The sequence below is a fragment of the Cherax quadricarinatus genome, chromosome 38, assembly GCF_038502225.1.
Source record: "Cherax quadricarinatus isolate ZL_2023a chromosome 38, ASM3850222v1, whole genome shotgun sequence".
NCBI lineage: Eukaryota > Metazoa > Arthropoda > Malacostraca > Decapoda > Parastacidae > Cherax > Cherax quadricarinatus.
The window spans coordinates 21,181,780-21,251,734 of NC_091329.1; the positions used below are offsets into that span (position 1 = coordinate 21,181,780).

The 69,955-nt window shown below is 43.2% G+C and overlaps 1 protein-coding gene and 1 non-coding gene across 4 annotated transcripts; one reads left to right on the top strand and one right to left on the bottom strand.

Moving 5' to 3' along the window:
- Nucleotides 1-19,144: 19,144 nt before the first annotated feature.
- LOC128692875 (ammonium transporter Rh type B-like) lies at nucleotides 19,145-59,636 on the bottom strand. 3 transcript variants are annotated; one of them, XM_070092155.1, is made up of 10 exons: nucleotides 58,399-59,634; nucleotides 52,360-52,460; nucleotides 49,916-50,096; nucleotides 49,118-49,268; nucleotides 47,751-47,895; nucleotides 42,511-42,674; nucleotides 29,743-29,880; nucleotides 28,192-28,328; nucleotides 25,362-25,540; nucleotides 19,145-21,352 (listed from the first exon to the last, which is right to left on the bottom strand). In XM_070092155.1, the coding sequence occupies exons 1-10, from the start codon at nucleotides 58,875-58,877 to the stop codon at nucleotides 21,189-21,191; spliced, it is 1,839 nt and encodes a 612-aa protein (XP_069948256.1). In that variant the 5' UTR covers nucleotides 58,878-59,634; the 3' UTR covers nucleotides 19,145-21,188. The 3 variants fall into 3 exon arrangements, with proteins under 3 accessions (XP_069948256.1, XP_069948257.1, XP_069948258.1); XM_070092156.1 differs by having other exon boundaries at nucleotides 25,362-25,507; nucleotides 58,399-59,632; XM_070092157.1 differs by lacking the exon at nucleotides 25,362-25,540 and having other exon boundaries at nucleotides 21,182-21,352; nucleotides 58,399-59,636.
- On the top strand, nucleotides 27,112-27,195 carry TRNAL-UAA (transfer RNA leucine (anticodon UAA)). Its single transcript has one exon. It is a non-coding gene; the product is annotated as a tRNA-Leu (tRNA).
- Nucleotides 59,637-69,955: the final 10,319 nt, after the last annotated feature.

A 69,955-nucleotide genomic window follows, 5' to 3' on the forward strand; every position in this document is an offset into this window, starting at 1 on the left:
TACACTCAGTATGGTACAGTTACAGTCAGTACAATACAGCTACAGTCAGTACAGTACAGTTACAGTCAGTATAGCACAGTTACACTCAGTATGGTACAGTTACAGTCAGTACAGTACAGTTACAGTCAGTACAGTACAGCTACAGTCAGTACAGTACAGTTACAGTCAGTATAGCACAGTTACACTCAGTATGGCACAGTTACACTCAGTATGGTACAGTTACAGTCAGTACAGTACAGCTACAGTCAGTACAGTACAGCTACAGTCAGTACAGTACAGCTACAGTAAGTATAGTACAGTTACAGTCAGTACAGTACAGCTACAGTCAGTACAGTACAGCTACAGTCAGTATAGCACAGTTACACTCAGTATGGTACAGTTACAGTCAGTACAGTACAGTTACAGTCAGTACAGTACAGCTACAGTCAGTACAGTACAGCTACAGTCAGTACAGTACAGCTACAGTAAGTATAGTACAGTTACAGTCAGTACAGTACAGTTACAGTCAGTACAGTACAGTTACAGTCAGTATAGTACAGTTACAGTCAGTATAGTACAGTTACAGTCAGTATAGTACAGTTACAGTCAGTACAGTACAGTTACAGTCAGTATAGTACAGTTACAGTCAGTATAGTACAGTTACAGTCAGTATAGTACAGTTACAGTCAGTATAGTACAGTTACAGTCAGTACAGTACAGTTACAGTCAGTACAGTACAGTTACAGCCAGTACAGTACAGTTACAGTCAGTATAGTACAGTTACAGTCAGTATTACCTGGAGTTTACCTGGAGAAAGTTCCGGGGGTCAACGCCTACGCGGCCCGGTCTGTAACCAGGCCTCCTGGTGGATCAGAGCCTGATCAACCAGGCTGTTACTGCTGGCTGCACGCAAACCAACGTACGAGCCACAGCCTGGCTGGTCAGGTACCGACTTTAGGTGCTTGTCCAGTGCCAGCTTGAAGACTGCCTGGGGTCTATTGGTAATCCCCCTTATGTATGCTGGGAGGCAGTTGAACAGTCTCGGGCCCCTGATACTTATTGTATGGTCTCTTAACGTGCTAGTGACACCCCTGCTTTTCATTGGGGGGATGTTGCATCGTCTTGAAATTTCTCATCGTTGAACTTCATATTGTTTTCTGCAGCCCACTGAAAGATTTGGTTGATGTCCGCCTGAAGCCTTGCAGTGTCTGCAATGGAAGACACTGTCATGCAGATTCGGGTGTCATCTGCAAAGGAAGACACGGTGCTGTGGCTGACATCCTTGTCTATGTCAGATATGAGGATGAGGAACAAGATGGGAGCGAGTACTGTGCCTTGTGGAACAGAGCTTTTCACCGTAGCTGCCTCGGACTTTACTCTGTTGACTACTACTCTTTGTGTTCTGTTTGTAAGGAAATTATAGATCCATCGACCAACTTTTCCTGTTATTCCTTTAGCACGCATTTTGTGCGCTATTACGCCATGGTCACACTTGTCGAAGGCTTTTGCAAAGTCTGTATATATTACATCTGCATTCTTTTTGTCTTCTAGTGCATTTAGGACCTTGTCGTAGTGATCCAATAGTTGAGACAGACAGGAGCGACCTGTTCTAAACCCATGTTGCCCTGGGGTATGTAATTGATGGGATTCTAGATGGGTGGCGATCTTGCTTCTTAGGACCCTTTCAAAGATTTTTATGATATGGGATGTTAGTGCTATCGGTCTGTAGTTCTTTGCTATTGCTTTACTGCCCCCTTTGTGGAGTGGGGCTATGTCTGTTGTTTTTAGTAACTGTGGAACGACCCCCGTGTCCATGCTCCCTCTCCATAGGATGGTAAAAGCTCGTGATAGGGGCTTCTCGCTGTTCTTGATGAACACGGAGTTCATTGAGTCTGGCCCTGGGACAGAGTGCATGGGTATGTCATTTATCGCCTGTTCGAAGTCATTTGGCGTCAGGATAACATCAGATAGGCTTGTGTTAACCAAATTCTGTGGCTCTCTCATAAAAAATTAATTTTGATCTTCGACTCTCAGTCTGGTTAGCGGCTTGCTAAAAACTGAGTCATATTGGGACTTGAGTAGCTCACTCATTTCCTTGCTGTCATCTGTGTAGGACCCATCTTGTTTAAGTAGGGGCCCAATACTGGATGTTGTTCTCGACTTTGATTTGGCATAGGAGAAGAAATACTTTGGGTTTCTTTCGATTTCATTTACGGCTTTTAGTTCTTCCCGCGATTCCTGACTCCTATAAGATTCCTTTAGCTTAAGTTAGATGCTTGCTATTTCTCTGACCAGTGACTCCCTACGCATTTCAGATATATTGACCTCTTTTAGCCGCTCTGTTATTCTTTTCCGTCGTGTAAAGGGAGCGCCTGTCTCTTTCTATTTTACATCTACTCCTTTTTCTTAGAGGAATAAGCCTTGTGCACACATAAGAACATAAGAATATAAGAACTAAGGAACACTGCAGCAGGCCTACTGGCCCATGCGAGGCAGGTCCAAGTCTCCTACCGGCTTAAGCCAATGCACCCAACCTAGTCAGGTCAGGTCACATTGACTTAAGGGAGGAACACGGCAACCGACCTGGTAGCACAAGCTATCAGGTCCAACTCACACCCACCCACATCCACTCATGTATTTATCCAACCTATTTTTAAAGCTACACAACGTTCTGGCCTCTATAACTGTACTTGGGAGTTTGTTCCACTCATCCACAACTCTATTACCAAACCAGTACTTTCCTATATCCTTCCTGAATCTGAATTTTTCCAACTTAAAACCATTGCTGCGAGTCCTGTCTAGGCTAGATATTTTCAGCATACTATTTACATCCCCTTTATTTATTCGTCTTCCATTTATACACCTCAATCATATCCCCGTACTACATTGTATCATAGTGTAATACAATGTACTACCATGTGCTGAAATGTACCAGAGTGTAATACAATGTACCATAGTGTGCTACAATGTACATTAAGGTGCTACAATGTATCATAGTGTGCTACAATGTACCATAGTGTGCTACACTGTAGTACACAATGTACCATATTGTACTATAATGTACCATAGTACAATGTACCATAATGTGTTACAATGCACCATAGTATGCTACAATGTACCACAGCGTGTTACAACGTACCATGGTGTCCTGCAATGCGCATTAGTGTGCTACAATGTACCATAGTGTGCTATAATGTACTATAGGGAGCTACAATGTACATTACTGTGCTGCAGTATACTAGAGTGTGCTACAGTTTGCCAGTATACCATAGTGTGCTACAGTGTAACACTGTGTTCCATAGTGCACCACAATTTAACTGTAAGAAGTGGACTGATAACACAAGTCAGGTGTCGATTTTTACAGGGAAGACTCACGAAGATGAAACACAAGTGCGTGTTGGGACTCCTTCTTATTATTTACTGTGGGATAGTGAAAATGTTGCTGCTGGTGTTTTGTTAAACAGGAAACATGACAAGTGTGTCCTACCAGTGGTCTTATTGCTGGTGTGTTGTTTGTCAGAACAAGTGTGTCCTGACAGGGGTCTTGTTGTTTGTGTGTTGTTTGTCAGGATAAGTGTGTCCTGCCAGTGGTCTTATTGCTGGTGTGTTGTTTGTCAGAACAAGTGTGTCCTGACATGGGTCTTATTTCTAATGTGTGTTTGTCAGGTCAAGTGTGTCCAACCAGAGGTCTTATTGCTGGTGTGTGTTTGCCAGGACAAGTGCTTCTTACCAGGGGTCTTATTGCTGGAGTGTGTTTGTCAGGACAAGTGTGTCCTGCCAGGGGTTTTATTGCTGGTGTGTGTTTGCCAGGGGTCTTATTGCTGGTGTGTGTTTGTCAGGACAAATGTGTCCTGTCAGGGGTCTTATTACTTGTGTATGTTTGTCAGGACAAGTGTGTCTTGTCAGGGGTCTTATTGCTGGTGTATGTTTGTCAGGACAAGTGTGTCATGCCAGGGGTCTTATTGCTGGTGTATGTTGTCAGGACAAGTGTGTCCTGCCAGGGGTCTTATTGCTGGTGTGTGTTTGTCAGGTCAAGTGTGTCCTGCCAGGAGTCTTATTGCTGGTGTATGTTTGTCAGGACAAGTGTGTCCTGCCAGGGGTTTTATTACTGGTGTGTGTTGTCAGGACAAGTGTGTCCTGCCAGGGGTCTTATTGCTGGTGTGTATTGTCAGGACAAGTGTGTCCTGCCAGGGGTCTTATTGCTGGTGTGTGTTGTCAGGACAAGTGTGTCCTTCCAATGGTCTTATTGCTGGTGTGTGTTGTCAGGACAAGTGTGTCCTTCCAATGGTCTTATATCTCTCATTCCACGTACCTAATTTTCCTCAATAGTCTCTGATGTGGGACTCTGTCAAAAACGTTACTGAAGTCCATATACACAATATCATATTCATTACTATGATCTACCTCCTCCAGTACCTTAGTGAAAAAAAAATAATAAATTCGTAATGCAGTTTAGTTTTAGTTTAATTTGTTCATTATGCGCCCCATACCCATCCTGTGGGTGGTAGTCAAAAGATTACAGAGGTACATAATGGGTCCAGGGACTGGACTCCAAAGTTTCGATAGCTGAGCAACTTACAAAGGTAATGAACTCCAGGTAGATCTGGTCACAATCATGACAAGTTACAAAGGTATTTACAGATTAGAGGTACATAGTGGGTCCAGGGACTGGGCCCCAAAGTTTTGATAGCTGAACAAGTTACAAAGGTAATGAATCATGTAAGTAAATTTATTTACTTATGTCTATACATGGGTACAATCATGAACAAATTATAAAGTAATGACCAATTCACACGTCCACACCCGGTCACAATTGTAACGAGTTATCGGTGCAAATATTAGTTGCTGGGTCACACACACACACACACACACAAGAAACTAGAGAAAGTACAAAGGTTTGCGACAAGGTTAGTTCCAGAGCTAAGGGGAATGTCCTATGAAGAAAGATTAAGGGAAATCGGCCTGACGACACTGGAGGACAGGAGGGTCAGGGGAGACATGATAACGACATATAAAATACTGCGTGGAATAGACAAGGTGGACAAAGACAGGATGTTCCAGGGAGGGGACACAGAAACAAGAGGCCACAATTGGAAGTTGAAGACACAAATGAGTCAGAGAGATATTAGGAAGTATTTCTTCAGTCATAGAGTTGTAAGGCAGTGGAATAGCCTAGAAAATGACGTAGTGGAGGCAGGAACCATACACAGTTTTAAGACGAGGTTTGATAAAGCTCATGGAGCGGGGAGAGAGAGGGCCCAGTAGCAACCGGTGAAGAGGCGGGGCCAGGAGCTAAGACTCGACCCCTGCAACCACAAATAGGTGAGTACAAATAGGTGAGTACACACACACACACACACACACACACACACACTCACGCATGTATGAGTACAGAAATACACACACACATACACACAGGAGGAGAAAAAAAATGACTGAAGGCATCATGAAAACAATAGGTGAGGGCGATATGACCCAGGTGACAAATTTTCAGAGAATTGGGTGGTTTGCGAGTGGAAGGATACGGCCTGTCAGAGTAACTTTCAAGGAAGAATCAGTTCGAACCAGGATTCTGCAAGAGAAAGCAAGACTGAGGGACAAACAGGGTTACCAGAGAGTATACCTCGACCGCGACAGAACACAAGAAGAAAGGACTACACTGAAAGAGAGGGTACAGAGACGCAAGGAGGAACGAGAGGCAATGACGAAAAGGAACAGGATCCAGACACAGGAGGAAGGGCAAACACACCCCACAGAATCTCCCACCAAAAGACTCCAACCGCGACATTCCCAACGCAACTGAGCAACCTATACTACAACCCACTCACTGTTCCCTCTGCCACCAACCCCCATATCACAAACCTCACCCCAACAGCTGTCCCTTATGGGCATTCTGACCCCACCCCCATCATCACAAACCCCACCTACACCACAGCCCCATATAGGCCCCCACCAAGGCTCTCGCTCCCCCAACCCCAATATTCTTGCATGACCACAATGATAGAAAAGAAACTGAAAGTTTGGTACACAAACGCGGATGGAATAATGAATAAACATGAGGAGTGGAACGAAAGAATCAGTGAAAAATCCCCAGACATCATAGCAGTCACAGAAATAAAACTCGCTGAGACAATAACAGACAATCTTCCCAACAGGATATCAGATCCTGAGGAAAGATAGAAGGAGTAGAGGGGGAGGAGGGGTTGCACTGCTCATAAAACACCAATGGGGATTTGAGGAAATGGAAGGCATGGACATGATTGGAGAAAGAGACTACATTGTAGGTACAATTCAGTCCGGAGAACATAAAGTAGTCATTGGAGTGATGTATAACCCACCACAGAACTGCAGGAGGCCAAGAGAGGAGTACGAAGAAAACAACAGGGTGATGGTGGACACACTGGCTGAGGTGGCAAGAAGAGCTCACTCGAGCAGAGCAAAGTTACTGGTAATGGGCGATTTCAACCACAGGGAGATTGACTGGGAAAACCTGGAGCCACATGGGGGTCCCGAAACATGGAGAGCCAAGATGATGGATTTGGTACTTGAAAACCTCATGCATCAACATGTCAGGGACACAACCAGAGAGAGAGGGGAGGATGAGCCAGCAAGATTGGATCTTGTGTTCACCCTGAGCAGTTCAGACATTGAGGACATCACTTACGAGAGGCCCCTTGGAGCTAGCGATCACGTGGTTCTGAGTTTTGATTATATAGTAGAGTTACAAGTGGAGAAGGTAACAGGAACTGAAGGGGACAGGCCAAACTATAAAAGGGGAGACTACACAGGTATGAGAAACTTCCTGCAGGAGGTTCAGTGGGACAGAGAAATGGTAGGAAAATCAGTAAACGAGATGATGGAATATGTGGCAACAAAGTGCAAGGAGGCAGAGGAAAGTTTTGTTCCCAAGGGAAACAGAAATAATAGGAAGACCAAAACGAGTCCTTGGTTTACCCGAAGGTGTAGGGAGGCAAAAACTAAGTGCAACAGAGAATGGAAAAGGTACAGGAGGCATAGGACCCAGGAAAACAAGGAGATTAGTAGAAGAGCCAGAAACGAGTATGCACAGATAAGGAGGGAGGCCCAGCGACAGTATGAAAACGACATAGCATCGAAAGTCAAATCTGACCCGAAACTGCTGTATAGCCACATTAGGAGGAAGACAACAGTCAAGGACCAGGTGATAAGTCTGAGGAAAGAAGGTGGAGAACTCACAAGAAACGATCAAGAGGTATGTGAGGAGCTCAACACGAGATTTAAGGAAGTATTTACAGTAGAGACAGGAAGGACTCTGGGGGAACAGACCAGATGGGGACACCAGCAAGGAATACACCAACAAGTGTTGGACGACATACATACAGATGAGGAGGAGGTGAAGAAACTGCTAAGGGACATCGATACCTCAAAGGCAATGGGACCGGACAACATCTCCCCGTGGGTCCTTAGAGAGGGAGCAGATATGTTGTGCGTGCCACTTACCACAATCTTCAACACATCCCTGGAAACTGGGCAACTACCTGAGGTATGGAAGACGGCAAATGTAGTTCCCATTTTTAAAAAAGGAGACAGAAAAGAGGCACTAAACTATAGACCTGTGTCATTGACGTGTATAGTATGCAAAATTATGGAGAAGATTATCAGGAGGAGAGTGGTGGAGCACCTGGAACGGAACAAGAGTATAAATGCCAACCAGCACAGATTCACGGAAGGCAAATCCTGTGTCACAAACCTTCTGGAGTTTTATGATAAAATAACAGAAGTAAGACACGAGAGAGAGGGGTGGGTTGATTGCATCTTCTTGGACTGCAAGAAGGCCTTTGACACAGTTCCTCACAAGAGATTAGTGCAGAAGCTAGAGCATCAGGCGCATATAACAGGAAGGGCACTGCAATGGATCAGAGAATACCTGACAGGGAGGCAACAACGAGTCATGGTACGTAATGATGTATCACAGTGGGCACCTGTGACGAGCGGGGTCCCACAGGGGTCAGTCCTAGGACCAGTGCTATTTTTGGTATATGTGAACGACATGATGGAAGGGTTAGACTCAGAAGTGTCCCTGTTTGCAGATGATGTGAAGTTAATGAGGAGAATTAAATCTGATGAGGACCAGGCAGGACTTCAAAGAGACCTGGACAGACTGGACACCTGGTCCAGCAAATGGCTTCTCGAATTTAATCCTGCCAAATGCAAAGTCATGAAGATAGGGGAAGGGCACAGAAGACCACAGACAGAGTATAGGCTAGGTGGCCAAAGACTGCAAACCTCACTCAAGGAGAAAGATCTTGGGGTGAGTATAACACCGAGCATGTCTCCGGAAGCACACATCAATCAGATAACTGCTGCAGCATATGGGCGCCTGGCAAACCTGAGAACAGCATTCCGATACTTTAGTAAGGAAGTAAGGAATCGTTCAAGACACTGTACACCGTGTATGTCAGGCCCATACTGGAGTATGCAGCACCTGTTTGGAACCCGCACTTGATAAAGCACGTCAAGAAACTAGAGAAAGTACAAAGGTTTGCCACAAGGTTAGTTCCAGAGCTAAGGGGAATGTCCTATGAAGAAAGATTAAGGGAAATCGGCCTGACGACACTGGAGGACAGGAGGGTCAGGGGAGACATGATAACGACATATAAAATACTGCGTGGAATAGACAAGGTGGACAAAGACAGGATGTTCCAGGGAGGGGACACAGAAACAAGAGGCCACAATTGGAAGTTGAAGACACAAATGAGTCAGAGAGATATTAGGAAGTATTTCTTCAGTCAAGAGTTGTAAGGCAGTGGAATAGCCTAGAAAATGACGTAGTGGAGGCAGAAACCATACACAGTTTTAAGACGAGGTTTGATAAAGCTCATGGAGCGGGAAGAGAGAGGGCCCAGTAGCAACCGGTGAAGAGGCGGGGCCAGGAGCTAAGACTCGACCCCTGCAACCACAAATAGGTGAGTACGTGGTAATGCTTTATTTATAGGGAGAAAAGTCAGAGTATTTTTCCAGAATGGTCTGTAATATACCACTGTGGATAAAATATTTTGACGTATCTTGAACATTTCTGAGTGAGTTGTCTCTAAATTCATCAATTTTATCGCACTCCAGTACATAATGACGCAAGGTGTGACAATAATCCATCTGGCAAAGTTTACATTTCGTTTGGTCTACATCTGGTGGTGGTGATTTAACCTGCCAAAGATACTTGTAACCCAGCCGGAGCCGGGCGGTAATGACATCCAAGAGTCTGCTTATCTTGTTGGATGCACCATAGACATGTGGCTCCTCCTGCATGATGAAATGATGATAGATGGACTGACTTATGTCAATCTCTCTAAGTCTTAAGTCAATAAAATTCAGTTGAAGTTCTTTTCGTATTATTGTTCTCAAACTGCTAACTGACAACCCAAGATTGTAATCTTCTCCCACTTCGCTTAGCGCTTCTTTTTGATTATAATAATAATAATAATTCTCCCACTTCGAAAACATACAACTTAGACAGTTCATCAGTTCTTCATGAATCTGAAGACCAGTGTGAGATGGAATCCACAGCATGTGCACTAGTATGCAGGATCGCCCTTTTGTAAAACCGTGCCGAGATTCATTAATTAATTTATGCCTTTCAAGATGGCTACGAATTGCCTGGGCAATTACTGATTCCATAAATTTTCCCACTATGGAGTTTAGGCTTATTGGTCTATAGTCTGAAGCTAAGGACCTGTCTCCTGCTTTTGATCGACACCATGCCTAACCCTTCTAGGGTAGGGTAGGTGCCTGAGCCCGAGCCTTTAGCTCATAAGACTGTCATTCCCATTAGCCCCCTTGGGGCGGGGATGGCAGACCAGAGAGGCCTAGCTTGTGGCTAGGCCTGGGGACAGTTGGTCCCAAAGATGAGGAGGTACTTGTGCCTCCTCCCATGGGAGACTTAGGTCTCAGACACTCCCTAAAGAGGGAGCCAAGGGCGGGCCACCACTTGGACAAGGCCCGGGCCGGGAGAATACCGGCTAATCTTTAACTAACTAACTAACTCCTGCTTTGTAAATAGGTGTTACATTTGCCACTTTCCACATCTGACACCATGCCAATTTGTGATGTTGAAAAGATTAGCCAAAGGTTTGCTAAGCTCCTCTTTACATTCCTGTAGAACCCTTGCATACAGTTCACCAGGGCCTGGAGATCTGTTAAGTTTTAATTTATCTATTTGTCTAAGGACCATGTCACGTGTGACCCTAATCATGCATAGTTTATTATCATCCTGTTCTACATAATTTATTATCTCTGGAATATCGCTAGTATCTTCCTGCATGAAAACTGAGAAGTGTTAAAAATTCTACACATTTCCTTATCACTGTCGGTGAGCTGACCCGAGTAACTTTTGAGTGGGCCTATCTTGTGCCTAAATCTTACTTCTGTATACCTGAAAGAATCCTTTTGGGTTATTCTTCGATTCAGTTGAGACTTTAACCTCTTAATCTCTCTTTGTTTCTCTTATTCCTTTTTATATTTTTCTGAATAGATTGATTTATTAACTGTCCCTCTCCTCTTTTGATTTGCCTATATATGCCTCTCTTTTGATCAATGAGATGTGATCTCCCTATTTGGAACATAAGTTGTCTGAGCAACTAGAACTATGCTCTGGAAAAAGTCATATTGGCAACCATCACCATCTACCTGACCCATAGTCAGATCATTCTAGTTCAGCCCACCCAGGTAATTTCTCAGTCCTATGAAATCAGCCAGATGGAAGTCAAGGACAGAGACTTGATTGCCAATGTTAGGGTAATTCCATGATATATTAAAAGTGAGTGATTTGTGATCACTTTCCCCAAGCTCATCATTAACCTCCCCTAAAGGGAGGTTCCTTGATGCTGGTGAAGGGCTCTTCATCTAGGGAATTGGATCTGTGCTCCAGTTCCCTTAAGCCTGAATACCTTCCACTTCCCCCCAGGCGCTGTATAATCCTACGGGTTTAGCGCTTCCCCATGATTAAAATAATAATCGTCATTAACCTCAAAATTATTAATTAGCTATGCAAGTCAAGCAGGTTATTTCCTTTAGCTGGTTCTGTCACAAACTGTTTTAAAAAAAATAATCCTGAATCGTATCAAGAAAGTCGCTTGACTCCAGATTTCCTGTCAAATTGCTCCAGTCAATTTGTCTGAAGTTAAACTCTCCCATTAGCACATTTTCGTATGTGACAACATTTTCGTAGGGGCAATCAGTCTCCTCAATGGTTTACGTGTAAACTCCTCAGTCTGAATCTTATTTCATCAACCTTTCGTTACAAATAAAATGTGGGCGATGGCGATTTATGTACTAATAAAATTTATTTACTTTGCAATGGAAGATTACACATTGGGAGGAAATCTGTAACGACTCGAGTGCAACCTTTAACCTCTTTCAGAACTTTCTTCATGCAGAATCAGTCCATAACAGTTAGTGATGTAAACTAATCCCCAAAGGGAATCCAAAATTGTTTTTGGTGTAGAAATTGATGCATATTTAATTTTTTTTTCTTATTCGCCGGTATTCTCCCAGCCCGGGTCTTTTCCAAGTAGTGGTGACCCGGCCTTGGCTCCCTATCTGGGGAGTGTCTCGAGACTTAAGTCTTCCATGGAAGGAGGTACAAGTACCCCCTCGTCTTTGGGACCAAGTGTCCCCAGGCCTAGCCACAGTCCCCGCCCTCACGGGGCTCGTAGGGAGAAGCTAGGCCTCTGGTCTGCCATCTGCCCCGCCCTAAAGGGGCTCGTGGGGATGCAGGTGATAGCAAGCTCAGATATTTATTATTAAAGATTCGCCGGTATTCTCCCGGCCCGGGCCTTTTCCAAGTGGTGGCCCGGCCTTGGCTCCCTCTTTAGGGAGTATCTGAGACCTAGGTCTCCCATGGGAGGAGGCACAAGTACCTCCTCATCTTTGGGACCAACTGTCCCCAGGCCTAGCCACAAGCCAGGCCTCTCTGGTCTGTCATCCCCGCCCCAAAGGAGCAAATGGGAATGACAGTCTTATGAGCTAAAAGCTCGGACTCAGGTACCTACCCTACCCTAGAAGGGTTAGGCATGGTGTCGATGTCAGATATTTAATTAAGCTCAGATATTTAAAATCTTAAAATCCAATTTTTTAAAGACATAGAGGCAATTTATAGAAACATTTATGAAAAAGAAAAGGAATTGTAAATCTTCTTTAAAAGTAAATACAATTATTACGACAAAAAATAAATAAAACATTGAAGCGCAATAATACATTATTTTTTATTTGCAATAAAAAACAAAAACAATTACCTTAACTAAATATTTAAATTATCCTTTTTGTTTTTTGAGAATCGCTGTCCGTAGGAGTCATAAAATGTCTACGAAATGAGAGGCAATCTGATCTGTTCAAAGGTAGAATTAAACAGGTTTAATTTCTCAAATTAAGAGCATCTCACCAGCACAGTGGACTTCACTCGAGGTAACAGACGCCACTGAAGAAAACGATGACCTGCTTCTGTAACACTGATATGTAACTATAGTAAAACAATAATGTTTATTTCTATTTTAGGTGATTTGCCGGTATGGATCCCGGCCCGGGTCTCTTCCATTTTTTTATTTCTACAAGTACATGTACAACGTATACAGACCTAATTGATATCAGTGACGTACTGATATATACTAGATATACTATATCTAGTATATTTAGTTACTATATCTAGTGACTTCATCTCCATTGAATCCTTATTTTATCCTTTAATTTGGACGAAATGCTATTCCATTCCCTCAGAGGTATACAATATGTATTTGCACTTTGCATTATCTTATTAGCCTCCTCATATGTCCTCATTAGTTCCTCTGTAGTTGACGTTACACCCAGGAAATTGTCCACATAAAACTGTTTACTCATTGTTTCACTCAATGGACTTGCTGTACGTTTGAGGTGAGCATTTATGGTTGCTTGAAGCAGGAACGGACTGGAAGTAGCTCCAAATAATATGCTCCTAAAACGAAAAAATTCAGAAGGCTAAGTGGGTCACTAGGACTTTTAAGCCACAAAAAACGGGTATAATCCTGGTCTGCCTCCTGCAAACCCACTCTCAGGAAAGCTTAACTTACGTCAGCTGTAAAGGCATAATTCTTTACCCTGAAGTTTAGTAGGATATCTCGTAATTATTCCGTTAACGACGGCCCTGACAATAAAGTCATTCAGGCTTGGTACAGTCCTACTACTTTTAGCATTGCAATTAAAACTATCCTTTGGGGAGTAGTTTTAGAGCCCTTTATGACTCCATGGCGTGGTAAGTAATGACCATAAATTTTAGCCATACGCAGAGGGCCCGGGTTCGATTCCTGGCGGGATGGTAACATTTCGACGCGTTTCCTTACACTTGTCCTGTTCACATAACAGCAAATAGGTACCTGGGTGTTAGTCGACTGGTGTGGGTCGCATCCTGGGGAATAAGACTGAGGACCCCAGTGGAAATAAGACAGTCAGTCCTCGATGACGCACTGCCTTCCTTTGGTTATCCATGGTGGCTAACCCTCCGAGGTTAAATATTCGAACGAAATCTTAGCTGTACTTTTAATTACCCATAAGCCATTCGATAATTTGCAGGCAGTCCCGGTTGATTCAGTTTCCATGGGAGTCGCACTCAGTATTGTCCATCTTAATATTTAATATTTTTCAGGTATTGTTCCTGAGTTTTATCATCTGGTCTTCATTTATTCACATTGATTCCGATGCTGTCCAGCTCCCATAATTTATAAACTGGCTCAACATCGTCTCCTATTAAGGAATATTTAGACTGGGACACTCATCCATTAGTAAGACACACAGTGACCACATTTACTGACTCTAGGCATTCACTATTAGTAAGAGGAGACCTACCATACATTACATGGCCTGCTGATTTTGGGAGAGTGACACTACATTTTTTTCACCACTGACCTCACTAAGTCATTATCTACACAGAAGGGTGTCAATTCTACACCATTCTTTGAAAGCCTTTTGGCCTTTTTCTGTGGCAGCCTATCCACTATAACTGCATTAATACATTTTCTCTCATTTCCCAAGCCGACACTAATATACATATATATATCTTCAATATACATCGTGTCGTACAGCTGGGGCTTTTTGTCTGAAAAAAAATCCAGATATTTTCAAATTTATAGGATCCCCTTTTTGCACTTTCATACCATTAAGTAAACTACATTTTATGAATGAACGTTGGGATCCTTGATCCAACAATGCAGTTACATTTTTTATTTACGCCTTTTATCCAGAATATTTACTTTCACTACGGGTAAGACTCCTTCAGTAATTCCATTATCATTTATATTAGCTGCTATTTTTACATTAGTAACTGTGTCAGGGTTATCATTACTAGTTAAACCCTCACAGTCACTGATATGCGTAGAGCTACTAAATGCCTCAAATGATGTTTACCTGGAGAGAGTTCCGGGGGTCAACGCCCCCGCGGCCAGGTCTGTGACCAGGCCTCCTGGTGGATCAGAGCCTGATCAACCAGGCTGTTACTGCTGGCTGCACGCAAACCAACGTACGAGCCACAGCCCGGCTGATCAGGAACCGACTTTAGGTGCTTGTCCAGTGCCAGCTTGAAGACTGCCAGGGGTCTGTTGGTAATCAACCTTATGTATGCTGGGAGGCAGTTGAACAGTCTCGGGCCCCTGACACTTATTGTATGGTCTTTTAACGTGCTAGTGACACTCCCTGCTTTTCATTGGGGGGATGTTGCATCGTCTGCCAAGTCTTTTGCTTTCGTAGTGAGTGATTTTCGTGTGCAAGTTCGGTACTAGTCCCTCTAGGATTTTCCAGGTGTATATAATCATGTATCTCTCCCGCCTGCGTTCCAGGGAATACAGGTTCAGGAACCTCAAACGCTCCCAGTAATTGAGGTGTTTTATCTCCGTTATGCGCGCCATCCCCCCAATGAAAAGCAGGGGTGCCATTAGCAAGATAAGAGGTTAGGTTAGGTAAGGTTCGTCAGGAAACAGGACAAGTGTTTCCTGACGCGGGTCTTAGTCAGATGATGACCCGCCTTTGGAGCTTTTGGTCATCTGACCGAGGCCTTCCGCTGGCTTACCGGTCCACCCCTTTAAAAATTATGGTCATTTATAACCATTGTCTGTCTATATAGCAAGATAAGAGACAATACAATACGTGTCAGGGGCCCAAAACTGTTCAACTGCCTCCCAGCATACATAAGGGGGATTACAAATAGACCTCTGGCTGTCTTCAAGAAGACGCTGGACAGGCATATAAAGTTAGTACCTGACCAACTGGGCTGGTTCGTACGTCGGGTTGCGTGCAGTCAACAGTAACAGCCTGGTTGATCAGGCCCTTATCCACCATGAGACCTGGTCACAGGCCGTGCCGTGGGGGCACGGCCTGTGACCCCCGAAACCCTCTCCAGGTAAGAGACTACTCAAAAAAGTGTCAGGGGCCCAACACCGTTTAACTGTCTCCCAACATACATAAGGGAGATTACCAATAGACCCCTGGCTGTCTTCAAGAAGGTGCTGGACAGGCACCTAAAGTCAGTACCTGACCAACCGGGCTGTGGTTCGTACGTCAGTCTATGTGCAGCCAGCAGTAACAGCCTGGTTGATCAGGCCCTGATCCACTTCAAGCCTGGTCACAGTCCAGGATGCAGGGGTGTTGACCTACGGAACCCTCTTCAGGTATGCGTGCCGTGAAAGTTCTTTGTATATTCTGCAGATCTGCAATTTCGCCTGCCTTGAAAGAGGCAGTTAGTGTACAGCAATATTCCAGCCTAGAGATAACAAGCTCTTTGAAGAGAACCAACATGGACTTGGCATCTCTGATTTTGAAGGTTCTCATTATCCATCCTATCATTTTCTTAGCAGATGTGATAGAAACGTTGTTGTGATCTTTGAAAGTGAGATCCTCTGACATTATCACTCCCACATTAGTTTTTCCCTCTATTGTGTGGCTGAAATTTGTTTTATACTCCGATATGGTTTTAATTTCCTCGAGTTTTCCATATCTGAGTAAGTGAAATTTCTCTTCATTGAACTTCATGTTTTCTTCAGCCCATTCCCCTCAAGGAAGGCTCCTTGATGCTGGTGAGGGGCTCTTGATTCAGGTAATTGGATCTGTGCTCCAGTTTCCTGAATTAAGCCTGAATACCTTCCACATCCCCCCACAGGCGCTGTATAATCCTACGGGTTTAGCGCTTCCCCCTTGATTATAATAATAATAATTCAGCCCATTTAAATATTTGGTTATGTCCACTTGCAGTCTTAAGTGTCTTCGATCGAGGACACCATTATGCAAACTCGGGTGTCATCTGCTAAGGAAGACACGGTGCTATGGCTTACATTCCTGTCTATGTCAGATACGAGGATAAGAACCAGGATGAAGGCAAATACAGTGCCATGTGGATTATTATTATTATAATCAAAAAGAAGCGCTAAGCCACAAGGGCTATACAGCAGTGCCATGTGGAACAGAGCTTTTCATTGTAGCCGCCTCAGACTTTACTCTGTTTACTATTACTCTCTGTGTTCTATTAAGAAGTTCTAGATCCATCAAACAACTTTTCCTGTTATTCATTTGTCACGCATTTTGTGCATTACACAATGGTCGCACTTGTCGAAGTCTTTCGCAAAGTCTGTGTATACTAGAGTACACTCGGAGAGGGTTTCGGGGATCAACGCCCCCGCGGGCCGGTCTCAGACTAAGCCTCGTGGTGGATCAGGGTCTGATCAACCGGGCTGTTACTGTTGGCCGCACGCAAATTGACGTACGAACCACAGCCCGGCTGGTCAGGTACTGACTATAGGTGCCTGTCCAGTACCTTCTTGAAGACAGCCAGGGGTTTATTGGTAATCCCTCTTATATATACTGAGAGGCAGCTGAACAGTTTTGGGCCCCCGACACTTACTGTGTTGTCTGTGTGCTCGTGGCGCCCCTGCTTTTCATTGGGGGAATGTTACATCTCCTGCCGAGTCTTTTGCTTTCATAGGAAGTGGTTTTCGTGTGAAAGTTTCTTACTAATCCCTCTAGGGTTTTCAAGTGTAGATTATCATGTATCTTTCTCGCCTGTGTTCCAGGGAGTACAACTAAAGGGACTTCAACCGTTTCCAGTAATTTAGGTGCTTTATCGTACTCATGTGTGCCGTGAACGTTCTTTGTACTCTCCAGGTCAGCAATTTTGCCTACATGGAAGGGGGCAGTTAGTGTACAGCAGTATTCCAGGTTCGAGAGAACAAGCGATTTGAAGAGAATCATCATGGGCTTGGCGTCCCTAGTTTTGAATTATTATTATTACAATCAAGGGGGAAGCGCTAAACCCGGAGGATTATACAGCGCCTGGGGGGGGGGGGATGTGGAAGGCATTCAGGCTTAATTTGGGGAACTGGAGCACAGATCCAATTCCCTAAATCAAGAGCCCCTCACCAACATCAAGGAACCTTCCTTGAGGGGCCTAGTTTTGAAGGTTCTTATTATCCATTCTATCATTTTTCTAGCATATGCGGTAGAAAGTGCGATCCTCTGACATTATCTCTCCCAGGCCATTCACATTGCTTTCTCGCTCTACTGCATGGTTAGAATTTATTGTATACCCTGATACAGTTTTAATTTCCTAAAGTTTTCCATATCTGAGCAGTTGATTATTATTATAATCAAGGGGGAAGCGCTAAACCCGGAGGATTATACAGCGCCTGGGGGAGGATGTGGAAGGCATTCAGGCTTAATTCGGGGAACTGGAGCACAGATCCAATTCCCTATATCAAGAGCCCCTCACCAACATCAAGGAACCTTCCTTGAGGGGTCTGAGTAGTTGAACTTCCTCTTCATTGAACTTCATATTGTTTTGAGTGGCCCATTTAAAGATTTGGTTGATGTCCGCTTGGAGTCTTGCGGTGTCTTCGATGGAGGACAACAGTAAGGAGACTTATATACTGTCAAAGGCGAGGCCCATATAACCTTGACAAGAGAGACGGTGCCCACTAGTAGAAGTAAGAACGTAATCACCGAGGGGGCAGGTCCCACTCAAATCCATTCCTTCTCACTCTAGTGGCTAACGCGACGGTCTGGAGTTCTGAGACTCTCTGACCGCGGGTTCAATCCCGGCCGGGGTATGGTTTCTCACTTGTAACTAGTGGTCAGTCAAAAAGTTATCGAATATGTTCTCTGCATTTTGTTCCTCCTCCAGTGCATCTAAGTCTAAGATTCTAAGACCTTGTCATAGTGGTCCAGTAGTTGGAACAGGCAGGAGCAGCCTGCTCTCAACCCATATTACCCTGGGTTGTTTAACTGATGGGTATCTAGATGGATGGCGATCTTGCTTCTAGACCCCTTGCTAAGATTTTTGATATGGGATGTTAGTGTTATCGGTCTGTAATTCTTTGTAATTGCTTTACTGCCACCTTTGAGGAGGGAGGCTATGTCTGTTATTTTTAGTGACTGTGGGATGACCCCTGTGTACATGCTCCCTCTCCATAAAATGCAGAAGGGACGCGAAATGGGATTCTTGTAGTTTTTGATGAACACTGAGTTCCACGAGTATGGGCCTGGGGCCGAGTGCATGGACATATCATTTATTGCTTTTTCAAAGTCTTGTGGTGTTAGGATAATATCAGAAATTTTTGGATTGACCAAATTTTGGGTCAAAATTTGGTCTAAGAGTATTATTATTATTATAATCAAAAAGAAGCGCTAAGCCACAAGGACTATACAGTGGTCTAAGAGTAGATTTTCTACTCTTAGTCCAGTTAATGGTTTACTAAACACTGAGTCTTATTGGGACTTTAGTATCTCACACATTTCTTTGCTGTCATCTGTATAAGTTCTTTCATGTCTAAGCAGGAGTTCAGTAGTTGAAGGTGAAATAAGGTCTGCTAGGAGAACATCATCCCATGGGCCGGGCCACCACTTGGAAAAGGCCCGGGCCGGGAGAATACCGGCGAATCTTTAATAATAATAATAATAATCATCCCATGCTCAAGTTGGCTGGAATACTCATATTATTATAATAAAAAAGAAGCGCTAAGCCACAAGGGCTATACAGCATATAGACTCATAAAAGAAGGAGTGATTTTAAGTCGTGTACAACGACCTACGCCCAGCCACAATGTGGATTTTTTTTATAATTTTGTAATCTTGTGTTACGAGGCAGCTGGCAAGGTATCTTGAGAGATGGAAGGAAACTCACGAACACTGAAGGCGTATATATGTATTTACAGGTTCTTGTACACGGGAAGAGATAAAGGGAAGCCAGACCAGTCTCCGGGGGTAGATGCGAACAGCAGGTGCAGCGGGAGTCGAGGCCGACTCAGCCCCGGGTGACCCTACCCCGACAACTGACATCTAGCAGGGACTTAGGAACTAGACCTGCACAGTGACTTGCTGTAGTTAGTGCCTATCGTTTGGGAGGAGTTAGGATGTAAAGCCCAAGGAATAGCTGGGTAAGTGTAATAATTTTAATGTTGTAATAATTATAACATTCAATAATAATTTTATACAGTCCACACATAATTTGCCAGTGTTATGGCTTAATTTTTTCTAGTAATTGTTCAGGAAAATATGTTCCTAATTTAAGGTCCAGACAGTGTGAGTTTTGGGTAGCTGAGAAGGTGGGCATCGAAGGAGCGACAGTGATGTGACTCAGTGGTGCTTAACTCCCACTTGTCTCCGCGGTACATCAGTACCAGTAAGTCTATTCAGTTTTTTGATGTGCCAGAGTTCTGCCCAAATATGTGTGTGAGTTAATTCAGTATTGTACCTGTCAATTTCAACACTTAATTTCTTCTATTCTTGGCGTGGGTAGAAACATTGAACGTGTTGCAATCAACATATCAGTAGCTTGCATTGTTGCAGAGAAGAGGCGGAAGTCCGGGCAAATATGTTCAGAGGAAGCGTCTTTGCTCAAAATGAGCAAAAAAGCTTGGACTTCCTTTTCTTTTTGCAACATTGCAAGCTCGTGATGTGTTGATTGCAACGTGAAAGGCCTAGAACTATCATTCAACTTCCCCCGTGATTGTTTTGCATATATATGTAAACGTATGTTGCATAGTAAGCAAATAGCAACAATTAAAAAAGCAACCACTGCCTGACTTGATGTGCTGGATGAGCTACAAGATATATGTCTCTAACAGCAGTAATGTCAATGCATAAATAACTCATTACCATCGTTACCAGATATAAACATGTAAATAGTTCATTACCAATGTAACTTGTTTAGTTATCAAAACTTTCCGGCCCTGTCTCTGGACCAATGATGTGCTGTAATCTTCTGACTACCACCCACAGGATAAGTATGGGGGCGGGGGTGTATAATAGCTATTAAACTAATGCCACTAAATCAGTCAATAGTCAATAGTGTGGAGTTAATAAAAGTATTAGTCAGAGGGCAGAAGAGGGGTTGTTGAGGTGGTTTGGTCATTTAGAGAGAATGGATCACAGTAGAATGACATGGAAAGCATATAAATCTATAGGGGAAGGAAGGCGGGGTAGGGGTCGTCCTCGAAAGGGTTGGAGAGAGGGGGTAAAGGAGGTTTTGTGGGTAAGGGGCTTGGACTTCCAGCAAGCGTGCGTGAGCGTGTTAGATAGGAGTGAATGGAGACGAATGGTACTTGGGACCTGACGATCTGTTGGAGTGTGAGCAGGGTAATATTTAGTGAAGGGATTCAGGGAAACCGGTTATTTTCATATAGTCGGACTTGAGTCCTGGAAATGGGAAGTACAATGCCTGCACTTTAAAGGAGGGGTTTGGGATATTGGCAGTTTGGAGGGATATGTTGTGTATCTTTATATGTTTATGCTTCTAGACTGTTGTATTCTGAGCACCTCTGCAAAAACAGTGATAATGTGCGAGTGTGGTGAAAGTGTTGAATGATGATGAAAGTATTTTCTTTTTGGGGATTTTCTTTCTTTTTTGGGTCACCCTGCCTCGGTGGGAGACGGCCGACTTGTTGAAAAAAAAAAAAAAAAAAAAAAAAATATATATATATATATATATATATATATATATATATATATATATATATATATATATATATATATATATATATATATATATATATATATATTCTATTCTTTCAGAGTGGTTGTTTTGCATATTCTGAAATCACCTGTTTACTGTGATCTTATTGCATATATATATATATATATATATATATATATATATATATATATATATATATATATATATATATATATATATATATATATATATAAAATTTACTATGTAGTTTTTAAGTTTATTTCAATTGTGGTGATGGAGTCAATTTTTGGGCATGTGTACTGGCGTGGGTATGGGCATGACAAGAGCCTGGGGAGGGCTGTGGAAGCTGCCAGTAAGAAGCATCGTTATAGAGATCATCCTGAGTCAGTCTTTCACACACAGGCAGACGGAGTGCCAGTCCTGCCAACACAATAAAAACGAAAAATAAAAAAAAATGGGGGAAAAAAAAATATACGTGTGAACATATAAAAAAAAACTTGTATACAAATATGGCAAGAGTAATTGAAAAAGACTAGACTTAACAGATAAAATACACGAAAAAGTTTATATTATAAATTAAACTGATTATACACTAGAAAAACATAATAAATAACGAGGCATTCAAAGGAAAATAATTAATGTGAAGAAGGAAGCAGGAGAGATTGGAGGGGGAAGGGGAGGGGAGGGGAGGGGGAAGGGGAGGGGAGGGGAGGGGGAAGGGGAGGGGAAGGGGAGGGGAGGGGGGCTTGATAATATTAGTAAAATAAGTAGTATATCCTGAAGAAATGAAAATGAAAAACATAAATATTGTCCAAGTTTAAGTGGTAAAATTCCGATTACATTTTTTTTAGTCCTCCATTTATGTTGTTAAATTGTTCTCTCTCTCCCGGGTGCCGTCAGTTTGTTTAATAATTGTTTAGTATAACAGTTAATCGCTTTTATTTAACTTTTAATTGTAATGGAAATGTATACAACACAGTTTTACGGCGTTAAAGAGAATTTAACAATGTAAATGAGCGTGATGGGAAAAGTTTTCTTATAAGTTTGTAAATTTGTGTGCAAGTATGTATGCATGACATGTGGATGGTTTGTGTGCATAAATCAATTAATAAAGAGGAATGCAGGTGCCATCACCACCGACCTGCATTTATAGATTTGTAGATGAATGGTTCAGAGAACCGACATGTTGATAAATTAGACACATGTGCAACTCTTGGGTATCTTTATTGTGGAAACGTTTCGCCACACGGTGGCTTCATCAGTCCGTACGTAGGAGAAACTTGAAGAACAGGAGGAGAATGAGGTAATCAGTCCCTCAACCTTGAGTCGATGTGTTCAGTCCATCAATCTTGAATAGAATGCGGCATATCAGCGGAGAGACAGCTTATAAACCGTATGGCAGGAGAGGTGCAGCAGTCATAGGTCGTGTCACATTTGTGACACGACACGAACGTATAAGAAAATTTTTCCCATCACACTCATTTACATTGTTAAATTCTTCTCTTTAACGCCGTAAAACTGTTGTACGCATTTCCATTACAATTAAAAGTTAAATAAAAGCGACTAACTGTTGTACTAAATATTTATTCAACAAACTGACAGCGCCCGGGAGAGAACAATGTAACTGGGGTCAGTCCCTGGACCCATTATGTACCTCTGTAATCTTTTGACTACCGTCCACACCATGGGTATGGTGTGCACAATAAACATTAAACTAACACCTACCTGCCTCTTATCACACTACTCTCTAGAGGGGTAGGTGATGTGTGGCGCTGGGTACTCTCAAGAAGTCACTTTGCTACCTACCTCTCTGACGAAGTATTCATTCCTCTGAATAATTATTATGTCTTATTTTTACAGTTATTACCCGTCATGCTTTGTGGGATTAAAGGCGATTTGTTTGATTCTTTCACCAGTTTTTTAAAGCCTTCAACCTAATGAGTGAGTGGACCATTTGTCATGTTTGCAACCACTGTGTATGCGAGTTGAGATTGCAGGGGTCGAGTCCAAGCTCCTGTGTGTGTGTGTGCGTGTGTTTGTGTGTGTGTTTGTGTGTGTGTTTGTGTGTGTGTTTGTGTGTGCGTGTATGTGTATGTGTGTGTGTGTGTGTGTATGAGTGTGTGTGTGTGTGTGTGTGTATGAGTTTGTGTATGTGTGTATGTGTGTGTGTGTGTGTGTGTGTATGTGTGTGTGTGTGTGTGACTCAACAATCAATATTTGCACCAATAACTCACTACAGTTGTGACTGGGTGTGGAAGTGTGAAATGCTCATTACTCTAAAATTTGTTCATGATTGTAGCCATGTATAAACGTAAGTAACCATTCTTACAGTATTCATTACCTTTGTAACTTGTGAGTTCATTACCTTGTACCTACTTCAGCCATCAAAACTTTGGGGCCCAGTCCTTGGACCCATTACGTACCTCTATAATCTGTTAATACATTTGTAACTTGTCATGATTGTGACTAGACCTACCTGGAGTTCATTACCTTTGTAAATTGTGAGTTCATTACCTTTGTAAATTGTGAATTCATTACCTCTGTAACTTGCTCATCCATCAAAACTTTGAGGCCCAGTCCCTGGACCCATTATGTACCTCTGTAATCTTTTGACTACCGCCCACAGGATGGGTATGGTGTGCATAATAAACAAATTCAACTAACTGCGTCGCTTCCATAGCTCTAGTGTTTTGAGTGGCCCAGTGGAGATACGAGGGATCGATCACATGGGCTGCAGACTTTTGTCAGAAAGTCGTGGATTTAATCTACCCTTCCTTCATCTTTTCTGAAAAGGCTACCACGTATGTACGGACCTGAATCATTCTGTGAGTTGTCTATGTTACTTCTCTCTTATAACAACCTGCCAGCCTGGTTCGCTGCTTCGTATCACGGTTCAGTTAAACCTGTTTGCTTAACTACTCATGGTGTTGATTTCTGTGCACCTCTCGTTAAGGAGTCTTGCCTTTTTATACAACTGGTGTTTGTTTATGGTGTCTGGTGGTGGCCGTCTTCTACTCATCTCTGAAAGGGTTATTCACGTCACCTTTGGCTACTGTGAATCAACGTGTGTCTGCACCGTCATGAGCGGATTCATAGCTATGTCACTCTTGTATATTTGCCTTTCCTAGCTTTGATTCACTTTCCCAATTTATTTTTTACTTTCTCGCTGTTTTGATTTAGTTTGAGAATTACTTCAAGTTTGTGTATTTATTATCAAATAATTTGTATGAAGAACAAAAAGGCACAATACCGTAACTGGAACAATACACAAATAACCCGCACACAGAGAAAACCCTACGACGACGTTTTGGTCCAATCTGGACTATTTACAAAGTTTACACTAACACAAAATATGTTTGAACAATGTTCGCCAAGACCGGGTTCCTAGCACGGGTCTTAGTCCTGTGATGACCCGTCTCTAACACAAGAGTGAGAGAGGCGGTATGTAGAGGCGAGGGGGACAAGGGCAGGACCAAGAGAGGAAGAAAAGTAGTTACAGTGGTAAGGCTGATAATGAAAGTGGTAGCAGAAGTAACAGTGGTAGTAGAAAGTGGGGAGAGTAGTTTAGTGGCACAAGAAAGGGGAATAAAGGGAGGCAATAGTAATGGTAGTAGCAATAGTAGTAGAAATGGAGTGGTAGTGGCAGTAGTAGTAGTAGAAGTGAGGGTCAGTCTAAGGACAAGAAAAGGGAACACTGCAGGAGAACTAAGGGCCCCAAAAAATGGACAGAACACATTTAGGAAGAAAGGAAAACAAAGAAAACGGAAAAAATAGGAAACGAGAAGAGGTAGTGAAAGAAGAAGAAAGGATCAGGTCAAGTCACGAGTGTTCTGAAGTTTGGAGCATTTGACCATGTAATGAGAAAGGAAGGCATCTACAGAAACAAAGCTACGACTGAGATTCATACAAATGATGCTTCAATAAGACGGCGAATGTGAAGGCTAGAAGTAGGGTAGACAATTTTAGCAGAGGACGAATCAGTAAGATGACTGATCTCTAACATGTCACAAGAGCATTATTGGTGTCGGTAAGCCTAACACTTTTTTTGTGTGTGTTCTTTGAGTCTGTCATAAAGAGTGCGGCCAGTCTCTCCAAAGTGTTGGAGAGGACAAGAGGAGCATGAAGTAGACACCAGAGGAATCTGTAGCAGGAGGAGAGGTACGAACTAGATTACAGGCTACAGCCACCCGTAGCACAACACTGAGAAACACTGTAGTCGAAGAGAGCACAACAGGACATCCCGTATTACCCCTGACCAACAAATGATATCGAATATCACGTACTTCACCGATATCACATGCGACCTTTCCCTAATTCATGGTATAACTTAACAAATCTTTGATGACAATTGTTGTTGTAAGGTCTGAGCTGAACTTCTGGCGCAACTACAATAAAAAAAACGGATATTGAGGAGGGCAGCAGAACACACCTGTGAGAGCTCCGCCCAACAGAGCAATGAGAATGAGGGCCAGGAGTGCTGCCAGCTGGTAGGCTGCCTGCTGTGATGCTGTCCGACCAGGGCCCTCAAGCACCGGCAGGTAGCTCATCACCTCCAAATGTGCCTCGCTGTTCCGCCTTGGTGACATCCCCGGGAAGATTACATACACACTGCTCGCGAGCGCGTACGCACGCACACACATACATACATACATACATACACACACACACACACACACAAGGAGATAATGTTTTAATAATTCAGTTAATTATAAAGAATGCTGCACATAGTACCCATGGACATACTTTCGATCTCAGAAGAGTTCAGCTCCGTGGTCTGGAACGATATCGTTCCAGACCACGGAGCTGGCTGAGGGACTGACCACCTCAAATACTTTTTCTCTAAGGTTGATGGACTGATTACATCATCTTTACTTCAATGACTGAAGAAGCCTACTGTGTAAGCGAAACGTTCCATCAATAAAGATACCCAACTGTTGCACATGTGTCTTAATCTTCAACACAGGTCAATACTGTTTTAACTATCACAGTCATTACTACTAACACGATCACCACCAACACAATCACAAGCACACATCACTATAATCACCACCAAAACAATCACCATTGCTGTTGGAGCCACAGTTACCATCCAGTCACCACCATAATCATCACTAAAAATTAACACCACTAGCAATTACTCCACTACTACAATTTGCACCACTACCACAATCACCACCCCTACCAAAATCACCACTACAGTGGCTATCACTATTACAATCACCAATACTAATGCGATCATCGCTACTGCAATCACCGTCATACCCACTGTACAGCCACAATCACCGTCATACCCACTGTACAGCCACAATCACCGTCATACCCACTGTACAGCCACAATCACAGTCATACCCACTGTACAGTCACAATCACCGCCATACCCACTGTACAGCCACAATCACCGTCATACCCACTGTACAGCCACAATCACCGTCATACCCACTGTACAGTCACAATCACCGCCATACCCACTGTACAGCCACAATCACCGTCATACCCACTGTACAGCCACAATCACCGTCATACCCACTGTACAGCCACAATCACCGTCATACCCACTGTACAGTCACAATCACCGCCATACCCACTATTACTGCCAAAATCATCACAACAATCATTACAACTTCCACAACAATCACCACCCACGTTATAATCAAAAAGCCATTATCACCACAGTCACAACAATCACAACTTCTAGAATCACAATTACAACGACTACTAAAATCACTATTAATCACATCACCTCATTTACAGTCATCCAGTCATCACGACTACCTCAGTCACCACCATTACAACCATTAATACCACAATCACCACAACTATCCCAACCATTAATACCACAATAAGTAAGTAAGGTTATTCAGGTATACACAAATACAGTTACATAGATTATCATACACAGTAGCATGTGTATAGAGAACCTGCGATAACCCAAAAAAGTCAGACACCGTGACTTATATTTCCATTGGGTCTTTTATTTATTTCACCATCACAACCACTAAAACCACAATCATCACTAATAACACAATCGCCACCCCCATTACAACCGCTAATGTAATCATCACCACAACCAATAATATAATCACCACCACAACCACTAATAACAATCACCATCACACCCACTAATAACATAACCACAACCACTAATAACCACCACTACAACTACTACTATACTCCTACCTGTCAGGTTGGCCGAGTGGTCTAAGGCGCCAGATTTAAGCTCTGGTACTCGCAAGAGTGCGTGGGTTCGAACCCCACACCTGACAAAAGGCATAACACTTTTCATTACGTATAAGTGCAGTATAGCACCTCAGTTATGTTAGGTAAGGTTTGTCAGCAAACAGGAAGTGTTCCTAACGCGGGTCTTAGTCAACTGATGACCCACCGTTGGTGCTTTTGGTCATCTGACCGAGGCCTTCCACTGGCTTACCGGTCCACCCTTTTAAAAATTATGGTCATAGTTATAGCCAATTTCTCAGTTACTGGAATCACTCCAAAAGGCTCAGCAAGCGGAGAAGCATCCTTCAGTGAAAAGCAGGAGCGCCATAAGTACACTAAGACAACACAATAAGTGTCAGGGGCCCAAAACTGTTCAACTGCCTCCCAACATACATAAGGGGGATTACCAATAGACCCCTGGCTGTCTTCAAGAGGGAGCTGGACAGGCACTTTAAGTGCCTGACCAGCCGGGCTGTGGTTCGTACGTTGGTTTGCGTACGACCGGAAGTAATAGCCTTTTTAGTCCAGCCCTGATCCACCACGAGGCCTGGTTATGGACGGGTCGTTGATCCCCGCAATGCCACTATAACTACCACAACCACTACAATTAAAACAATCATTATAACTGCTACAACTGCCACAATCACTACAACTAAAACAGTCACTACTACCAGATTCAAAACAATCATTAGAATTACCACAACAATCTTACCAAGTACCAAAATCACAACAGCTACCACAATCACAGCATCTAGCCCAATTATTACAACTAGCACACTCATCACTACAACTAACACAATCACTACACCTACTACAATTAACTCTATAACAACCACAATCATAACTGTAATAACTACAAATGCCATAACAATCACTACAACTACAATCACTGCAAGTACCACAATCACTACAAGTACCACAAACATTTCAGTTGTCACAATTCCAACTACCAATAAAACAACTACCACAGTCACAGCAACTAACACAGTCATTACAACTACCACAATCACCGCCATCATAACAATCACCACCATCACGCTCACCTGTATCCATAAGAACCAGTATCGCTGGCCACCGCAGCCATGACCACACCTGCAAGGCCGCCCATCACGCCCGCCACCCCGTGAGACACGCCCACCCCAGCTGTGTCCTCCACGCCCGCACGCCTCCGTAACACCGGCTGTAAACATGTAGTAAACTCTGAGTTTGTTCTTAGGAGAGTGTGTGTAATCACATATATATGATTGCAGTGATCGAGTCTCGGCCCCTGGCCCCGCCTCTTCATAGTCGGTACTACAGTCACTCTCTCCTGGCTTCGAGAGCCTTATCGTACCTCATGTTAAAGCTATGTATGGATCCTGCCCCAACCACTCTGCTACCCAGGTCGCTTCTCCTCTTGAGTGCTCTAAGACTGAAGAAATACATCCTGATATCCCTGACTCATCTGTATTTTCAACCTCCAGCTGTGCCCTGATGTTCCTGTTTTCCATCTCTCGAACAATCTGCCCCTCTCCATCCTATCAATTCTTTTCAGTATTTTGTAGTGCTATATCAACCCAAGTCCTTCTTTCATCTAATGTAATCAGGTTTAGTTTCCTTGATCTCTCATAGGACATACCTGGAGTTTACCTGGAGAGAGTTCCGGGGGTCAACGCCCCCGCGGCCCGGTCTGTGACCAGGCCTCCTGGTGGATCAGAGCCTGATCAACCAGGCTGTTGCTGCTGGCTGCACGCAAACCAACGTACGAGCCACAGCCCGGCTGGTCAGGAACCGACTTTAGGTGCTTGTCCAGTGCCAGCTTGAAGACTGCCAGGGGTCTGTTGGTAATCCCCCTTATGTATGCTGGGGGGCAGTTGAACAGTCTCGGGCCCCTGACACTTATTGTATGGTCTTTTAACGTGCTAGTGACACCCCTGCTTTTCATTGGGGGGATGTTGCATCGTCTGCCAAGTCTTTTGCTTTCGTAGTGAGTGATTTTCGTGTGCAAGTTCGGTACTAGTCCCTCTAGGATTTTCCACTATAACTCAGGACTACTGAGTACCATTCTGGTGCTGCATACTCCAGTATGGGCCTGTGTATGTGTACTCATTTGAACTCGCCTATTTGTGGTCGCAGGGGTCGATTTACAGCTCCTGGCCCCGCCTCTTCACTGGTCGCTATTAGATTCACTCTCTCCCTGCACCATGAGCTTTATCGTATCTTTTCTTAAAGCCATGTATGGATCCTACCTCCACTACAACACTCTCCAGATTGTTCCGCTTCCTGATAACTCTTTGACTGAAGAAATACTTCCTAACACCTTGTGACTCATCTGAGTTTTCAACTTCCAGTTGTGACCCCTTGTTGCTGTGTGCCATCACTGAAGCATCCTGTCCCTATCCACTTTGTCAATTCCTCTCACTAATTTATGTCGTTATCATGTCCCCCCTATCCCTCTTGTCCTCCAGTATCGCAAGTGTGTGCACTCACCTAATTATGGTTGCTGGGGTCGATTCACAGCTCCTGGCCCCGCCTCTTCACTGGTGTATGTGTGTGCACAGAATGCATATTTAATCAGAAGTAGCAAAACAACTCAGGGAAAGAATGACACTTACAGCAAGCCATCGCCGTGTAAGGATACAGGTGGCACTAACAGTGGCACCCAGCAGCAGTGCACCATACGCCTCAATCATCATGTCAGCCACGGCACTGATGGCCACGGCTCCGCCCACCACCCCACACTGTACGTCGCTCTGCAGGCGGTAACTTTATTAAAGTACAGGTACATGTAAGTACAGTTATCATACACAGTGTAAATTACCTAGGATAACCTCAAAAAAAAAAAAAAAAAAAAAAAAAAAAAAAAAAAAAAAAAAAAAAAAAGAAAAAAAAAAAAAAAAAAAAAAACGTCGAAGTGACCTACTCCCACTGGGGTCTTTGGTGTCTCTTAAGCATATAGACTATCAGTCAGCTGCAGCTTATATATAGTACATCATGCCACCAGGAAGCCAAAAAAAAAAAAAAAAGTTTTCACAGTTCAGTTATTCCAATGTAGAAATCGCTTAGACTTATTACCTGGAGTTTACCTGGAGAGAGTTCCGGGGGTCAACGCCCCCGCGGCCCGGTCTGAGACCAGGCCTCCTGGTGGATCAGAGCCTGATCAACCAGGCTGTTGCTGCTGGCTGCACGCAAACCAACATACGAGCCACAGCCCGGCTGATCCGGAACTGACTTTAGGTGCTTGTCCAGTGCCAGCTTGAAGACTGCCAGGGGTCTGTTGGTAATCCCCCTTATGTGTGCTGGGAGGCAGTTGAACAGTCTCGGGCCCCTGACACTTATTGTATGGTCTCTTAACGTGCTAGTGACACCCCTGCTTTTCATTGGGGGGATGGTGCATCGTCTGCCAAGTCTTTTGCTTTCGTAGTGGGTGATTTTCGTGTGCAAGTTCGGTACTAGTCCCTCTAGGATTTTCCAGGTGTATATAATCATGTATCTCTCCCTCCTGCGTTCCAGGGAATACAGGTTTAGGAACCTCAAGCGCTCCCAATAATTGAGGTGTTTTATCTCCGTTATGCGCGCCGTGAAAGTTCTCTGTACATTTTCTAGGTCGGCAATTTCACCTGCCTTGAAAGGTGCTGTTAGTGTGCAGCAATATTCCAGCCTAGATAGAACAAGTGACCTGAAGAGTGTCATCATGGGCTTGGCCTCCCTAGTTTTGAAGGTTCTCATTATCCATCCTGTCATTTTTCTAGCAGATGCGATTGATACAATGTTATGGTCCTTGAAGGTGAGATCCTCCGACATGATCACTCCCAGGTCTTTGACGTTGGTGTTTCGCTCTATTTTGTGGCCAGAATTTGTTTTGTACTCTGATGAAGATTTAATTTCCTCATGTTTACCATATCTGAGTAATTGAAATTTCTCATCGTTGAACTTCATATTGTTTTCTGCAGCCCACTGAAAGATTTGGTTGATGTCTGCCTGGAGCTTTGCAGTGTCTGCAATGGAAGACACTGTCATGCAGATTCGGGTGTCATCTGCAAAGGAAGACACGGTGCTGTGGCTGACATCCTTGTCTATGTCGGATATAAGGATGAGGAACAAGATGGGAGCGAGTACTGTGCCTTGTGGAACAGAGCTTTTCACCGTAGCTGCCTCGGACTTTACTCTGTTGACGACTACTCTCTGTGTTCTGTTAGTGAGGAAATTATAGATCCATCGACCGACTTTTCCTGTTATTCCTTTAGCACGCATTTTGTGCGCTATTACGCCATGGTCACACTTGTCGAAGGCTTTTGCAAAGTCTGTATATATTACATCTGCATTCTTTTTGTCTTCTAGTGCATTTAGGACCTTGTCGTAGTGGTCCAATAGTTGAGACAGACAGGAGCGACCTGTTCTAAACCCATGTTGCCCTGGGTTGTGTAACTGATGGGTTTCTAGATGCGTGGTGATCTTGCTTCTTAGGACCCTTTCAAAGATTTTTATGATATGGGATGTTAGTGCTATTGGTCTGTAGTTCTTTGCTGTTGCTTTACTGCCCCCTTTGTGGAGTGGGGCTATGTCTGTTGTTTTTAGTAACTGTGGGACGACCCCCGTGTCCATGCTCCCTCTCCATAGGATGGAAAAGGCTCGTGATAGGGGCTTCTTGCAGTTCTTGATGAACACAGAGTTCCATGAGTCTGGCCCTGGGGCAGAGTGCATGGGCATGTCATTTATCGCCTGTTCGAAGTCATTTGGCGTCAGGATAACATCGGATAGGCTTGTGTTAATCAAATTTTGTGGCTCTCTCATAAAAAATTCATTTTGATCTTCGACTCTCAGTCTGGTTAGCGGCTTGCTAAAAACTGAGTCATATTGGGACTTGAGTAGCTCACTCATTTCCTTGTTGTCATCTGTGTAGGACCCATCTTGTTTAAGTAGGGGCCCAATACTGGACGTTGTTCTCGATTTTGATTTGGCATAGGAGAAGAAATACTTTGGGTTTCTTTCGATTTCATTTATGGCTTTTAGTTCTTCCCGCGATTCCTGACTCCTAAAGGATTCTTTTAGCTTAAGTTCGATGCTTGCTATTTCTCTGACCAGTGTCTCCCTACGCATTTCAGATATATTGACCTCTTTTAGCCGCTCTGTTATTCTTTTCCGTCGCCTGTAAAGGGAGCGCCTGTCTCTTTCTGTTTTACATCTACTCCTCCTTTTTCTTAGAGGAATAAGCCTTGTGCATACATCGAGTGCTACCGAGTTAATCTGTTCTAGGCATAAGTTGGGGTCTGTGTTGCTTAGTATATCTTCCCAGCTTATATCGGTTAGGACTTGGTTTACTTGGTCCCACTTTATGTTTTTGTTATTGAAGTTGAATTTGGTGAATGCTCCCTCGTGACTAATCTCCTTATGTCGGTCTGGGGCTCCGCGCATACATGACTGAACCTCAATTATGTTGTGATCTGAGTATATTGTTTTTGATATGGTGATATTTCTTATCAGATCATCATTGTTAGTGAAGATGAGGTCTAGTGTATTCTCCAGTCTAGTAGGCTCTATTATTTGCTGGTTTAAATTGAATTTTGTGCAGAGATTTAAAAGCTCGCGTGAGTGTGAGTTTTCATCAGAGCTGCCTCCTGGTGTTATTACTGCAACAATATTATTTGCTATATTCCTCCATTTTAGGTGCCTTAAGTTGAAATCCCCCAGGAGCAAGATGTTGGGTGCAGGAGCTGGAAGGTTTTCCAGACAGTGGTCAATTTTTAACAGCTGTTCCTGGAATTGATGGGATGTTGCATCCGGAGGCTTGTAGACTATCACAATGACTAGTATTCTTAAAAGTTCCAAAAATACTAAATGAAAAATGGGATCATTTCAGCTGAACCTGAACCATCATTATCACGCTGTAATAATAATTCATTATTGTATTGTATTCAATTTTTTTTTATATTTTATTTAAAACTCAGGTACAAAAAATATATGGGTACATAATCAATATGTAACAAGATACAAGCAGTAAAACGATAATCTGCAGTGACTACACAAATACCAAAGAAGCACTTACATAATGACATCAGAATTGGCTGCTGCACTCCAATCAAACACTACTTTTATGTACTGTGCTTCACGTGAAAAGATGGTCTTATAATAAAAACGATAGTCCTACCTAGTAATGCTTACACTCTCCCCCACCCTTGAAAAACATACCACTTTCACCTGAGTATACTCATTGACATCTCTTATACATTTATTAGAGCATTAAGGACATCATTGACAACATGTATAAACACAATCCAGCCATCTAAAAGGCTGACTATAATACAAGGAATGTCTGAACATGATGGCACACATCCACCAAAGAAACCAATCCACACCCTAACCCTCATATACCCCATGATAACAATCAATATCGTGCACGGTGGTGGAGTTAATACACTACCGCTGACTCTTCACCCCCCCCCCCCCCCCCCCCCCCCACATGCCTAGTAACTGTGTCTGCCGTCACCACTCATAACCTCCATCAGTCATTGAATTTAAAAATACATTAAAATACAATAACATAAAGGAATATAAGAACCCCTTATCGTCTCCGCCACAGAAAAATAAAATTTTTACATTTTCTAAATACATACTGCTGATTCATCTTTGTGCTTACAAAATATCCCCCATCCCCTATGCTGTTTATCTCTTTACTCCAAAGCTAAAAACCAGATTATACATTTCATCAATCAAAATTATATTATAATAAGCATAATGATATCAATACTTATCATCCCCATTGACCTCATCGCTTTATTGCCGTGAGGTTGTGCTGCGCACACGCTCCTGGTTGAGAGGCCTTCCTGCGCAGATTGATTTTCACAAGATGGCGCAGACTGTCAGAAGGCGCGTCAACACTGTGTGCTTTGATTTAGTGCGGGGTGTAATTACGCCTCAGTCCGCACAGGTGCTTCTACCTTTGATTATTCGCGACACATACGGCATTGCTGATCAAGATTTGTATGGAGTATCGCTCAACGGGGCTTACCGAATATTCGTTAAGCTACGATCGACGGCAGTGTATGAGCGCCTGGTGGAGCAGTATCAAGATGGCTGTGTGGACGTAAACTCGGCAATACGAGTTCGTTTAATTGACGTGTCGCGACACTACACTTGGGTGAAGGTACGCAACGTGCCTTTCGAAGCTGACGAGGCAGATATACGGAACGTTTTTGAACGTTATGGTACTGTGCATCTGGCAATGGCAGGTACCTGGGTGGATGGGGCGTACGCCGGCTGGCCGGAGGGTACGTTCAACCTAAAGATGACGCTGAGGCATCCCATCCCGTCGTTTGTCATCCTGGACGACTTTAGGACGCAAGTGATGGTGTATTACGCAGGGCAGCGCAAGACCTGCAGGCTATGTGGTGCTTATGACCATATGGCAGCACAGTGTGAGAGGCAGCAGCAACGACAGGTTGCAGACAGAAGGACGGAGCGAGGGCCTGACCCGAAGGCGGGGCCTGCCAGCGGGATGCCTGTAAAGGGCCATAGTTCGTCTTGGAGTGAGGAGGTGGAGAGAGAGTTCCCGACGGTGGGGTCGAGCCCATCGATGCCTGTAGAATCTACAGTCTCCGCTTTGGTGGAAGGGGAGACCAAGTTGAGTGGAGGAGAACGAGCAGAGGATGTGGCTCTGGAGCAGTTGACGGAAAAGTTTTTGGAGACGAAGAGAGCTGGAGATGATGTACAATCGGTGGTGGGACCTGAGGAGAGTGAGGACGAGAGAGACAGCCAGCTGACTGCAGGTGCCTCTTCTACGGGAATGGTGACCGTGGTCGAGGTGGCGGCGGAGGTGCATTGTGAGGCATCCCCCGACCAGACCATGGATGCAGAGAGTGTTCGGCGGAAGAGGGCGGCAACGCACTCTGATTCCGATGATGTCTTGACCCCGGCGCAAAGACCGGGGAAGAAACCGTGGGCTGATGTGGTGAGTGGAGGCGCCACAGGTGTGTCCGGTCAGGTGTTCGACCGGGGAGGGAATAGAGCTCACTGTGGTGAGCATGGTGGGAAAAATAGGAAGGCTGGTGACGTGTCTATGAAAGGAGTTACAGGGCAGCGTGTAAAACCCCTTAAGAAGGTTTCAGGTGTATGACTGTGAATGTAAATGGGTTGTGTATGAATGTGAAGCGTTTGTGGCTCCAGGGGTTTCTGAGGCGTCATGCCATAGATATTGTATTCATGCAGGAGCATAACTTTAAGGCGGGTCGGGATTTGAATGTGGACGGATATCGTGTGTTTGTGGCATATTCGGACCGTTTGAAAGGTGGGGTTGGAATTCTGATTCGGGAGACAAGCCCGTTTGTTGTAATTAGATGTGAGGGAGGGGAGGAGGGTAGGGTACTCCGGGTAGATGGATGGTGGAGAGGTGAGCGACTGGCAGTGGTTTGTGTGTATGCGCCGGCGGAGCGTGATGTACGGGTGAAGAATGAATTTGTGCGTGATGTTTTGGTTTATTATTTGAGATCTCTTCCCTCGGTAACAATCATGGGTGGTGATTGGAATTGTATAGTACGTAGAAAGGATGTGGAGCCACGGGGGGCAGGGTGTTTTTTGGTTAGCCTAAGGGATCTTTTGCTGGGCGTGGGGTTAAGGGATGTTATTGGAGGTGGGGACCTAATGGTTGAGCATACGTTTCATAGACAGGGATACGCGGCCAGGCTCGATAGGTTATATGTGACGAGAAGTGTGCGAGTGATGTGTGTGCGTACGGTGGAAGCTGTTTACACGGATCATAGAGCTGTTTATACGGACTTGACTTGGGCCAGCTTACCTAAGAGGTATCCAGGGTATTGGAAGTTAAATGTGAGACTTCTTGGGGTGGAGGAGGCGGGGTTAGATTTTAGGACAATGTGGGAGAATTTGTGGGGAGAGGGTAGGGATGTGGGTGACTTGCTGGGGTGGTGGGATGGGGTAGCTAAGGAGAGGATCCGGCAGTTTTATGTGCGATGGGGAAAGTACCAGGGTTGGATGACGTACGGGTTGCAGCAGTATTTCGAGGGTAGGTTGCAAAGTTGTTATGAGAGGGGCGTGCAGGCAGGGCAGTATCCCATGGAGGAAATCGAGTTGTTAAAAGGAAGGATTCGTGATTTGCAGAATGATAGATTTGATGCGGTGAGAGTGCAGGGTGGAATTGAAGAGGCGGTGTGGGGTGACCGACCATCGGCCTGTGTGTTAAGGGGACAGAGGCAGCGACGTATGGCTATGGAAATTGATAGGCTGGTGGTACATGAGGACTTAGGTGGATATAGGGCGGGACATGAGTTAAGAACAACGGAGGCAATGAGTGATTACGTTGATAGGTGGTTTGGAAAAAATTTACTGAGTGTAGGGGTGGATGGGGAGGCTTTCGGGAGGTTGGGGGAGAATGTATCTTGTGTGCTAAGTAGCAGTGATCGCATGGCGTTGGGGGGGGATATTGAAGAAGGGGAGGTGTGGAGGGCTTTGGAGGGGATGGCACGGGGTAAGGCTCCAGGTCTGGATGGCTTGCCCTGCGAGTTTTATGTGAGCCATTGGAATGTGTTGAAGTCCTTCTTAGTAGAACTAATGAATACGATGAAAAGGGAGGGGAGGATGGGCAGGTTGCAAGGAACTGCGGTTGTGGTTTTAGTGCCAAAAGGTAAGAAACAGGACACGGTGCGGGACTTTAGGATAATATCATTGCTGTGTGCTGATTATAAGATTTTTGCAAAAATTTTAGGAAATAGGATGAAGTGTGTGGTGGATAGAGTGGTTGCGAGAGGACAATATGGTGTGTCTGGGAGGACGATGTATGACGGGCATAGTATTATAAAGAATTTTGTGGAAGGGTCGGGAGGGGAGCAGGGGGGGGTGTCTTAGCGTTAGATTGGCAGGCGGCGTATGATAGTGTAGAACGTGAGGTGTTGTGGTATATATTAAGGAGGCAGGGTTTTGGGGAGGAGGTGGTACGTTGGGCAGAGACATTGTATACAGGTGTGGGAGTGTGTGTACAAGTAAATGGGAAATTGGGGAAGTGGGTATCCATGGGTCAGGGTATTAGGCAGGGTTGTCCCCTGTCTCAATTGTTGTTTGCCTGTTTAACAGACCCTTTCTATAGAAAGGTGGAAGCGTGTATGGAGGTGGATTGGGGAGTAGGAAGTGGAGTGCAGGGAATAATAGGGTATGTGGATGACACGACAATACTCGTGCGAACGCAGAGGAGTTTACGTGCGGTTGGAGATGTTATTGATAATTTCGCGGGGGTTACCGGGTTAAGAGTTAATGTGGAAAAATCAAAATTACTGGTCTTAGGAGATTGGGTGGGAAGAGAGAGTTGGGGAAGGAATGTACGTTGGAATATGGTGGACAGGATAAAAGTGTGTGGAATAGTGTATATGCGTAGTGCGAGAGAGGCGAGGATGGTTAATTCTGGACTTGTTGTGGATCGAGTGGTGGGGCGATTGGATGGGTTGAGACCAACTCATTTGACAGTACATCAGCGTGCGATTGTTGTGAATGTGTTGTTATACAGTAAAGTCTGGCACGTGGCTGCGGTATATCCGTTAGCAGGTCCGGATGTTACGAGGCTGTTAAAGAGGGTTTTCCATTTTCTTTGGGGTTCCGGGTGTGAATGGTTGAGTAGGAGTGTGGTTACTTTACCGGTCAACAGAGGAGGATTGGGGTTGATTGATTTACGGTTACGAGTCAAGTGCATTTATTTGAAGTGGGGGTTACGCCGTGTGCGCGGTCATGCAGGGAGGGGCGTGAATGGCTTGCATGAAGAGGTGCGAATGTGGTGGGGAGGGTCGGAGATGAAAGTGTGTGAAGACGTGTTGCGGGCGTTGCTGCATGTACGGGACCCTAATAAAGTTCGAGTAGGTGTTTTGGAGCGTGTTGTAAGGGCGAAGGTAGTCGTGAAAGCTGAGAGTATCTACCCTATGTATGCGTGGAAGGATATATGGGAAAGATTACGGTTGATGCGCGTGCGTCCAAATGTGCGAGAGGTATTTTTCCGTTTTCTCCATGGTATACTGCCGTCGGGTGCTGCACTTAAGGAAAGAGGGTTGATGGTGGAGGGCGCGTGTCGGGTGTGCGGGGATGAGGAGACTGCGTTTCATGTAGTGTATTTTTGTGATAATTTGGGGAGTATCAGGGAATGGATGGGTAAGGTTCTGAGGACAGTGGGAGGAGGCGGGATATTAGTATTGAGGGCGTTAAGTTTGGACGTGGGAGGCGTCGAGGCGCCTGTGCAACGTGCAATCACGTATATAATTGCGGATTTTGTTTTTGTATCCTGGGCAATGAGAAGGAATGGGGATTGGGAGGTGCGCAAAAGGGTGTTGGCGGGGACCATTTATAGAACGTTGTGTTATAATCGGGAAATATATAGAAGTCGCTGGGACCAGGCTTTTTCAGCAGGGTACCGTAGTATGAGTGTGAGAGCATTGTTAACGTTGTGAAAGGGGGGGGGGGGAGTGAATTTCAGGGGATGGAACGGGCTTGTCTCCGGGGTTGGGTATGCACAACGGCTGGTTTACTGTGTGTATCTGTGTAATGCGTGGTTGAGGAAAATGTGGTTGTGTGAGTGGATGTGGTGGTGAAGTTATATGTGTTATAGATGTCTTAAGTCAGAGTCTACTGCCTTCTTTCTTTGTTGAAGTACTTGATGTACCTTTCGGCTATGGCCTGGCAAACGGGGTTTTGTGTGTTTGTACCGAGCATTTTATTGCTATGTTATATAATGTGTATAGCCTGTAGATGAGTGCGGAATGATTATGGCTTTTTCTAGTTTTGTGGCTGACTCGTAAGACTTGTGGTAAGGCGAGTATGTACTTTGTTTTATCATGAGATTGTGATGTAGGTTCTTTCGGTTATCGATTATTTGTGTTGGTTGTGAGTAACCGATATATTTATATATTTATCATACTATTCTTCTTATTGTATTGTATTGTGCATTGGCAATGTCCCAGTATATTATGTAAATAGTGTATACCCGAAGGGATTATGGTTTTATTTATATTATTGAACCTGCTACAGGGGTCACCTACATGTTATGTTCTTGTTGTTGTTCTTGTGTACATAGGGTTAAGATTGCCCATCTTCTTAATGTTATGTTTTGTCACAAGCGATATTTTCTAGTATAATTGTGTAACCTCTTGTGTTTGTTAATATTGTGTTTATTTGCTATTGTACGTTCTGAGAGATTGTTTTCAAAATGTGTTTATATACAATGTGTATCAACCCTAGTTTAAGGGTTTTTATGTTAAGCTAAGTATTGTATTTTAAATAAAATAAAAAAAAAAAAAAAATACTTATCATCCGACTAATAGGTGTACATTATTATCACCCTGAGTTCCATGAAATTTACATAAGAATTAATACATATATTGACAATCCTCACAATCCTTCCCGTCTTCTAAATACAGTGTACATATATCCAATGACATTTCGTTATGATCCAATCATATTTACTTTACACTTCCCCTTTTCCCCAGTGCAAGATAAATGCCACTTGCACTAGAGTCACAACACCTTACATTTGTTCACTTAAAACGTATAAAATAAGAACTAACATAAATAACTTATAACAATATATAGATAGTAATTATTTGACAAAGTGAAGAATACCAACTAATATGGTAACAGTACACTAGAAATTGTAACTCACTCACTAATACATATTCCCATTTTTTATGTATTATCATGTTCAACAAGATATATATATTTATTAACAATGTTCCAGAGCAATATCAGACTTACTCTGTCACGCACTAAGTTACACAATATAACTTATGGCTCCTAATAAAACATGTACCGGGCAGTACTACCTCAATCATTAACAAAACCATCCTGGCAAAAGACACTTCAGAAAGCCACCCCGTGCCATCCCCTGACCCCATGCTATCTGTATTAAAAAAACACAAACTCACGTTCCCTTCCATGCTCAAGTTCGTACCTGACGTCGAAAGTCATAAAACCCCTGTCTCTTAACCAAATGTCACCAGTTCACCCCCCCTACGCCCCCCCCCTCATTCCTAACGACTTTACACCCATATGCTCCACTACCACACTTTTATTCCACCTTCCATCCTCCACTAATCTCCAAAAAAGAACAAGAATGCCAGTTTAGGGAGAACCAGCCCAATCCAGCTCTAAACTACACCCAACCCTAACATTACACCTACCGTCAGATTACGATAACCCAAAGGAAAACTATTTACCCACAACCTCCCATATAGTAGCCTATTTCTGCATACTGTACGATACACACTCGCCGCAAGCGCCCGCACCCTATATTCACCCCCCACCTCCCGCATGCACTAAGACACATACAAAAAATCTGCCACTACATACACCACTGCCCTCCGAATGTCCTTGGAAACCCCTCCCACATCAAAATGCAAAGCCCTCAAAGTCGAAATGTTTCTCCCCCCTCCCGCCACTATACCCAGAACTCGCTAACCATGCCCTTACAAAACCCAAGTTTTCACAAAAATATATGGAATGAAAAGCCGTCTCCTCTTCCTCACAATGCAAACAAGTGCCAGCACCTACATAACCCATTCTATATAGCACTGACCTTGTAGCTAGAATTCCCATAAAGAATCTATAAACCACTTCACGAACCCTTGGCTTTAATCTGATCTTCCGAAAGTCTTCCCAAATGCCCCTCCAATCATACATTGGGTATGTAGCTACTCCCTGTATCACTGTACCCTGCCAACCTGTCCTCCCAAGCCTACTTACCCTTACTTTTTTTGCTTCCCTTACTGCCAACAAATTTCGCACCATATCTTCACACTCCAGTAGTGCCTTTCCCTTCCACCATTTTCGCACATCCTTCATGACCTCTCCCACCCTTCTACCCCTCTCCCCTCCCACCCTCAAGTACCGCTGCTTCACATACACTGCCTTCACTCGTGTGTCCTAAGGTATAAGACCCAGCCCACCCTGCCGCACGCCCATCATCACCACCTCCTTCCGTAGCCATGGCTTCCCATAACCCCACACATACCTCAAAACCACCCTCTCCAGTTCCTGAATATCACAGGACCTCAGGGGATATATTTCTGCCACGCCCCACACTTTACTGTACACAAGTGTATTTACTACCACCACCCTCTGCTGCAATGTTACATCCCCAGCCCTCCACCCGCGCATCCTACCCATCGCTCTACTCACTACTTCCTTGGAATTTATTCTCTGTGCCTCCCCAGCGTCCGTCATATACACAACCCCACATATCTTAATTCTATCCACTACCTTCCACCCATACTGCTCCCCCAAACCCCCCCCACCCACCCACGTGCCTACTTCTAATAACTTTGACTTTGCTCCATTAACCCTCATCCCTGTCGCCCCACCAAAAATCTCTATTATACGTCCCACATTTCCCAATCCTATTTCCCCTCCTACCAAAACTGTGGTGTCATCCACATACCCCACAATACCACATCTCCCAGGACCCACCTCTCCCTGTTCCCACACTCCTTCCTCTATAAGCCTATAAAAAGGGTCCTGCATGCATGCAAAGAGGATTTGAGACAAGGGGCAACCCTGTCGCAAACCCATCCCCATCTGCACCGGCAACCCTAACTTCCCATTAACCTGTACCCTGACCGTTGCAGGCGTATACAAAGTAGTAGCCCAGCGCACAATCTCATCACCAAAACCCTGTTTTTTTAAAATACACCACAACATATGTCTATCTACACTGTCATAAGCCTGCTTCCAATCAATCCCCAAGATCCCCCCCCCCGTTGTCTACCCTCCACAAAATCCTTAATTCTTCCATGCCCCTCACGCATACTTCGACCTGGAATCCCACACTGTCCTCGATGTAGGACTCGGTCAAGCACCTTTTTCATACGGTTGCCTAAAACGTTCGCAAAAACTTTATAATCTGCACACATGAGGGAGATCGCCCTCAAAGCACCCAAGGTCTTACCCCCCCCTCCCTTATAGACCAAAACTACTACCCCCGTGCCCTGCGATTCCCCCAACACTCCCCTTTCCTTCATACAGTTAAACAACCAGACCAGACACTCCTTCATACAATCCCAATGTGTAATATAGAAATCATTAGGAATCAAAATGGGATCATTTCAGCTGAACCTGAACCATCATTATCACGCTGTAATAATAATTCATTATTGTACTGTATTCAATTTACATTGTGAAATAAGATTAGTTTTACGAGTGTCTGTAACATTTACATTCTAGAATCTGCTCAAAATTTCTTAATAATGCAAAAACAAGCTTTCATTTTTTATAATCGTATTTAAGAAACTATTCCAGATGTCTGTACATCGTAATAACCTGTTCAAAATGGTTATGCATTGAATGAATGAATGATCGGTAATATAGTGATGACTTTGAAAAGTATACTTGTGTCTCTGTCTCACCAGTGAGAACTTCCTGCGAGTATGTGCGAGGGATGAGGCTGGGAAGGCGAGGGTGAGAGATGCCAACGTGGCGAGGAGAGTGTTTATGAGGGCTCTGTGATGGTCGTCACCAACAGTGGATACCGACCACACCTCTCCCAGGTACACAACCACCACCACTGTACCTGAAACATTTGTGCAGGAATTCTTACGTGTGTGCCCTTCAGCAGTATTGCCTAGAATTCGCCAGCCTCCCCACAAACTCTAATAATGATCATTTCCTCGGCATGTGGCTGTCAAAACAAGTGTACTGGACACTAATTACTTACCAATATGATGTCCTTGATACTTGGTGCCTGGTCCATTACCAGGCAGAATAATCCATCACACATAGTCACTAAATGAAGCGAACACTAACACCTGGCTGCTTACATGACGTGTGGCGAATGACACTGTGACCAGCTCTTGGACTGACTCCCACCAAGCTTTACGTATATATGACTAACGAAATCGTAATGACACGATTGCAAACAAACTCTCTGACCGCGGGTTCAAATCCCGCCCGTGGTATGGTTTTACGTCTACACTTCTCTAGTTCAATTAATTAGTCCTTACCAACCCTGCACAAGATTATGGACTGTAATTTACTGAATGAGGAAATGGACTTACGTGCCCCCAGGTCCTTCTCTACCTGCGGAATGCAGAATACATCAATAACACTTAACGAAATGTAGGAATAGAGGTGTATGGGCAATGCTGGGAGGGAGCTTTTTCGTTGGGGTATAGGAATCTAACGATGGAAACGTTACAGGAGTACTGAGGTGTAGGTAGGTATAATTCCTCGGTGAAGCCAAGGGGTTGGTCTCCTGGGTGGAGGAGGGAGGTTACCTGGAGGTTACCTGGAGGTTATTCCGGGGATCAACGCCCCCGCGGCCCGGTCCACGACCAGGCCTCCCGATGGATCAGGGCCTGATCAACTAGGCTGTTACTGCTGGCCGCACATACATAATTCCTCGGTGGAGCCAAGGGGTTGGTCTCCTGGGTGGAGGAGGGAGGGAAGAGTTAGGTTTTTTTGGTGTCTGACTATACGTTTTATTTGGTGTGTATGGTGATCGGGGTGTAATGTAGTGGTGAGGGGACCTTTGTGTGGTCTGGGGCATAGTGTCTTGCTGGCGTGAATGAGTGTCAGTCTGAGAAAGGGGGGGGGGGTACTCAGAACCACGGTATGGTTTTCTCAATGCTGAGTTATGCTGCACTGCTAAGTCATCAATAGAGGCTGCGCCGTGGTTAATGTTTTTTTTTTTTTTTTGTGAATTTTAATATCCCAGGCTGGTGTTAGTTGCATATAGCGTGCATTGTTTGGAGTTTAGTAATGCAATTATTTTATGAGATGTATTCTGTAAGCACCTGTTAATACTGGTTTTACTAAGTACATAAGTCACAGCAATGTATGTAATGCGACCTGCGAGTCGTACAGTGTGCTGTAGATTTGTTTTAATTACAGGTCTGGTGTGTAGCTAGATGCTTATATTGATGCTTTGTGTGGATAATGGTCTGAACCAGTTTGTTCAAAATTACTTCTTTCCTATATTGTGCGCTGTACATTACATGATGCGGTTTTCTTACCGAGTGGTCCATTATTGTGTACAAGTTCTGTATATACATGCCTCTGATACCTTACTGATGATATGGCTATGCCATTTTCGTTACAAGGTTTGGGTCGGTAGAATAGCAGATTTTAGTAGTAAGAGAATAAATTGGTGGGGTGAAGTGGGATCCTGCCGGGGCGGGGGGAGGGGTGGGTTACGTCAGTTGTAATTCTATTGTCTATATGCCATGCATTATAGTAAGCAGTACAATTATTCAAGTGGATGTAGAATTTTTTTTACATATCATGGATTTTTTTTGTAACCATGGTATAGGTTAGTTTTACTAGGTAGCTCCTTTATGTTTTGGTGATATTATAATGTCTTATTTGCTGTGTATCCTAGGATTGTGGGACAGAGGTTTTGTTTTCACACAATACTGATGTGTGCATGTAATATCATTGTTGTCTGGACGGCAGACTTGGTAACGCTTTCTCAATTTATTTTATATCTGATGTATGGATTTTGATAAAACATAAAAAAAAATCACTTTTTGTTAATAGTTTATAATTTAATGTTTTGTGATTTTGGTGTTCATGTACCACCATTGTTTGTTAATACTTATTACATAAGTTACTGACGAGTTCAGGATATGTTCTTAAATTTAAGTTGAATTAATATGATTCTTCAGATTGGTGAATGTGGGTATAATTTTAATATGTGTGTGTGTGGGGGGGGGGGGGGGAGAAACGTCAGCTGTGTGTCAGCACAGGCAATTGTAATATTTTGTATAATGCCGGGTTTTGAATACGTTGCGAGTCGTATTTTTGAGTGGCATACTGCCATTAAGTATGGTGTTATTTTCTGTATTAAACACTTACAGTGCTACAATCAATCGACATGCATGACATTTATTATCCAGCAGGTATTACGCGAGTGATTAGTCGAACCCTTACATTGACATTTGCCGGGCAGAAGATGTGGGTCAGTGAGTACCCAGGTGGTCAGAAGGGTCTGTATACAAACATAAACCAGGTGCATGTGCAACTCTTGGGTATCTTTATTGAGGAAACGTTTCGCCACACAGTGGCTTCATCAGTCCATACGTAGGAGAAACTTGAAGAACAGGAGAAGAATGAGGTAATCAGTCCCTCAACCTTGAGTCGATGTGTTCAGTCCATCAATCCTGAATAGAATTCTATTCAAGATTGATGGACTGAACACATCGACTCAAGGTTGAGGGACTGATTACCTCATTCTTCTCCTGTTCTTCAAGTTTCTCCTACGTATGGACTGATGAAGCCACTGTGTGGCGAAACGTTTCCTCAATAAAGATACCCAAGAGTTGCACATGTGTCTAATTTATCAACATGTCGGTTCTCTGAACCATTCATCTATAAACCAGGTGAGCTGGCCCACCCTCCGTGGGCTAGCTCACGGAGGGTGCCCATATAGTATCACCACACCCACAGGTTGCGCCCGGGGTGGGTGTGGTGTAATGCCTTGCGGCTGAGGGCCACGCAGCTATTACCATGGGTGTCAGGCCTTTCTCACACAGTCACAGGGAGTTGGGGTGACCCCTTTTTTTCTCAAGTGGCCAACAGGACCATTACTAGGGGAGTGGAGTGGACCCCAGCCCCATAGAGATGGAACACTCTGAACCTATGCCAAATGGACAATGAACACGTGCTGTATTACCTGGAGAGAGTTCCGGGGGTCAACGCTCCCGCGGCCCTGTCTGTGACCAGGCCTCATGGTGGATCAGGGCCTGATCAACCAGGCTGTTACTACTAGCTGCACGCAATCCAACGTACGAACCACAGCCCGGCTGGTCAGGTACCGACTGTATACAGTTACAAAAAAAATGTAAGAATTAAGAATGAAAGACTACCTAATTTACACATTATACACTATCAGTGATTTTCAAAGATATTCACTGGTTCGTTGGTCCACTTCCTGAACCCACTACAGGTTCATGAACACACACTGGTTCATAAACCCACACTGACTCAGAATAACATTCAGTCTAAAGGATCAAAGATGTGGAGGAATTCTAATGTGTGTACTTAAATGACTGTTAATTAAAACTAGCTCTAGACTCCGCCAGCCTCCCCACAGACTCAAACAGACTTGGTGATCATTTCCTCCACATATGGATGCAAAACCAAGTATGTTGGACACTGACTACTTACCAATATGATGTCCTTGACGACACCTAGTGCCTGGCCCATTACCAGACAGAATAATCCAGCACACTCAATGAATGGAACCTAGACTAACACCTTGGGTTCTTACATGGCGTGTGGCAAATAACAATTTGACAAGTTCTTGGACTGGCTCCCACTAAACTTTACATTTACACCACTGTATTTCAATTAAGTCCCTACCTACCTTGCATAAAATTACGGATTGCAGTCTGCTACTTAATAAACAAGGTGAGGAAATGGACTTACGTGCCTCAAGTCTTCATCTACCTTTGGACTCGGTGTGTGGTACTCGACACGTCAGTAAAATACACACATTAACTTCTGTCCTGATAAATAATGAGTGGTTGTCGTATATACATGTCGTCAAATCATTATAGCTGACACTGAGCTTAACCCATGCACTAGTAATTCTAGTGAGGTCACATCTCTGAGAGTTAATTGCAGCTTAGGTCTAGAAAATCCACCAAATCACTCAAGTGTCTTAATACTCTTTTATGCTCATCCTTGAATAGACGTTGGAGCACACACAAAATTAAAGGTAGGAAATTAGCCAGGCTCCTGGCTACTCTCGGAGACACATATACGGTGTTCCCTACATGGAGGCATCGGGCTCAAGACTGCCCGTTGGTAATACAAATTCGGCCAGCTCCAAGTGCCAGCTCTGCTCTGCCTTGGGCTCGGTTACCAGTACTGGCAATAAGGAGAATTGTTTAAGTGCTCTTGTGCTCAGTGAGAATGTCAATCATAAAGTCAAGGCTCTGAGATTTGGTGAGAAATAGATCTCATTTTTAATAATGAGAAATTGAAGATTTAGACATGACAAGAGGTGAGATATGGCAATATGGCTCTCTCCTCCGAGGTGAAGGGAAAGACATAAAAGCATTGTGACGTATGGTGGGTTATTGTCACAGGGTGTGCACTGTGCATGATACAACTAGCTGTGGGGTGTGCAGTGCTATCTTAAAATAACTGTCACAATATTTCATAAAAGAGGACAGAAAAATTAGTTTCCCATTATTATCCATGATTATATTATTGAGTTAGCATATTTATGATGAATTTACCATCTCTGGTGCGGTATACGGCGCTCGCCTAGCCTACATACAAAATATACGCCCCTGTTAAAAACAACCCCTTATAACCCTACTTAGTAGAGAGGTCATAACTGTCATGGTGACCCCAAGGGTCACGAAGCCATCTCAAAGGATGGGGAGAAGGTATAGCCGGTGGAGCAAATTCCACCACAAATTTAGTTTATTTTTACCCATCTCAAATGCAGATTATATACATCTAGAGGTGTCCATTTCTCCCATCTCAAATGCAGATTATATACATCTAGAGGTGTCCATTTCTCAGTGTACGAGTTTTTGGCTGAAAATCTGAAGGGAGTGGACATGGTGAGCAGGCGCTCTCTGAGCCTGCTCCTTGGCAAACTTATCCATTCGAACCGAACTGCTGGAACACTTACCGATGCAGGCAGTGACCTGAGTAGTGGTGGAGGAGGTGAGACGAGTGGAAGACAGCGACCAGTGACCTCGCAGTGCCCTGCACGCCGACACACCGAACAAGGCACCAAACATGTGTACAGTGACGCAGCCTCCGCGGTCCACCGCCTGCCTCACCGACACACACCACAAGACGGGAAGAGATACATAAATTACACACACACCCCGTGAAGAAAAGGCGCAAAACAAGCTTTTATTGCGACGACGTTACTGTGACTATGGTATTGTGACAAATGTATTGGGACAATAGTATTGTGAGAAAAGTATTGCAACAAAGGTATTGTGATAAAGGACCCCACTGGAAATAAGTCAGTCAGACTTTTTTTATGGGGGGGAAGGGGGTTATCCAAGGTTCTCTACATACATGCTGCTATGTATGATAATCTATGTAACTGTATTTGTGTATACCAGAATAAACTTACTTACAAAGGTATAAAGACAGCAGTATTGTATTCAACACAGCCAAGAATAATTATAGGACAGGCATGATAACTAAAAGTGCATTCGTTGTTATTATTATTATTAATATCACTGTTTTGTTGCTGTTTCTCTTAATAATAATAATAATAATGGTTAGGGCAGTGAGAGAAGATGGAGCAGGATATGATGATCATTAAGGGTATACAGTTCTGGGGTGGAAGAATGGAGTAGGGTTCATCTCTGTTACGGTTGCAGGGAGGGGGATAAAGGTTTTTAGCGGCATGGGCTTGAGGATCCAGCAAGCGTAGATGAGCGTGTTAGATCAGTGTGTGTGTAGAGACAAAAGGCTTTAGTGACGACGTGCTGTTGGAGTGTGAACAAAGTAACATTTATGAAGGGATTCTGGAAAACTGGTTAGCCAGATATGAGTTCTGGAGGTGGACGTGAAGTGCCTGCACTCTGAAGGAGTTGTGAGGATGCTGCAATTCTGAAGATAATATGAACTGTCATGTCTGTTCACTTCTGGCAAGACAACTATTGAATTAATGATGAATAAATTTTATTTTTTCTTTGCCTTGGTGGGAGATGGTCAGTGTAGTAAAACTAATAATAATAATGATAAAAACAAGAACAATAAAAGTAATAATAAAACAATAATAATAATAATAATAATAATAATAATAATAATAATAATAATAATCTAGAGCATAATTGACCCCAGGTGAAACAGCAAGGAGAACCTTGATGCCAGTGTAGGCTCTCGTGATCCAAGAAATTGGAGTCTATTCTCGCATTTGGATCAAACTTGATCGCCTCCCATTCCCTGGTCGCCGCATGAACCCATACAGTTTTGGAGTTTCCCCACAAAACCTGGAGACCATATGGGTCACCTGTGAACTCCAGGACTCACCAGGAGGTGACTAGAGGCTAGATGGTTGCTGAGAGTGTAGATAGGAACATGGGAGAGGGTGAGGACGATCAACTGAATGGGAGAGGCCAGTCCCATCACGGCACCATGAGCCACTCCTACACTCACACTAGCCATACACCCTCGTAGCAAGCTGCAAGTATACATGCATACACACGGTCCACCTCCGTATACATATTGCAAGTGGATTCATATATATATATATATATATATATATATATATATATATATATATATATATATATATATATATATATATATATATAAATATATATATATATATATATATATATATATATATATATATTTATTTATTTATATAAAACAAGTATATTTATATTTTTTTGAGAATGTATCCAATATTTTTTTTTAGGATTTACCTTCAAAATGCAAGGGTACGAAATTTTGTGAGATATCAACAACACTTCCTCACATTCACTTAAATATCACAGCATTGTTGAATGCCCCACGTGGATTTATTTTTTTATGATAATAATATCATTAAATTCTGCAAGACAAGCCACGGGGGGGGTAGGGGGGTGGAAATCTTCACCTCAAGATCTTTCAAATGTCTCCCTGAGTCATCAAGAGCTACACACTGTTCATTATATAGCTCCTGGTAACGCATGGAGACCTATGAAAGATCTTTAGCTGAAGATTTCCATCCCCTGTGGCTTGTTTTGCATTGTTAAGATCGTCTGACTGTGATATTGCTTCATTAAACTGTATAATTTTCTCGCAAGCTTATTAATTTTAAAGTCCACTGAGGGGAAGACCAACCTGTAAATGTCAATGTAAATGAATTCTTGGCCCTGGAGGAATCCCCCACAGAGAATGGACCACTGCAGAGTGATGGACGACAGCAGCAGAGACCAACCCATACTACTGTAGGAATACTCTCGCAAGAATGCCAACCTCATGCCCATGCCAACAAACACTATTATTTCTATGTTTAATAGCTCTGAAAGGTATATGGAAATCTTAATGTTAGTTTTTATATGACCTCTTTATCGATTTTTTTCTTGTCAGAAATTACTTACACAATTAGGGATTTCAACATAAAGTTTTGCTAAGTTAATATTATCGCGGGGTTCTTAAGAAGAGTGAAATTAGCAATGATACGAAAATGGAGGCTGTTATAAGAATGTATCATGGGACAAAGACGGATCCCAGTGTCCTGTGCCCTGGTGGCTGAAGTTCTCGCTGCACACAGCGAGGGTGGCTAGCTTGGTGTACAAAGGGATGGTGTATTTAATGATATTGGCACATATATATACTATATACTACACAAGTATTGCATCACTTACAAAAAACAGAATAATTGGTTTCTCCAGATATTAGTGGCATTCACATTTATTGCATCATAAGTTAATCGTTTATTTATTACATATCTTTGAAGATAATTTCTCTACATAAGTTATTTAGATTAGGTTAGAGTGTGTTGATTAGCATCTCATTAATACCAGATCAGCATTTCGAGGAGTAAGTATTGCCACTATAAAACCAGACTATAAGTTTGATGTTATAAGTAGTGGTGTTTCTTAAAGTTTATACAATTTAGCATTAATTTTTAAAGGTGTGGACGGGTAAACTAGTGGAAGGCCTCGGTCAGATGACCAAAAGCTCTAGTGGCGAGTCATAAAATGACTAAGACCGCGTCAGAAACACTTGTCCTATTTCCTGACGTCTTACCTAACCTAAATATTATACACCCAATCATGTCATGTTTTGATTTATCAATCGTCTTTGAATGTTGAAATCCCTACTTTTTTAAGAGAACAGCTTAATTTACAAAAGAAAGCCCCCTCAAGGAAGGTTCCTTGATGTTGGTGAGGGGCTCTTGATTTAGGGAATTGGATCTGTGCTCCAGTTCCCCGAATTAAGCCTGAATGCCTTCCACATCCCCCCCCCAGGCGCTGTATAATCCTCCGGGTTTAGCGCTTCCCCTTGATTATAATAATAATACAAAAGAAAGTTATTTTTTTAGAACGTGCAAAAACAAAAAAAAAATACGCATTGTGTAATGAAGTAACATAGGGACGTTGTTACTGTGATGACATAAGATATTTGGAAATTTCTATGCTAACTGCCCCTAGGTGAGCGTCAAACTTAGCTAGTACTGCTGACGCAGACACCCTAGGTTGATTCTCCCAGGCTCACATATGGCTCATGCAACTGATATTCAATTACAGCTGCTGACGTGAGAATGTACAAAACGTGAAGTTAACTCACTTGGTGGTAAGGAGCTCGATGTTCCGTGACTCCCTGGACCACGGAGATGTACTTCAAATTTCCGAGCGTATGTTACACTCCCCCACAGATTAGCTACCTACTATTCCTCAAGGACGGCCGCCTGTGTTGCTAGGGACTGTAGATTTCGCCACCCTGTGAGAGGGCCTGATAGGGACGAGTAACCTATACTTTCGGAAACCGCTCAAGGATATCTTGTTCCCCAACCAATTGTAATTTCTGCCGGTGTTTTGAGTGCACATTCGTCACGTCTTTACTTCGTGATGTTTGATAGCAACTGAACAAGCCAGTGAATTCTAGCTTTGAGTTCGAATTTTGAACTACTGGCTACTGTCTATGCGACTATATTTTGACCTATTTCTAACTATTCTAGGTCCTATAACGATGTTATTATCTCCTATGTTTATTATCTACTCTGTGTAACTACTTAAATATGCCTAAAATGTCAAATATTATATACAAGTGTTTATGTAAGCAGTTATATTAAGGGCTACTTATGCTTCACTATAAACGTTTCCGTGGAACAGTTTTCGACTCCAAAATAATTTCCACAAGATAGTAACAGTGTAAGAAATTAAAATTATATATTACTGTAATTATTTTAGCATTAAAGAACACATAGGGAATGCAGCCATAAATATTTATCCAAACAAATGAAGTAATATGACAAGAATAACGCATGGTGCAATGAACAACCTGCTCTGTGAGAAAGAAGTTTAAATGTAGACAAAAACAAGGAAAAAATGGCTGAGAGAGAGTGAAGGATAAATATTAATAACTAATTTCAGCTCTAAACCTATGCGAGTCATTCAGCGCAAGCGTGGTGGAGGCTCGATCCTCCATTTACTGAACGCGAGATAAATGGGCTTCCTATTGATGTATTGACTGATGCAGTGGCATTACTATTTAAAAAAAAAAAAAACATTTTTTTTTGTACAGAGCGAAGGAGAGAACAAGAAAAGGGAGATACTGACGGTGATGAAGTAGAGTTCCTGGGTTCTCTTCAGAATAGTTACCACCAAGGATGGGATGAACGTTGTTTCCTTCATGCGAGGCGTCCGCCAGCTCACCATACCTGCCATCAGGAATACTATAGTTTGTTGTCATGTGACTACAACTGCGTCCTCCATACTGCCGGTCAAATATGCTACTTGCATTTAATAGCCATTGGATGTGATAACGTTATAATTAAAATTTATTAAAGATCAATACCATACAGATGTCCCTATTACATACAAATTAAATATTATTGTTTAGTAGATCAACAAGAAAGCCTACATATATAAGGCTACAACAAGTTTAAATTATCTCTGATTCCCTATTCTAATTGCTTGCAATAAACAATAATAATTTCTACAAGTACATGATACATCATTGATATATTATATAAATAAAAAATAATTGGCTATGCAAAGCACTAAAGTCAGTATTTCAATTTTCCCAGTTTTTTTCACAGAAAAAAAATGAGGACATACACAGATCAAAATTACTCCAAAGTTTTCTGTAAGTTTAATTGATCAGCGTTTAAAGTTTAAGTACATATGTATATAAGTAAATAAGTATGTCTTATTTAACCCATGGATTCACATTATTATTATTATAATCAAGGGGAAGCGCTAAACCCGGAGGATTATACAGCGCGTGGGGGGGGGGGATGTGGAAGGCATTCAGGCTTAATTCGGGGAACCGGAGCACAGATCCAATTTCCTAAATCAAGAGCCCCTCACCAACATCAAGGAACCTTCCTTGAGGGGAATCCATGGATTCACAACATGTCATTTCTTACATATGGGTAGAGGGAGCACAGATGTTATGGTTACATAAAAGAACAAAAAGCAAATTTTTCCTGGATAAGTCGATAAAATTATTTATTTGTGATCACAAGACGCAGTCTCCAGTTATTTCACAAAAAAAAAATTTGATTATTATAATATGTATATTAAAACTATGACAACTTGAAGTCGAGGCAAAGTTTCCTTTGAGGGAAAACACATCGAGACTAAAAGTTTGAAGACGAGCAGAAGATTCATTCTTCAGTAATAGCACGAAATCCGACAAAATTTGCCCATACACAGCCTTTACCCCCCAGAAATTTCATCCAGTCAGTTATTAAAGATTGATGATAGCGTTTCATTTAAATCAAAGGAAAGTGCTAAGCTCGTAGGGGTTATACAGCGACTGTAAAACGGGAAGAGCTCAGATTCAATCCAAGCAAAAGAAGGATAAATCCAGCTCATTGGATCATAAGTTCCTCATAAACATCAAGGCACCCCCCTCGGGAAGAACAATCCAGTTATATAATCCTAAATATTACTAGACCATTTAGAGAATATTAGTGGTAAAATGGCACCTACACACTCCATTAATAATTCCACATTTCTCTAAATAGGATACAGAGAATACTGAAATTTTGAAGCTGATCAAAAACGCTTCCTAAAATTATTGCATGGAAAACAGTTTCAGAGATGATCTATTTGAAATTAAGCAGAGGGACACATGTATTTGTCAATTGTCTTAAGAACCTTCACCTAGCAATCGTTCACAAGTGTTGAAAATTTGAAGTCGATCGGTGTTGCTATCTGACATCAACACCATAGATTATTATTATAATCAAAAAGAAGCGCTAAGCCACAAGGACTATACAGCTCAACACCATAGAATGGTGGTACAGGGGATATATTCTAAAATATATTTGCTAAGCTCTGGGCCATCTCTTGGGCATGGTCTACTTACAGCGGTGGATCCCTCCTATTTGTGATGTGACTTCAGCTGCAGCACTTCGTCTGACTCCAGTATATAAGAGGTCATCTTCCATCCTATGCTTCAGATTCATCAAGGTAGGTGTTAAACACCTGCTCGTAGGCTGAGGGACTTATTACCTCATCTTCCTCTGTTTTCGCAAATCTTGTCTGTATTGATAAAACCACCAGTTGGCAAAACATCTTCCAAGATACCCCGGTGTTGCAAATGTGTCTAAGTCCTCATCATTTTAATGATAGGATGATATTGTGGCCGGAGAAGTGACAGATGCTGTTTAATGTAGACCAGTGTAAGATGTGAATTAAAAGTTGATGCATATGACTATTTTATGTGCTTATAACTGTGTTGACACACTTTTACATATCACCTACTACCTCAAAGTGCAGTGTGGTGATATTTGGGACTGAGAATCATAAATGGGTCACTGGACTGCTTGGCTCTCTGGTTATTGTAATTATTAGTTCCTCTATGTAATTACTGGAATCTATTATTTTTGCAACTCTCACTTGACTTGTAGAACGTTGCTTTTTAATGTTCAAGTAAACTTAAAGTTAGTGAACCACTAGCCTTGATGGTGACCACTGTGTTTGTTTCTTCCACAGCCGGAGAGTACTGAGCTGGCCAGCCATACATTCGACGAGCTGCATGACTTTGGCAAAAAAAAAAAAAAAAAATCAGTTGTGTTTCTTCTCTACTGACTCGCCAGCCAGCTAAGTTCAAGTATCAGTTTCACGGAGTTGGTGGCAGCGATCAGTGGCGCTTCTAGGGGTCTAAGGTCATGTTCAGGAGGAAACAAAGAAAAGCTATTTTCAAACCATTGTAATGTGCAAGACAGCTTACCAAGACAACGCCCTTATGTTTCAATACATGTGTGGGGGGAAGGGGGGGGGTGTTACTTGAGGTTGGCAAGTTAATATACATGGAGAGGTGTGTATCACTTAGTGTATATACACCGAGAGGTGTATACATCTGTGTATATACAGTGAGTTAATTTTAATGACTTTTAGAATTCTCATAACCTTGACTGATGGTGTGAAGGTGACATGCAGCCTTAATGACCCTCGTGTAGTCGACAGGTTTTAAACTTAATACACCAAGATATTCAGCGTCACCAGTTGAGTGTGACGCACCCATCACACTCATCCACCAGCTGGGTGCGTCACACTCACCCACCAGCTGGGTGCGTCACATTCACCCACCAGCTGGGTGCGCCACACTCACCCACCAGCTGGGTGTGTCACACTCACCCACCAGCTGGGTGCGTCACACTCACCCACCAGCTGGATGCGTCACATTCACCCACCAGCTGGATGCGTCACACTCGCCCATCAGCTGGGTGCGTCACTCACCCACCAGCTGGGTGCGTCACACTCGCCCACCAGCTGGGTGCGTCACTCACCCACCAGCTGGGTGCGTCACACTCACCCACCAGCTGGGTGCGTTACACACCCACCAGCTGGATGCGTCACACACACCCACCAGCTGGGTGCGTCACACCCACTAGCTGGATACGTCACACTCACCCACCAGCTGGATGCGTCACATTCACCCACCAGCTGGGTGCGTTTACTAACATTAACAAAACATGAAATCACTGGATTCATAGCAATTCATAGTGAATGCCTCTTTTGATAGGCTTCAAACCTTCTATTACCTGGAGTATACCTGGAGAAAGGGTTACGAGGGTCAACGCCCCCGCGGTTCGGTTTGAGACCAGGCTTCGTTGTGGACCAGATTAGATTAGATTTAGATTTTGCCACCGAAGTGGCTAGTTTATTGTGCACCCCATATCCATCCTGTGGACGGTAGCGCGAGAGCATATGGATACACAAAAGGCCCAGGAACTAGGCCCCAAAAGAGTTAACAGGAATACATATGGATTCATATCTACATATCTACAGTTCACTTATCTGTTACAAGCAAATTTAGGAAATTTGCTTAGTATGTCTGGTATTTTTTCCTTAATAAGATATCTTGACATGTCACATAGGTTATTATACTGTATGTGGTGGATCAGGGTCTGATCAACCAGGCTATTACTGCTGGCCGCACGCATACTGACGTACAGACCACAGCCCTATTTGAGGAATTTATTAAAATAAAACTTGGCATTCAATCTGAACTGTGTTAACTATAATTTACTAGTTTTATCAAATAATAATATAATAATCATATCTTTATGTATTACATGTACTTGTAGTAAATAAAGATATCTCTTCGACGGCTTCAAACTTTCACTGGTTATATTTTTTTCCTCAAACAAAGTTTCTGACTGATTTTGGGTTGTGTAACATTTAATCTGGTATTTTTTTAAAACAAACTGGTATATGTGAAATAACATAAATGTCTCTTGTGATCGATTTTTAACATTAAATACTGGTGAATCTTACAGAAAGATAAATTTGCCATTTAAAAGATAGCCTGAGCTTGCTACCATCTGCAGCTCATAAGACTGCCATCCCCACGAGCCCTTTTAGGGCGGGGTAGCTGGCAGACCAGAGGCCTAGCTTCTCCCTACGAGCCCCGTGAGGGCGGGGAATGTGGCTAGGCCTAGGGACAGTTGGTCCCAAAGACGAGGGGGTACTTGTGCCTCCTCCCATGGGAGACTTAAGTCTCGAGACACTCCCCAGATAGGGAGCCAAGGCCGGGTCACCACTACTTGGAAAAGACCCGGGCCGGGAGAATACCGGCGAATAAACAAACAAAAATTGCCATTTTCCATGAAGTGAGAAAATGGAAATACGGATTTTCATGTGATAATTTGTGAAAGCCTCATTTACGTATCTTCCAAACTCCATAATGATAATGCAGCTTCCGAGAGGGTTCAGAGTTCAAGTGTTGGTGTATATGATGTGTGATACCTAGAAAACGCTTTTTCAGAATGACTTTAAACTTTCAAATCTGGTGCTCTCTAGTGGAAGGTCTGAATCTGTTTTCTATTGCAGAAATTATTTTCCGTTTCATAACTTGTGAATGCTTAAGCAATTCTCTCTCATATGTGCGGGTTATTTGTATATTATGAAAGTTTCTTTTCAATCGCATCAAACCTTCGAATTTATAACTGCATTACAAAGTTATGTCGCACTCTGCACTATTCCAATCACGTGCATTCTGGATACAGTTGCTGTTGTTGTTGTTGATTCGCCGGTATTCTCCCGGCCCGGGTCTTTTCCAGATGGTGACCCGGCCTTGACTCCCTCTCAAGGGAGTGTCTGAGACCAAAGTCTCCCATGGGAGGAGGCACAAGTACCCCCTCATCGTTGGGACAAATTGTCCCCAGGCCTAGTCACATTCTCCGCCCTCACGGGGCTCGTAGGGAGAAGCTAGGCCTCTCTGGTCTGCCATCCTCGCCCCAGGGGGGCTAATGGGAATGGCAGTGTTGTGAGCTGCAAGCTGCTCAGGCACCTACCCTGCCCTAGAAGGGCTGGGCATGGTGTCGATCTTCTCTCTGGTTACAGTGGCAACACGAGGATACCTTTACTGGATTGCGTAGCTACCGAAATACATTTTGATATAATAATAATAATAATAATAATAATAATAATAATAATATTATTATTATTATTATTATTATTATTATTATTATTATTATTACTATTATTATTATTATAGAATTTTTACATAATCTGGTAAGTATACTTTTCTTGTGTGTGCATTGCCTGTTAAGTATTTTGAGGTATAATTTCTGTCTCTGCCGTGGGTTGAGGTACTGAAAGCTGGAGTTATGTGATACCCGATTATTATTATTATTATAATCAAAAAGAAGCGCTAAACCACAAGGGTTATACAGCGCATGATACCCAAGGGTGTTTCGGGGGTTAACGCCCCCGCGGCCCAGTCCATGACCAAGCTGGGGGATCCAAGGCCCACCAGGCCAGGGGAACCCATGGCCCACCAGGTCGAGGAGCTACATCTTTCTCCGATCTCGCAGCCGTAAAAGTTTACCTATTTTTTGTATTTAGCTGCACCTTTTACCGATCGTTTTTGCGTGAGTTGAGGTAAAGAAGACCGTGACTATACGAAGATACCCGACTAGGGTCGCGCAGCGACTGAAACAACTAATTTGTATATGAACTCCTATGGACCTAATTGTCCAGATGGTTCGTAAGTAAATACATACAGCATATATGTGTTCGTATGTGCCTTAAATAACAAAATTTATGCCTGTCATCATAATAACAAAAACTTCAGAAAATAATTCAACTCACTGCCCTTAGTTTTTTATAATGTTTAAGTGACCTTAAAATAGTTACCTGACATAGTAGGTGAAGAGCGTGATGAAGATTCCTTGAATAAGAAGTATAGTGGCAGTAGTGCGGGTTAGGTACCAGAGAGGCTTCTGATGGTGCTCCTCTTGGTACGGAACCGTCCCCTGGCATGTCCTCGCAGCCTCCGGGTTCTCCCTGCCAGCCTCCACACACTCTTGGGAGCGATCATCATACCTGTGGAACTTTCCATCCACGTACTCCTTGTATTCTTGTCTGGAGGAAGCCCTGGCAAGATCTGTGTGACCCTGGGGGCGCTCTTGTAGGGCGGGGGGAGTCCTGGGATAGCCTGTCTCCTTCTCTGTGGGGGTGCACCCCTCCTGCTGTGAATGAAGTAGGGTGAAGCCCAGAGCAGGGGCCCGGGCGATGGTGACACTCAGTCCCCTCAGGTGAATTCCTGGTACAGGAGGGTTCTCCCTCTCACGGGGTGGGGGAGGTGGTGACGAAGCCTTAAGGCACCCCACCATCACCAACACTACTACACCCCCACTGACGGTTCTGCAGCACCAACACAAGAACCTCTGTCGCCGCCAACACACACACGGTTGTAAATAGTATAGTGATACTGACAGTCTGTGGAAAAGGACACGTGTATAGTTTAGGACATTTATTAAGGGAAACGTTTCGCCACTAGTGGCTTCGTCAGTCCTGATGAAACCACGCGTGCTAAAAGTTTCATTTCATAAATATCTTGAGCTGTACACAAGCGTCCTTTTCAACACACTCGCTCGCTATGTATGTATTCCAACACTCACCACACTGTCACATCTACCTGCTTGTCAAAATATAAACATTTACCCTTCACACTGCCAATATTTACACTTTCAAAAAAACTTCCATTTTCTTTGTCTGCGTTAACAACAAAATGTTAAAAAATCTTATGTAAGATATATATCACGAAAATTTTGTCACTGTATATCATGTGTATATATAAACAGTATGATGGAAAGCCTACGGTATAGTAAGGTCTGATAATATCTGGATACACCTACAGCCTGTAGCACTAGTATACAAAAATGGTTTAAGAGAGCCTGTAGAGGCCTTCCTGAACGGTCTGGAGAATATAAATGGGGAAGGGGTTTACAGAGTGCGGAGACCTGCAGAAACCTGACAGAGTTTGGAAAGGACCACCCTGAGCTAGTAAAAATCTAACTGAATATGGAATATTATTATCAAAACTAAGCACTAAACCACCTGAGTACTGAATATGGAAAGGTATAAGAGAGCGTTGAGAAAGTTTCCCGAGGATGCCGAAAGATCTTTTAGAGCCTTGGAAACTTCTAACAGTGTATGAATAAGTTTGAAAAGATATGACAAGGCTTGTTGATGTCTGACAAGATCTGTTATAGTAGTATTATTAGTAGTAGTAGCAGTAGTATCATACTCGAAAATAAACTCTCAACAGGGCCAGGGGATTCGGAAGTCTAGGAGGGTGTGCAGAAATATGACAAAGAGTTTGTGGAGGTGTAGCAGTGTCTGGTGAGGTCAGAATGGGTCTAGAGATAGTGGCAGTGGTGGTTCTCTTATAAGCAGCACTACAACCACCACCAAGGATCCTCCCACTATTGTCTCGACTATCTCACCGCTCATCGTGGAACGGACAAACATGAAAGCACACTCGTACACGCGCGCGCACACACACACACACACACACACACACACACACACACACACACACACACACACACACATACACACACACACGGGGCCAGGAGCTAGGAATCGACCCCTGCAACCTTAACTAGGTGAGTACACACACACGCTGGACACCTGGTCCAGCAACTGGCTTCTCGAATTTAACCCCGCCAAATGCAAAGTCATGAAGATCGGGGAAGGGCAAAGAAGACCGCAGACGGAGTATAGGCTAGGTGGCCAAAGACTGCAAACCTCGCTCAAGGAGAAAGATCTTGGGGTGACCATAACACCGAGCATGTCTCCGGAAGCACACATCAACCAGATAACTGCTGCAGCATATGGGCGCCTGGCAAACCTAAGAATAGCGTTCCGATATCTTGGTAAGGAATCGTTCGAGACACTGTACACCGTGTACGTCAGGCTCATGTTGGAGTATGCAGCACCTGTTTGGATCCCACACTTGATCAAGCACGTCAAGAAATTAGAGAAAGTACAAAGGTTTGCGACAAGGTTAGTTCCAGAGCTAAGGGGAATGTCCTACGAAGAAAGGTTAAGGGAAATCGGCCTGACGACACTGGAGGACAGGAGGGTTAGGGGAGACATGATAACAACATACAAAATACTGCATGGAATAGACAAGGTGGACAAAGACAGGATGTTCCAGAGAGGGGACACAGAAACAAGGGGTTACAATTGGAAGTTTGAAGACTCAGATGAGTCAAAGGGATGTCAGAAAGTATTTCTTCAGTCATAGAGTAGTCAGGAAGTGGAATAGTCTAGGAAGTGAGGTAGTGGAGGCAGGAACTATATATAGCTTTAAGATGAGGTATGATAAAGCTCATGGAGCAGGGAGAGAGAGGACCTAGTAGCATTCAGTGAAGAGGCAGGGCCAGGAGCTGAGTATCGACCCCTGCACCCACAATTAGGTGAGTACAATTAGGTGAGAACACACGTACACACACAGCAGGAGGCCAAGGCAAGAGTATTATGTAAATGTTTCTCATACACAAATAACCCGCACATAAAAGAGAGAAGCTTACGACGACGTTTCGGTCCGACTTGGACCATTGACAAAGTCAATTGTATTGTATCTCATAAATGTCTAACCTGTAACCCAATCAAACTTTATTTTTTAATTACATAACCTAACAGAATACTCCAATCTACTGAATGCTCAGCAACACAGTAAATGACCAAATGACCTGTCTTTGTAATACTCATTTGTGCTAAATTGTTATCTTTTTACAATACTGTATTTACCACTGAATATATCATTGCTTAGTTAATCTTAAGTTAATTTTAAGCCTGCTCATAATGCTCTGCATACAAGGGGCTTTGGCATGTTGCACTATAATAACTTTGTACTTCACTGTATCATGTTCAAATAAATAAATAAAAAAATGGTTGACACACTGGCTGGAGTGGCCAGAAGGGCTCATGCGAGCAGGGCAAAACTGCTGATCATGGGTGACTTCAACCACAAGGAAATCGATTTAGAGAACTTGGAGCCACATGAGGGCCAAGAAATGTGGAGGGCTAAGATGATGGAGGTCGTGCTATAAAACTTCATGTACCAACACGTAAGGGACACAACCAGAGAGAGAGGAGAGGATGAACTAGCGAGACTGGACCTAGTATTCACTTTGAGTAGTGCAGATATTGAGGACATCACATATGAAAGACCCCTTGGGGATAGCGATCATGTGGTTTTAAGCTTTGAATACGAAATAGAGTTACAAGTGGAAGGGGAAGCAGGAAGGGCCGGATGAATTAATCCAAACAAGAAAGGGGACTACACAGGAATGAAGAACTTCCTGAATGGGGTTCGGTGGGACAGAGAATTGGCAGGGAAGTCAGTAAACGAGATAATGGAATATGTGACTATATGCAAGGAAGCTAAGGAAAGGTTTGTACCCATGGGTAACAGGAATAATGAAAAAGCCAGGATGAGCCTGTGGTTCACCTAAAGGTGCAGGGAGGCCAAAACCAAGTGTGCTAGGCAAATGACCCAGGAGAATAAGGAGAGCAGTCGTAAAGCCAGAAATGAATATGCACAGGTAAGAAGGGAGGCCCAACGACAATATGAAAATGACATGGCAGTGAAAGCCAAATCTGACCCAAAGCTGTTATACAGCCACATCAAAAGGAAAACAACAGCCAAGGACCAGATAATCAGACTAAGGAAGGAAGGAAGGAGGAGAGATCACAAGAAACGACCACGAAGTATGTGAGGAACTCAACATGAGATTCAAAGAAGTGTTCAGAAAGGAGACAGAAGGGACTCCAGAAAGAAGCAGAGGTGGGGTACACCACCAAGTGTTGGACACAATACATACAACCGAGGAAGAAAAGAAGAGGCTGCTGAGTGAGCTAGATACCTCAAAGGCAATGGGGCTGGATAACATCTCTCCCTGGCTCCTGAGAGAGGAAGCAGAGGCTCTATGTGCACCCTTAACAACAATATTCAACACATCTATCGAAAGAGAGAGATTACCTGAGGCATGGAAGACAGCAAAATGTGATCCCAATTTTTAAAAAAGGAGACAGACATGAAGCACTAAACCACAGACCAGTGTCACTGACATGTATAGTATGCAAAGTCATGGAGAAGATTATCAGAAGAGTGGCGGAAGACATAGCAAGGAATGAGCTTAACAACAACAGCCAACATGGTTTCAGGGATGGGAAATCCTGTGTCACAAACCTACTGGAGTTCTATGACAGGGTGACAGCAGTAAGACAAGAGAGAGAGAGAGGAAGGGGGGGGTAGATTGCATTTTCTTGGACTGTAAGAAGGCGTTTGACACGTACAAGAGTGGGCACCTGTGACGAGTGGGGTTCCACAGGGGTTAGTCCTAGGACCGATGCTGTTTCTGGTATTTGTGAACAACATGATGAAAGGAATAAACTCTGAAGTGTCCCTGTTTGCAGATGATGTGAAGTTGATGAGAAGAATTCAATTGGACGAGGACCAAGCAGAACTACAAAGGGATCTGGACAAACTGCAGGCCTGGTCCAGCAATTGGCTCCTGGAGTTCAACTCCACCAAGTGCAAAGTCATGAAGATTGGGGAAAGGCAAAGAAGACTGCAGATGGAGTACAGTCTACGGGGCCAGAGACTACAAACTTCACTCAAGGAAAAAGATCTTGGGGTGAGTATACCAACAGGCACATCTCCTGAGGTGGATATCAACCAAATAACTGATGCAGCACATGGGTGCCTAACAAGTCTAAGAACATCATTCCGCCATGTTAATAAGGAATCGTTCAGGACCCTGTACACTGTCTACGTTAGGCCCATATTGGAGTATGCAGCACCAGTTTGGAACCCACACCTAGCCAAGCACGTAAAGGTTTGCAACGAGACTAGTCCCAGAGCTAAGGGGTATGTCCTACGAGGAGAGGTTAAGGGAAATCGACCTGACAACACTGGAGGACAGGAGAGATAGGGGGGACATGATAACAACATAAAATACAGAGAGGAATTGAGAAGGTGAACAGAGACAGAATGTTCCAGAAATGGGACACAGCAACAAGGGGACATAATTGGAAGTTGAAGACTCAGATGAATCACAGGGATGTTAGGAAGTATTTCTTCAGTCACAGAGTAATCAGGAAGTGGAATAGTTTGGGAAGCAATGTAGTGGAGGCAGGATCCATTCATAGCTTTAAAAAGAGGTATGATAAAGCTCATGGCGCAGGGAGAGTGACCAAGTAGCAGCCAGTGAAGAGGCAGAGCCAGGAGCTATGACTTGACCACCTGCAACCACAACTAGGTGAGTACACACACATGGTCAGTCTGACGACACTGGAGGACAGGAGGGTCAGGGGAGACATGATAACGACATACAAAATACTGAGTGGAATAGATAAGGTGGATTGAGACAGAATGTTCCAGAGATGGGACACAGAAATAAGGGGTCACAATTGGAAGTCGAAGATTCAGATGAGTCAAAGGGATGTTAGTAAGTATTTCTTCAGTTGTCAGGAAGTGGAATAGTCTGGCAAGTGATGTAGTGGAGGCAGGAACCATACATAGTTTTAGGACGAGGTATGATAAAGCTCATGGAGCAGGGAGAGGGAGGACCCAGTAGTGGTCAGTGGAGAGGCAGGGCCAGGAGCTGAGTCTCAACCCCTGCAACCACAATTAGGTGAGCTATTAGGTGAGTACACACACACATAGCTCATAGAGCAGAGGACCTAGTAGTGATCAGTGAAGAGTCAGGGCCAAGAGCTATGAATCGACCCCTGCAACCACAAATAGGTGAGTACACACAACCTGTAACCACATGGGGGCCCAGAAACGTGGAGGGCTAAGATGACAGAGGTGGTACTGGAAAACCTATGCATCAACACTTAAGGGACACTACCAGAGAAAGAGGAGAGGATGAACCGGCAAGATTGGACCTAGTATTCACTTTGAGTAGTGCAGATATTGAGGACATCTCATATGAAAGACCCTTCAGAGCTAGTGACCACGTGGTTCTGAGCTTCGAATACATAGTAGGTAAAAGTGGAGAGGGAAGCAGGAAGGGGAGGACAAATGAAGCCAAATGCAAAAGAGGGGACTACACAGGCATGAGGAATTTTCTACACGAGGTTCAGTGGGACAGAGAACTGGCAGATCAGTAAATGAAATAATGGAACATGTGACAGCAATATGCAAGGAGGATCAGACAGGACTACAAAGGGATCTGGACAGGCTGCAGGCCAGGTCCAGTAATTAGTTCCTGGAGTTCAACCCCACCAAGTGCAAAGTCAAGAGCAAAGAAGACCACACACAGAGTACAGTCTAGGGGGCCTCTGGCCCCCTAGACTGAGGCAAGTATAATACCAAGCACATCTACTAAGGTGCACATCAACCAAATAACTGCAGCATATGGGCGACTAGCAAACCTAAGAGTAGTATTCTGACATCTCAGTAAGGCATCATTCAGGACTGTACACCGTGTATGTCAGGCTCATATTGGAATATGCAGCACTAGTCTGGAACCCCACACCTGGCCAAACATGTCAGGAAATTAGAGAAAGTGCAAAGGTTTGCAGCGAGACTAGTCTGAAAGCTACGGGGCATGTGCTATGAGGAGAGGTTAAGAGAAATCGACCTGATGACATTGGAGGACAGGAGGTGATAACATAAAATACTGAGAGGAATCAACAAGGTGAACAGAGACAAGATGTTCCAGAGATGGGACACAGCAACAAGGGGTCACAATAGGAAGCTGATGACTCAGGTGAGTCACAGGGATGTTAAGAAGTATTTCTTCGGTCATAGAGTTTTTAGGAAGTGGAATAGCCTGGAAAGTGAAGTAGTGGAGGCAGGATCCATACATAGCTTTAAGAAGTGATATGATAAAGATCATGGAACAGGGGGTAACCAAGTGGCGACCTGGAAAAGGCAAGGCCAGGAGCTATGACTCTACCCCTGCAACCAAAATTAGGTGATTACACACACACACACTCACACGCAGTCTCAAAGAGAAGAATACAAACAAAAAAAAGCATAGACAGGTTACAGGTAGATTTGGACAAACTACAAGAGTTGTCAAATAAGTAGTTGCCCCAGCAAGTGAAAGTTCATGAAAATTGGGAATGGACAGAGGAGACTAGAGATGGAATACAGAGTGAAAGAATGAAGGATCTTGAAGTGAATATCATACTCAACATATCATTAGGAACACATAAATCGCATAACATCTGCAGCATATGCAAGGTTAGATTATCTCATAAATGCTTTCAGAAACCTCAGTAAGGAATTTTTTTTAACTCTCTATATGACATATGTTACACCAGTCAAGGAATATACAGCACCAGCATGGAGCCCTCATCTGATCAAACATGTACAAAAACTAAAAAAGGTCCAGCATTTTGGCAACAAGACTAGCTCCAGAGCTGAGGGGACTGAGTTACAAAGAAAAACTAAATGAACTGAAGACAGATTAGGTGAGACATGATTACAACATACAAGATACTCAGATGCTTTGACACAGCCAATAGGGTCAGATCTCTTGAAATAAGATGCATAGGGACATGGGGGTCATAGATGGAAACTAAAAATATAATTAGAAGGTGGAAAATAAATGGAATGAACTAAATGAGGTAGTGGTAGAGGCAAACTCTATATGCACACAGTTTCAAGAGAAGGTAAAATAAGGCCCACAAGACCAGGAAGCAATAATGCCAGATACTGTTGTTTGCGGCAGGGCCAGGAGCCGAGACTCAACCCTTGCAAACACAACTCAGTGAGTACAACTGGGTGACAATCGAACTGTAGTCATCCACATAAATACAAGGAGTCAAAGTACAATGAGTACTGGACATAATACAAGTACAAGTGTATTAGGTGTGGAGAAACTGTGTGAATTAAATTTCTTGAAGGCAATGGGACCAGATAACTTTGTGAGTTATGAAAGTGTTAGCAGGAGCACTGTTTGTAACACTAGTTAATATCCTCAACAAGTCAACTGATCAATCAAAGGCACATAATATTGACAAGTTGATAAATAGAACACACTTGTAACACCTCTGTGTCTTTATTGAAAGATGTTTTACTCACCAGGGGCTTTATCAATCAAATGCATAAACATGGAGAGTATTTTGTGGAGCCAGTAGAATGAATGGAGACATGCAGAGGTTAAAGATGTGATCAAATATGGGTGGGGTTCACTAGTGTAAGCAGATGAGACCCAGACAGTGGACCAAAGATTTAAGTGAAATGTATAGACATCTTGGCACTGCAACACCATATAGTATTGGTACAGAGAACACAAGTTTCTAATACTCAATTGCTAAATCTCTAGTCCAACATATGGACAGGACCCAGTTTAACTAGGTCTTGTCCACATGCGACCACATCAAATAATTCTATATGGTTCTACTCTTTTCACTGACTTCACTACAAGATTGACCAATATGTTCCATGAAGAAAATTAGTGGATGTCTATGTAACTCAGTTTTTAAATCTCTGGTCCACCACGGTTAATATTAGTGAGGGCCACTAGTGGCCCTCACTAACATGTAACCGTGTCTTCTACTGCTACATTGCTCTGCTCCTGACATTGATTCCAATACAAAAGGCTTATTTTTCATGTCTGAATTAGATTGATAAATCCCCTGGAAGGCAAAATTTCTATTAATAGATACCCAAGGGTTGCACATGTATCTCAGTCATCAAGTCAATTGATGCAGAGAAACTGCTAGAGTTGTGCAACACAGAAAATGAGATCAGAATATTCAAGGAAAAGAGCAGACAGGAAGCATTAAACTACACAATTCTGTCCTTGACATGTATAGCATTAAAGGTTATGGAGAGGATAATCAGAAGAGTTTTGTAGCACCTGGAAATTATTATTATTATTATTATAATAAAAAAGAAGCGCTAAGCCACAAGGGCTATACAGCATAGCACCTGGAAAGAAGTGGATTCGTAAACAACAGCCTCACAAACTTGCTTTAGTTCATTAAAATAACAGAAGTAATGCCAGAGAGAGATAAGTACAGTGGACCCCGGTTAACAATATTTTTTCACTCCAGAAGTATGTTCAGGTGCCAGTACTGACCGAATTTGTTCCCATAAGGAATATTGTGAAGTAGATTAGTCCATTTCAGACCCCCAAACATACACGTACAAACGCACTTACATAAATACACTTACATAATTGGTCGCATTCGGAGGTGATCGTTATGCAGGGGTCCCTGTACATGTTTAGACTTTAAGATGGCTGGTTTGGCATAATACCAAAAAAGGGAAGGGACAAAGACTTAAAGAGCAGGCAATGGGTTAAGAAATACAAGAAGGAAACAGAAAAGTACTTGTTTGGAAAGAGGTGCCAGAATGAGCAATTGTGACAAGTGGGATTCCATGTGAATCTGTAATGGGACCTGTACTGTTTCTGGTGTACATGATGAAATGCTGAAGATGATAGGTTCTGAAGTATATTCCTGTTCATAGATAATGTAAGACTAATAAGGCTAAAACAGGAGAAAACAAGGAAAGGTTTTCAATGAACTTTGGCAAACTGCAGGATTGGTCTGAAAATGGTTATTGGAAGTGAATCACAGAAAAATGGGAGGGTAAAAAAAAAAAAACAGAAAAGGGGTACAGGCACAGCATAGCCTTTTCATTTTTTTAAGGTCAGAGTTGGAGCTTGGTGCAGCATAATCTTCTCCTTTTTCTGGCATGGATACAAGTTTTGCACAGCGTAGTTGTGGATTTTCTCCTTTGAAAATGCTTTCTTCCAAAACTTTCATCCGACTTAAGTTTCTCATTAAATGCTGATCTAGCAAACTATATGCGACATCTAAAAGCCAAGAGATTTTCTTCTCTCATCATTATTATTATAATCATGGGGGAGTGCTAAACCCATAGATTATGCTGCTCAGTTCTGGTCACTGCATTACAGAATGGATATAAATGCTCTGGAAAACATACATAGGAGGATGACAAAGATGATCCCATGTATCAGAAATCTTCCCTATGAAGATAGACTGAGGGCCCTGAATCTGCACTCTCTCAAAAGGGGATATGATCGAGGTGTATAAATGGAAAACCAGGAATAAATAAAGGGGATGTAAATAGCGTGCTGAAAATTTCCAGCCAAGACAGGACTCACAGCAATGGTTTCAAGTTAGAAAAATTCAGATTTAGGAAGGATATAGGAAAGCACTGGTTTGGTAATAGAGTTGTGGATAAGTGGAACAAACTCCCGAGTACAGTTATTGAGGCTAAAACGTTGTGTAGTTTTAAAAATAGGTTAGATAAATACATGAGTGGGTGTGGGTGGGTGTGAGTTGGACCTGACTAGCTTGTGCTGCTGGGTCTGGTGCCGTGCTCCTTCCTTGAGTGGAGGTGACCAGACTGGGTGGGTCATTAAGCTAATCTGGAGGGGGGGGGACATGGACCTGCTCTGCATGGGTCAGTAGGCTTGTTGCAGTGTTCCTTCTTTCTTATGTTCTTATGTACAGCAACCTGGGGGGGGGGGGGGGTTCGAAGGCATTCAGGCTCAATTCAGGGAACAAGAGCCCTTCACCAGCATCAAGGAACCTCCTTTGAGGGATTTCTTCTCTCGTCCCCTCCTCAGTTACCTGGCTACCTTATATTTATGACGTAATAATTATAACTCTTAGATTCATCCACTCTGCACTCGAGCATAAGCTCAACTAGGTTGAGCCCTCCATCAGATTCACACTTGAAAGAGAAAATTGATAGTACTTTTCCATTTTTTATGTTCTATTGAGGAAATATGATAATAAGCTACATTTGAAGGTATACCACAAACCCACCAACCAACAAATAAAATGTTGCATCAACATAATCTTCTTTCTTCATGCTGTCCGAATCTGCAGCAGCAAATTTCTCGAGGGAGAATGCTCTTTCCTTGAACAAACTTTCCAAACTTTGCTATCCTCATCATTTCATCAGAGTTTGCAGGCACTGTGCATACACCATTTTCAACCCGCACAGAAGAGATGCCACCAAAAGAAAATACTATAGTCTTCCTAAACAATTCTCTTCTTAAACTAATCTCCAGCATTCTCCTTGCAACAACTGTGACCAAATAAATAAATAAATAAATAAATAAATAAATAAATAAATATTTTTTTTTTTTTTTTTTTTTTCAACAAGTCGGCCGTCTCCCACCGAGGCAGGGTGACCCAAAAAAAAGAAAGAAAATCCCCAAAAAGAAAATACTTTCATCATCATTCAACACTTTCACCACACTCGCACATTATCACTGTTTTTGCAGAGGTGCTCAGAATACAACAGTCTAGAAGCATACACATATAAAGATACACAACATATCCCTCCAAACTGCCAATATCCCAAACCCCTCCTTTAAAGTGCAGGCATTGTACTTCCCATTTCCAGGACTCAAGTCCGACTATATGAAAATAACCGGTTTCCCTGAAT

What these genes read in the sequence shown, in the direction of transcription:
- LOC128692875 (XM_070092155.1), bottom strand. Translation starts at nt 58,877, where the DNA reads ATGGTGGGGTGCCTTAAGGCTTCGTCACCACCTCCCCCACCCCGTGAG. An exon ending in ATTTACATTGACATTTACAG is followed by an intron (nt 49,269 to 49,915) that starts GTTGGTCTTCCC and finishes GTATACTTGCAG; the next exon opens with CTTGCTACGAGGGTGTATGG. An exon ending in TCAGGTCACTGCCTGCATCG is followed by an intron (nt 42,675 to 47,750) that starts GTAAGTGTTCCA and finishes CAAATGTTTCAG; the next exon opens with GTACAGTGGTGGTGGTTGTG.